This window comes from Humulus lupulus, chromosome 1 (assembly GCF_963169125.1).
Source record: "Humulus lupulus chromosome 1, drHumLupu1.1, whole genome shotgun sequence".
Classification (NCBI taxonomy): domain Eukaryota; kingdom Viridiplantae; phylum Streptophyta; class Magnoliopsida; order Rosales; family Cannabaceae; genus Humulus; species Humulus lupulus.
This window is the reverse complement of record NC_084793.1, coordinates 14200854-14272942: the sequence shown is the minus strand read 5'-3', so window position 1 is coordinate 14272942 and position 72089 is coordinate 14200854. Positions and strand designations below refer to the sequence as shown.

Sequence of the window (72089 nt, the reverse complement as noted above, 5' to 3'; positions counted from 1 at the left end):
GAATATCAACCAAAAATTTGTGCTTAATGCATGCAATGCAACATATCTGTAGATAGCCTTTTTCACAGCAAAAATAGTTGACACTAGAAAAGCCACATAAATATCCTTAGGTCAATTCAATTGATAACGAATTACTAATTCAATCTTGTGGGAGTAGTTTCTCCAAATCCCAACTAATTCTGTTAATGAGTTGTTTGGTTTTCAACTATCATAACAACCTCATTAGCTTTCAGTCCTTGGTCTATAAAAGGACTTGTGGGATTCACTTGTTAGAAGACACAAAACACAAAACAGAGAAGAGAAAAACGAAGAGAGAAGAACACAGTGAAGAGCACTACACAGATGAAACAACAGAAAAGTCAGATTAGACGAGAGAGCTCAAGTGTGGTAATCAAGATTGGGTATTGAGAAAGGTTGTGAGAGCTGAGTTTGGGGAACTGTATTGAGAAGCACAACTGTTGGGAAAGTGCTTACTCAGGGATTGAGAGGAAAACACCTGTGTGATTGAGTGTTTAGAGAGTTTGATCCAAGATTGTTCCAAGAAGCTCCATTGAAGCCTTGTACTCATTTCGTTGATTGAATAAAGAAGAGATAGTGGTTCCTAAAACTGGATTAGGTTCAAGATCACATTGATCTTGTTCTGAACCAGTATATATACTTGTGTTGATTTATGCTTTCATATTTTTCATTTTCTAATTGTTTGATAATTAGTCTTACTGATTTGTGTTCTTAGATTCATCTCTGGTTTTCCGAGATTCATCTGAGGTTCTTGAATTGGGAAATTTATCCTCATTTCCAACAAAATCAGAGCTAGGTTTCAGATCAAAACGGGAGAAGAAAGTTCAAGATCCTAGAGCTTCCGCATTACAACTGATACAGAGCACAAGTTAGAAGACTATGTCTGTAATGCCCCGAATTCTCCGATATGGTTTAATGGCGGGATTAGTAGGCCGGGAGGGCCATACATGTTTAATTATGCCATTAAATGATATTATGCATGTATATCTGAATTTATATTATGATATGATGTTATATGCATGCATGTGAGTCCACATTTAAATAATTATGTTGTTTTGATAATTTGGCCCATTGAGGGTGAATATGTGTATTTGGGTGCATAACTTGATTTGTGAATGAGATTCCATTATTATGGAGATATATTCGAGTTATTCGGCATGAGACGGTCATATAGAGTGGATTAGCGGTTTTGTCATAACGGGGTCAATTTTGGGGTAATAGAAATGTTTATTTGATGATAAATTGGGAATATTTGAGATCAGGGTGAAATTCTGGAGGTTTTGACTATAATGTCCCCGGGGGTGTTTTCGGGACCCCGAGCATTAGGTTTTATTTGAGGTTACTTAAGCTTGAAGTAGCTGTCAGATAGAACGTACGATTAGAAAACCTCTCGTTCTCCCTTTCGATAGTTCGTTTTACCGTTTGAGCATTTTCGAAGATATCTCGAGTTCTAGGAGTCAGAATCAAGCGAGGATTGAGGCATAGTGATCCTAGGAAAGATTAGAAGATTCTTAACCGAAGGATTCGACGGAAAACAACCCAATCGAAGGTAATTGAAGTTTAAGCTTTTAGTTTTCCGAGTTTCTAAGCTTTGGATTGATTTGGTGAATTGTTGAGTTTTCGATTCGTTTGAACCTTGGGTTTTGAGGGTTTTGATGCATGGGGAAGCTTGGGAACTTTGTTTTGATGATTGGGGAATGTTTAGGTATGATTTTGGAGGCTTTGGAGTAATTGAAACGTGTTTGGGAATGGCCCAGGGTGGAGAGCCGCAGCCCTGTTCTTGAGGCACCGCAGCCCTTCTTTGAAGAAGCAGGTGGATCCTTTGTGCTTGATGGGCGCCGCGGCCCTTGCCTCTGGGAACCCTGGGGGCCGCAGCCCAAGGTGCTAGGGCCGCAGCCCTTGCCCTGTTTTCGCCCCGTTTGCTCGTTTTGACCCCGGGAACTTAGCTATAGGCCTTGGGAATGTCCCTACTACTTGGATTAGTTGGGATTGATCTTCCGGAGGCTAGATATTGGTGTGGGAACCTATGTTGGTCATTATTATTAATGACGTCCCATGTTTGGTTTTAATTAGGTGGCCGCTAAAGGACTAAAGGTTGATCGTTCTCACGGGTCGTCCTTTTAATCTTTCTAGCTTGAATCTGAGGTAAGAAAACAGTGTATGAATACAGTTGCACCCTGTATAGGTATATGACATGCATGGTTTGCTATTGAAGCATGTTGGTTGATATATGTGGACATGGATTGCATATTAAATGCTAGTAAACGCTGATTACTTGCTTATGGCACTGACTAGTCAGGGACCGACCCTAAAGTCGATGAACACGCATTGAATGGCTCTATGGCATTAATGCTGGACCGACCCTAAGGTCGAAGAACTTATAAGCGCTTGCCTGGTCTAAGACCAGATGTTCATAGCCAAGGTATATGACCCCGGTGACTGTTTGTCACATGGCTGGGGGACGTTGTCCTTAGTTACGACTCTAGAGTTGGGAGGATGGTTATGTTGGTGACCAATCACCATGCACCTATCCTGATCAAACTTATGAAAGAACCACTTATCAATTAAGCCCTGGTGACCCTATCGTCACATGGCTAGAGGGAGCTGTACCCACTTCTATGACTTTTGACTATTGTCACCTATCTGTTTTGGACCGTTGGTCCTGAATAGCTATTATGATTATTGTTGATATTATGTCATGCTTTATTGTGTTTTCTTGCTGGGCCTTGGCTCATGGGTGCTATGTGGTGCAGGTAAAGGGAAAGAGAAGCTCACCCAACCCTTAGTGGAGAGTTTGGGCGATGTTGTGTACATATTGGGCCGCTAGACCACCACGGTCAGGGAGATCTCAGAGGGACTAGGGGTTTACCCTATTTTTGTCGCTTAGGTCGGCGGGGATTGTAAATTTGAAACAATAGCGACCCTTTTGTATTATGAACAAACTTGTAAACGTTTTTAATGGCTCATGAGCAATTTATATACTTAATGCTAAACATCCTTTCCTTTTTACTGGTTTTTTCACCTTAACCTAATAATAACACTTAGATCACGTCTTTAACCAAAGGACTCGGGTAGCGAGTCAAATTTCAGGTTCACTGTTCACCGTAACTGTTCTGGGGTAGCCAGGGCGTTACAATGTCAACCATGGCCAAGTTTGAGCTTGAGAAATTTGATGGTACAAACGATTTCTCATTGTGGAGAGAAAGTCTTAAAGGAATTTTGGTACACCAGAAAGTAGCCAAGATTCTTGGAGATCAGAAGTTGCTGGCTGATAAGAAACCTGAAGAAATAGCTGAGATGGAAGAAATGGCCTATTACACCATAATCATGTACCTATCAAATGGAGTGCGAAGGAAATTGACATCAGAGACTACGGCAAAGGGATTAAGGGATAAGATGGAAAAATTATATTTAAAGCCTTCTGTTTCTAACAAGATTAATTTACTTGAAAGTCTTTATGGTTTTAGAATGAATCATGTTATGTCTCTAGATGAAAACATTGACAAATTCAATTAAATCATTGTAGGTTTGGCAAATATCGATCACAAGGTGGATGAGGAAAGTCAAGCAATAATCTTGTTGCGCTCATTACCAATGGCATACCAAGAAGTGAAAGCTGCAATAAAGTATGGAAGAGATATCATCTCACTGGATGGAGTTCTTGGAGCATTGAAGTCCAAAGATTTTGAACTTCAGTTGGAGAAAGAATCCAAGAAGGATGAAGATTACTTTGTTCGTGGAAGATCAACAAAGAGAAGCTCTTCAAGAAGCCATACACCATTTCACTCACGTTCTAAATCAAGAGGAAAGGATTCAAGAACATGTTACCACTGTGGAAAGGCAGGACATATAAAGAGATTTTGCAATCTGTTAAGAAATCAGCAAGGGTCCAGATCAAACCAAGACCAGAGAAGACCCATCTACAATCAATTTCTTAATGAGAACAAATACCAGCAAGGAATGAAGTCTCAAAATGATTCAGCTGCTGTAGCAGAAGGAGAAGATGAACGTGTCTCAGTAGGAGAACTGTTCTCCATCTCAGAAACCACCATGACAAGGGAGTGGATTCTTGATTCGGGATGCACATTCCATATGCGTCCTAATCAAGAATCATTTTTTGATTATAAAGAAATTAATGGTGGTAAAGTACTAATGGGTAATGATGTTTCTTGCAGGGTCTATGGAATTGGCAAGGTAGCTGTTAAACAATTTAATGGTGAGGTCGAGGTATTGACAAATGTGAGGCATATACCAGAATTGAGGAGAAACTTGATTTCTCTCGGATCTTTGGAAGATGAAGGATACAGCTACAAGTCTACAAATGGCATCTTGAAAATCACTAGTGGCTCTCTAGTAGTGATGAAAGGGAAGAAAGTTAATGGACTGTATGTACTGGAACGAGAAACTGTAGCAATTGCTGAAGCATCTGTTGTTAAGACCCAGGAAAGTGAGATGCATTTGTGGCACCAACGGATGGGACATATCAGTGAGCAAGGGCTGAGAGAGCTTCACAAACAAGGAAGCATAGACAAGTTGAAGACCTGTGCATTACCTTTCTGTGAAGCATGTGTATTTGGAAAGCAGCATAAAATTAAATTCACTGCAGCAAAGCACAATACCAAAGGAGTCTTGGAGTACATTCACTCGGATTTATGGGGGCCTAGCAAAATACCAACACACTCAGGTAAACATTACTTTCTATCTATAGTAGATGATTATTCTAGATGTGTTTGGGTATATTTACTTAGGACTAAAGATGAATGTCTAGAAAAATTTAAAGTATGGAAAAATCAGGTGGAAAATCAAACAAACTCTAGAATTAAGACTCTTAGAACCGTTAATGGCTTAGAATTTATAAACCATGAGTTTGACATATTGTGCAATGAGTATGGTATCACTAGACATAGGACAGTAGTTAGTACTCCAGAATAGAATGGAGTTGCCGAGAGGATGAATCGTACTCTACTGAATAAGGTTAGGTGTATGCTAGTAAGTTCAGGGTTGTCTAAATCTTATTGGGGAGAAGCACTTGCTACTGCTTGCTATTTGATAAATAGGAGTCCTAATAGATCTATAGATTTGAAAACTCCATATGAAATGTGGTATAGAAAATCCCCAAGCTTGAAACATTTGAGAGTTTTTGGTTGTGCAGCATATGCACACCAGTCCAATGATAAACTAGGCACTAGATCTGTCAAGGGAATTTTTCTTGGTTACCCTATAGGAACTAAAGGTTATAGACTTTGTGTTAATCAAAATGGTAAGCCTAAAATTATTATTTCAAGAGATGTTATCTTTAATGAGCATGATTTTCCTCACTTGAAAGCCGAGATTGGTAGTGTTTCAAATAATGCAGGTGGAACAAGTAAAAGGAACATGGCTGAGTTTGAAGTTAAGCTGAGAAACTTTGAAGGAAATACTCAAGCTACTACTAATATGAATGACCAAAGTGAATCTGAAACTGAGCTAGATGCAACAGAACAACAACATGATCTATCTGGGTATCAACTGGCAAGAGATCGAGAGAGAAGAGTTATACAACCTCCAGCAAGATATGCTGAAGCTGACTTGGTGGCTTATGCACTTGCATCAGTGCAGCAAACTGACACACCAGAACCTAACAGTGTTGAAGAGGCTCTTTCAGGGAAGAACAAGGCTGAATGGAGTCAAGCAATGAAGGAAGAAATAGATTCATTGAGCAAAAACAGAACATGGGATTTAGTTGCAAAATAAAAGGTCAGAAAGTGATTTCATGTAAATGGATTTTCAAGGTGAAGGAAGGTCTGAGTAAAGATGAGCCTTTGAGGTTCAAAGCAAGGCTTGTCGCAAAGGGGTTTACACAAGTGGAAGGAATCGATTACAATGAAGTGTTCTCACCTGTAGTAAAGTATAAGACTATAAGATTGATGCTTTCTCTTGCAGCACAACAAAATTTAGAAGTAGAGCAGCTTGATGTCAAGACTGCCTTCTTAAATGGTTTTATAGAGGAGGACACTTATATGCATCAACCACCTGGTTTTCAGGTGAAATCAAGCAACAAAGAGATGGTGTGCAAGCTTAGAAGGTCACTGTATGGACTTAAACAGTCACCACGACAATGGAATAAGAGATTCGACACCTATGTTCAAAACATTGGATTTGTTCGATCAAAGTTTGATCATTGCCTATACTATAAAAATCTTGAGCAATCTACATCAGTTTTTCTCTTACTATATGTAGATAATATGCTCATTATGGGGAAGGACAAAACAGTGATAAAAGGCATCAAAGACAAGTTGAAAGATGAATTTGAAATGAAGGAGCTCGATCAAGTCCAAAAGATACTTGGGATAGAAGTGACAAGGAACAGAAAAGATGGGATTCTGAATCTTAAACAAGCAAGTTATATTCAGAGGGTACTTCAGAGATTCAACATGCAGGATTCAAAGAGTGTTTCAGTACCTCTAGGAGGACAATTTGTACTTTCAAAAGATCAAAGTCCAAAGACTATCGAGGAGACAAAGGAAATGGCAAAAGTCCCTTATGCTATGGCGCTAGGGTGTTTAATGTACATCATGGTTAGCACTAGACCAGACATAGCACATGCTCTAAGCATTCTTAGCAGGTTTATGTCCAATCCCGGATTAGAGCATTGGAATGCTCTTAAGTGGCTACTTAGATATCTAAAGGGAACTACAGAGATGGGACTGAGATACAAGCAGATGGATCAGAAAGTTACACTTGAAGGTTTTGTAGATGCAGACTATGCAGCAAGTAAGGATACAAGGAGGTCAACTACTTCATATGTATTCACAAAAAATGGAGATTGCATATGTTGGAAGTCCCAACTACAGTCAGTGGTATCACTATCAACAACTGAAGCTGAGTTCATGGCCACCACCGAAGCATTCAAAGAGGCAATATGGTTACAAGGAATGCTACAAGAGCTGAAGATGATGAAAGGTAAAGCTAAGATATACTCAGATAGTCAATCTTCAATTCACCTCTGTAAAAATCCAGTATACCATGAAAAGAGCAAACACATTGACATTCGTTTGTTTTGGATAAGAGAAAAGATAGAGGAAGATGTGATATCTTTGGACAAGATTGGTACTGAGGATAATCCAGCTGATATAGGAACTAAGGTGCTACCTGTGAACAAGTTTAAGCATTGCTTAAACTTGCTCAACCTTGGTAACTAATGCTGGAACTCTAGGATCACTATCTCTACAAGTGGAATTCTATTTAGGTTGTGATTTGAAGAATCTAGGTGGAATTTGTGGGAGTAGTTTCTCCAAATCCCAACTAATTCTGTTAATGAGTTGTTTGGTTCTCAACTATCATAACAACCTCATTAGCTTTCAGTCCTTGGTCTATAAAAGGACTTGTGGGATTCACTTGTTAGAATACACAAGACACAAAACATAGAAGAGAAGAACACAGTGAAGAGCACTACACAGATGAAACAACAGAAAAGCCAGATTAGACGAGAGAGCTCAAGTGTGGTAATCAAGATTGGGTATTGAGAAAGGTTGTGAGAGCTGAGTTTGGGGAACTGTATTGAGAAGCACAACTGTTGGGAAAGTGCTTACTCAGGGATTGAGAGGAAAACACCTGTGTGATTGAGTGTTTAGAGAGTTTGATCCAAGATTGTTCCAAGAAGCTCCATTGAAGCCTTGTACTCATTTCGTTGATTGAATAAAGAAGAGATAGTGGTTCCTAAAACTGGATTAGGTTCAAGATCACATTGATCTTGTTCTGAACTAGTATATATGCTTGTGTTGATTTATGCTTTCATATTTTTCATTTTCTAATTGTTTGATAATTAGTCTTACTGATTTGTGTTCTTAGATTCATCTCTGGTTTTCCGAGATTCATCTGAGGTTCTTGAATTGGGAAATTTATCCTCATTTCCAACAAATCTCAAACACAACAATTAAGAATATCACATACTAGCACACAACAGACAAATGCCACATATTCGTTTAACAAAACTGTACTATGAAACAAAGAAAAAAACTGTTATGAAAATCGTATATAAAAACGCTTGTTTATTAAACTCTTGTCTTTTAGTTATTTATTAATATATGTCAAGATTTTGTTTTTTTTTTATTTTCTAAATCAGAAAGCAATATTTTGTGGTTCCTAAGTGATGATAGTGGAGACTCGAAACAGCTCGATCGAGAGTCTACCTTTGTTTTACGAAAGAGAAAAAAATTGAAATGATGCTTGTTAAAAATTGGGGTGTTTCAAATTAATATACAAATGCGTATACATATATATATATATTCAGAAAATGTGAACATAAAAAGTAATTAACACACTAATAATAAGAAACAACATTGTTATGAAAATCGTATAAATATACTTTACTCATTATGCAAAATCAATCGATCATTTGAAAATACTAACTACACAAAATGACAACCACCGCATCGATGGCCTCCAACCACCGCACTTACCTCCGTTCGCAAAAGTGTTGCAAAGATCGGAACACGCCACAGCTCGACCACCTTGACACCGCACCATTCGCTTGCGACGACCACCGTTCGCCAAGATGCTGCAATGTCGTTCGGCCACTGTTGGAGAAGAAGAAAGGTCGAAACCCTTTCGGTGAAATCAAAAAGAGGAAAAGTGAAAAAAGTTAAAAGTAAATTGTAACTAATATAACATTAAATTAAAAATAAATAAAAAAAAATCTGAAAACATAATAAAAATAAGTTAAATAAATGAATACAAAATTACATAATTACCCTTCTATATTTATAGATATAATTAGAAATCAAAATATGGCATAATAACGATTTTTTACAAAAATATGAGAAAAAAATCTAATAAAAAGAAATACAAATTTTAAAAAACCATAAAATAATACTTGTAAAAAAAAAAACCATATTTTTAAAAAATTTATTAAAAAACCCATATCAAACGTAATTTTCACTAAGAAATAATTGTTGGATCAAACATTCTCATTTGCTGTGGTCTTTTTGTTTGGACTTGAATCATTTTGTTAAAATATCCCGTGTACGTGGAGACAATGTTTCACCAACTTTGGATACTATATATTTGTGTACCATGATCAATAATTAATATGTTTTCTTTAATCCAAATATAAGATATTCGATCTAAAATAATTGGATAAAATCTCCATCCAATAACTGAAAAGATAGCCTCATTTTCAACTTATAATAACCCATTTCTTTATAATTATTTTTCTTGATGGAAAATAAGTCTTCAAGATTATAGATATACTTTTTTTTTCACTAGTCAAAGGTTTAAGAGTAAAATAATAATACTAACTATTGTGTCCAAAAAAATAAATAAAACCCGTCGAGTCCAAAAAATTGTTTTTAATGTTTCTTCAAAATTAACAAAGTGCCATTAACTTTACCTTTGAATTCACATTTATTAACTCAATTAATCACTTAATGTGTTCTTGATTAAAATAAGTACATTTCCGATACCTTAAGTCAAAAATGATTATTTCAATTTCAACATAGTAACAAATGTAAAAGAGCATCATAAACCACCCCAGAGCAGTATATATCCATACTAAATTCTCGATTGAATACTCCTTTTTTATAGTGTATTCAAATGAATTACAAACAAACATGCGTGCTTTGAAATACTAAAATTACTATAATACATGTTCCATCCAATGTGTTCTTTCCATTTCTACACCAATAAATTGGAGCCCTTGTGGCTTTACCATTCTACTAATTTGGGTACTTAACTAAATTATACAAAACTTTTCCACCCTTGATTACCCAATAAAAGCTGCAGAAACTATAATCAACATTACCAAAAATGCTCTGCTTGCATATGATATTGTTGATGGTGCACTAGAAAACTTGAATCTCTGAGCCTGATCTCTGCACATTGAAGAAACACTAGATGTATTAGTAGAGTTCAGATTGACCACTAGATTAAGATTGTATCTGCCAACTCAAATTCAGATGAGCGAGTATAATGAGACAAAACAAGCTAGCAAAGTTGTAGTTTAATATAATCTTACTTCTGTAGGGATGAAAGTACACCACAAAATATGGCATTTTCAGGCAAAGAAACCTCAGATTTGTCATCCTCAGAGTTTACGACACTGATGTACGTTTCCTGGCCTAGATACCATGAGTTCAGATTGTCTGTTCGAAGGTTCCACATGCCACTATTGTCTAGAGAAATCAAAATTGCTGTCCAAGCTCCGGGAAAGACCTGTAACCAGTTGAAAAATCATTCTGTTAACAAGACATGATTCACTTCTGAAAGCACTAGTTGTTAATATTATTTAGTTATGTTAGTTTGTCTGCTGACGAGTTTGTTATATGGTAGTTAGTTTCATATCTACCCCCTCTGTACTACTCATTCTCTATATAAATAAAGCTCTTGACTAACTCTCTTTAATGAGTTCAATTTAGACACTATGAAAGCTGAGAAAAAAAACTGGTCCACGCACTATTTTACTGATCCCAGGAAACATCATTGTCATGACAAGAATCAAATGGAGGTTTTGCTGATCAAACTGTTAAATTCAGTTATAGTTACAAGACAGGAGTACCTGTGTGGTGCTGCGAGCAACCCCGTCCCATTTGTTGTAAGTGTTTCTGCTGTTTTCTGTCCATACTCCAAAATCCATACTACAGAAAAAAAAGAGAAACTGCCCAACTCATGTTCCTGACTTTTCCAATTTCATAACAGGAAAAAATGCAAGCGAAGAAAAACAGAAGCAAGAGCTCACCCCACTACAAAAAATGCATAGCCATCCAAATGGTAGTTCTGAACAGTGGTGTCGTTGTTCTGGAGGATGATTTCCATGAAACCTCTATAAGTACCATTAATTAGAGATGTATCAACCTTGGGAGGTCTGTTCATAATTTTATTAGGGAAATCAAGCTTGTAGACTCCTGGAATCTTAAACTGTTCAGCAAGCTTCAAGGGTGTTGAAGGTGGTAAGTATGAAATGCCGTTGAGGGTAGTACGCCACTTTTCATTTATAAGTTCTGGTGGTTTGTTGGTGATCAGATAGAAATCTGTGACGGTAATTTGACCATATTTGAAGGATCCTTGTGGGTTTGGACGAGCAGCACCAGCAGAGACATTCCATCTAAGATTGCACCACCATGACCAAAGTGTAATACTAATCAGTCCAGAATCAAGTGAAGAAAAAAAAAGATTAAGGGAACCAAAAGAAAATTACTATTAAATCATAAGCCAGTTCAACAATAACAATCAACGGTAAGCATTATTGGGCTATTGGATAAGTATTTATTTGGCACCTCTTCACTTTAAAGAATTAAATTTGAAGTACTTGAAATAGATAAATTTTAGCCTGGAATGTAATTTTAAAATACTCAGCTACAACCTTATGGATCTTGCTTGATTCATTGAGAAATAGGGGTCCAAATCATTAGGAGGATCAGGGAGAGGACCTGACGCAGGCCCCTGAGAGTTTGAGTAGTGCAAAACAGCAACTCCATTTACTCGAGTCCAAGAAGATGAATTGACAAAACGAGGGCTGGCAACAATGTAGTAGTCACTGCTGGCATTTTGATCCATTGTTACCAAGAATGAATATGACTGACCCACATGTATGTCCATGTTTGAGTAGTTCTGCTGAACTGTATATGATCCTTCAGTCTCAACAAGAAGTAAGTTGTGGTTTTGTATCCTGAAATTCAAACTAGTTGAGATACCGACATTATGCACCCGTAGACGGTATGTTTTTCCTGTTCAAGACAAAGTTACAATGAGATTGACAGCCTACCTTCATAAATCAATTTAACAATCATAACTAAACCTTACATAGCCAAAAAGAAAAACAAAAAAAGAGGCATACTATTTACTTTTTACCTGGTTCAACATTTACTAGAAGGAAAGGATTTCCTGCTGGAACAAGTGCCTCATCATATCGAAAGGGACCATGTCCACTTATAGTAATACCATCAGGAACTCCAAGGGCAATTCCATTTTCAACATCTTTTCTCAGTTCCTGTTACCCCATAAACATCAGTCTCATACCCAATAAAGCCAAGAGAAAGAATTCAGTAATAGATGTAGTAACAAGACATAAACTCACTTTATGACTCTTTGTATACCAGTCACTAATAAAGAGTGTAATATCTCCATCTGGCACCAGAAAAGGTAGTGGAATAACTGCTCTGTTGTTTATAATGACCCCCCCATACCCTCCTGCAGCTCTTTGAAAGTTTAGGGAAGGGAAGTAAAAGAAACTCCCTATCTGATCTTTCACCTGAAAATCATATGTCCAATTCCAACCAGCCGGGATTGGACAATTAGTCCCCGACACACCGTCTTGCCAAGAGTTTTTCCTGTGCTGTATTCCATTCCTGCATTTAAACATTATGCAAAAAAAAAGTATACATTTGAATTTGTCAACATTAAAAACAACTCTCATATGTTAATAGCACACGGACATTATACCATGTAATAAGCAATGGCTCATCGAGGTTATTCTTGACATTAACAACAACATTCCAGTTGGTAGTGACGTTGAGAATTGGTCCTGGAAACTGCCCGTTTATCCCAATAACCTAGAATAATGAAACAGCCAATGTCATTTTATCACTAGCCTCAAATGCTTAAGTCTTACATAGTAAAATACTGGAGCAAAAGGAGATAAACAGAGACTTAAAAGGTAATGCTGCTCAAAATGAAGTAAAAAGCCAGATTAATTTCTCGTACTCTTTAAAAAACAGTACACTACACATAATCAAGTTGCCGACACACCTAAATAACCAACAAAAGAAAGCAAACATACCCATGAAAGGAAAATTGTTCAAGCAGACAAAAATACTGTATAGGAATCTCATTTTCATATTCTTTTTTCCCTATCTTGTAAAAAAAGAAAACACAAAACAAAAACAAAAAATCCAGATCTTCTGTGCCACAAAAATTAAAAATAGCTTACAAAGGGGTGGTGCATTCCCACTAAACTGTCAAAAGATAACCAAGAAAAGAACTTAAAAGGCATCATACTCCGGCATAAAAAACAAAAAATTAAGCTGGATTTCGACTAACTAGGCATATCTCAATTGGGTACCAAAAAAAAATTAACCAAAAGAGAAAAAGAATTAAGGAATTGCATTATAAAAAAAATGAGAGAAATTGAAAGGGAAAGAAAGAACCTTCTGTTTGGGTCCAAGTGGGGAGGCATTGATGTACGAAACGGACCAATCATAGTAGACATAGGGATCACCAGCCAAACCAACACTTAACGAACCCAGAAGGAGAATCAAGTAGAACAAGAAGAAGCAAGGACAGGGCAGAGCTGAGGGCATTGGATCCCCCAAAGTCTCAGTCACAGCTTCCCTTTTAGCCTTACCCTTGTGGGTTTTCTTTATCTTTTGCTAGAAAGAGAGTTCAAGCTTCAGATAACTCTATCTAAGCTCAAAAAAGAGTGACAAAGAGAGAGAAAAAGGGGCTTCTTAGCTTTGTTTGCTGCAACGAGTGGTGACATGGAAACAGCAGAGCTGCAGCAGAAGCAAACTTTGGTGGCAGAGAGAGAGAGAGAGAGAGATGTAATAGACTGATGTAGGCACATGTGGGAGTGAGAAATGTACCAGGTTGGGCCCTAGATGAGGGAGCCTGTGATGTTGGTTATGGGTCCCAATTTCAATTTTTTTTGTTTCCATAGCCAGTAGCCACCGTGTTTTGTTGCCATCTTTTGTAAGCAGCCAATGGAATCTTACTATATAAAGGTCATGGATTGATTTAACCAGGCCTCATTTTGGAATAGAGTGAATAATGTATATAATATATTAGACACAGAGATAAACAAAAGTAAAGTAAGAAAATCTTTTTGACTCAAATTGTTGGATCTCTTGGGACCCTTCTAGTTCTCATCTGGATTACATTTACATATAAGCTTTCTTGTTTCTAGTTCTGGCCACGTTTGAAGTATGCCTTCATGCTTTCACATTAGCCACTTTCTTTATAGATATTCCTATCCTTAAAGCTTCTTCATTCTTGCAATTAATTAAGATTACTGTTAGCATCTTACTTTGTCAAAATACCCCAACTCAAAAGTCAATATAAATAGAATTTTATTGAAATAATCATTTAAATCCAAAGTCATTATCTAATGACTATTTTTTCATGTATTATATAAGTTATATGCACATGTTGTAAACCAATTTGGTATTAAGGTTATATATGTGTGTCAATGAGGTTTGTACTGTGTATGATTACTTACGGATATTTTATTTTTGACATCATTATATGTTACAATACAAAATATTATAATGTAGTATATACTACGATGAACTCTAACTTTCTGTATTAGAAATTCTCAAGTCGTACACACTTCATTTGTAGAGATATTTTAACATAATTTTGGGAAGAATTGTTGAATAACTCGCAAGGAGAGAGACTAGCAATACCACTATAAAATGAGACATCAACCATTATCATTAAAATAAGACAATGTATAAAATGTACATAATATTCATTTTTGAACTCGGGAGATTTGAACTACCAGTCTTGACCATGATGACCAAAACTCTCCCAACCCGCCCAAGGGTAATGGGCTAAGAGTTTGTTAATTTAAGTTGATTAAATATATATATATTTAATTATTAGAATGAATTTTAACCTACGGACACTGATAAATTTTGTGTTTGAATTTAATTTAAATGTTTGAAGACAACAGAAATATGTTTTCACGTTTTGCTTAGAATTGTGCCACCATTATGTAATAAAGGTGCTAATTATTGTTGCAAGCACTGGTCCGGACAAAAAACGTGTTTTGGATGTCTTTGACTCGGACTTCAAATTCATGGTACATTAGATTTTTGTTCCTAATTTATAAATGCTAAAGTCTGCACTATGATAGAAAAGCTACTCCATATATACAATAATTAGTAAAAATGATGAAAAATTTACAAAAGCAATCAATCTTCTCTCTTACCAAATATTAAGAGCATTGTTATAAGGCATTTTAGGGTGTCCAACATCCTATATCATAATTAAAAAATAATAAGACGAGCAGGTATTCAAGTAGAATAATATTAGGTCGCGTGGATTTTGCAAGTTGGGTTGGGTTTTGTATATTTTGTGTAGTGATTAACACTCAAAAACGTGCATTCACTAAGTGGTGATTGTAGTATAGATAAACGGTTGATTCCATAATGAGATAACTATAAACAAAAATATTAATGGAAAAATAAAAACAAAAAGTTAGTGAAAAATAAGGGAAATAAATTTATGATTTTTTGTTTGAGAATTTGATGGTAAAGTAAAGCAAATAAAAATAAGATGTAATCCAAGATTAGATAATAGAAAAGTATCAAGAGTCACCTATATTGTTTAGCTATTTAGATCTTTTATTCATAAAATTTACATAAACAAATAGTTCACATCCCAACTACCTATTTGAATGATTTAACATTAAAGGGCATGATTGTTTCACAACAACTTATTTGAGCAAATATGTTCTTACTTTTGAAGCAATATGTTAATTTTATGAAAAATCTAAGAGTGACAATATACCATTAGACTATAATGCAATAAAAGATTGAACATAAAACTAAGCATCAATATTATTTATACTAACTTTAATTACATTTAAAAAAACATGAGTAACTCTATTTATAATATTAGCAACAATAAATAAAGATGATAGAAAAACATAAATACTCAAATCAAATGTATAAACTTTAAAAACACATATATTGAATCAAAAATATAAATAACATCACTTTGCATATGGGATCATCTCTATCCTTCTAAGAAGATTAGGCAATTATGCACATCATTCTTACAAAAATTCTATAAAAAAATATGAGAAGAAAAGTGAGGAAATTTTGTTATAGTACTCCAAAAATTATACATCAAAACTAAGAAAATTAGCTCATATTTATAGAGTCTTAGAAGGGGTTAAAATACAAATTAACTAAATTTGGGGTTTACAAAATAAAACTAAAATATTAATAATAAAATCTGATTTAAAAATCAAAATTATTATTATTAATATTAGGTTTAGTGTTATGATTATTATTAGGTTGTAGACTAATGCATGTAAGCTAGGAGGCTTGGAGTGCTGAAAGTGGCTCACACGGAGATCGAGACGTGCACAAAAGGAGCTGTAGCAGCTGGCGCGTTAGGCGAGTGGCCAATGGTGGCGCTCCAACTAGCGCGCGTGCAGGTTGCAGGGAGGCTAGCAAGCGGGTCCGAGTCGGGCAGCGAGGCGGGTCACAAGGGTCCAAATCGGGTGTTGCCGGGCTGAGGCGTCGCGTGGCGCGCTGCGAAGGCGCCACTTGGTGTTGTGGGGGCTGGCAGGGCCAGATTGTTGGGTTTGGGCCAAACGGGTCTGGACTACTTTACATCAAAAATGTCATTTTCTTCATTTTTTTTTTCAGATTTCAAATATTTATTTCTTTATTATTTATGCTCAAATGCATTCTAATTCCTGAAAATTAAACACAAATTAAATTTAAATTAATATTTTTAATTATGAAATATATTACAATAAATCTATAAAAATATTAATTAATACTTAATTTATTTTAAAATTTAAGACTAATAAAATGATATTTTGAGCACTAATAATGTAGGCCTAATAAAGATAACCTCATTATATTTATTTATCCCTAACAACTCATCACCTAAAAGGAGAAAATACAATTAAAAGTTGCCACTTTCTAACAAATTTCCACCTATTAGATACAAAATAAAACGTGATTTAATGATTTTAGTTACTTTTTTGTAACTTATTATTTTGATTACCAAAAATTATAATGTGACTTATTATTTTAGTTATATTAAGGTAATTTATTATTTTAATTACTTTTTGGTAATATATTATTTTGGTTACTATTTAAAGTGTGGCTTATTTTTTAATTATTTTCTAAAACATGACTTTTTTTTAATACTTTCTAGTAACTTTTAGATTAAAAAGAATTTATTGAATCATAATTATAAGCAAAATCAACATTAATAGAAAAATACTTATTGCTTTGGTTACTTTTTGCTAAAAGTAAATAATATTTTGGACTCTGTCTTGTGCAAAAGTTACCTATCGACCCTTCTATTTTATTAAATGACAATCTAGACTTTATATTTTGCAAAATATAATAAAATAATACTCTTAGCCCAATTTTGGTCAAATTTTTTTTGAATATGACTAAAATACCCCTATATTTTAAATTTGATTTGATTTAATGTATTTTCTATTTTTGAAATAGATAAAAACAATTTAGTAAAATATCAACAAAACAATATAATTAAACATATATTTTTTTAATATTTAATATAGTTTAAACATAAGATTAATGATATGTGCACCCAAACATTACACACGGTGATGTGACAGTTTGGTCAATTATATTTATTAAAACTAGGATCCACTATTTTAAAAAGCAGTGACACATCACTGTGTATAATGTTTGAGTGAATATTTTTGGTGTACGTATCATTACTCTAAACATAAACCTAAAATCGAAATCAATTTTCTTTTTCTTCTTTTCTTTCTTGTTCGCCTCTTTTTCTTCTTCTTACGTCATCGATTTTGCAACAAGCTCCATGGTAGATCTTGATCTCAGTCAATGACATTGGGCAAGCAGAGGCGCCCAAGCATGGATGTTGTAATGCCCCGAATTCTCCGATGTGTTTAACGGCGTGAATTGTAGGTCGGGAGGGCCGTACTTGCTTAATTATGTTATTAATTGATAAATGCATGTATATGTTGATTATATTATGATATGATGTGAAATGCATGCATGTGAGTCCATATTTCTATTACAGGGGTGTGATGGTAATTTGGCCCGTTGAGGTAAATTGATTATTTGTACGCATGTTGGTGATATATCTTGAGACCACATTATGATGCGGGTTTGTTCGAGCCATTTGGCATGAGACGATCAAGGAATGTTAATTATTGGTTTGGTCATAACAGGCTTAAGCTTGGGGCTCGGGGCTCGGGGTGAGTCTCGGGGTGTTTTAAGGATTAGAGTGTTACCGGGCATTAAAGGGTAACGGGATGTGAATTATTGGTGTTTGAGAATATTGAGATTAGCGGGAATCGGGAAGCGTTAATTATCATTAATGGTGTAGGTGGAAAATGCCAAAATTACCCTTGAAGTGGTTTTAGAAGCTTTAAAAGACCTAGGGGTATATTGGTCATTTGGGATTTGGATATATATGGTTTTAGATGGCTGTAAAAACAGAACCAAAAACAGAGTTTTCTTCATCCTTCCCGCACGTTCATCTCTTTTTCCTCTTTGGAATTTTGAGCTCAAGGTGTGGAATTAAGCTAGGGAACTTAAAGGTTGAGGTTGTAGACTTGGTTCAGCCATTGGAGAGGGTTCAAAGCTGGTTTGAGGTGAGCTTTATCCATTATTTTTCTGGTTTGTCTCTGTTTTCGTTTTAAGTTTTCAGCTCTAGATTTTTGTGTGGAAAGTTGGAATCAAGGGGAGTTTTTGTGGTGTTTTACTTGGGTTATGATGAGGGAGAGTTATGGGTGATGTTTGGAGGTTTAAATGGGTGTTTGGAAGAGGTTTTGAGTTGGTTTGAAGGGCTAGTTCTAAGGAAAAACGCAGAAAGATGCTAGTTGGTGCGTGCTGAATTCTGGGAAATTAAGCTTATTGAGCCGCGGCTTGGCATAGGTGAGCCGTGGCGCAGCTGGGGAGGGCCGCGGCCCAACAGGGAATTTTAGCCAGAATAGTGTTTTTAGCATGGGGATTCAAACCTAAGGCCTCGGGGTTGAACCTACTACCCGGTTGAGTAGTGTTTGATGTCCCGGAGGTTAGGTTTTGGTTTGGGAACCTTTTATTGTTCATTTTATTGATGGAATCCCATAATTGGTTATGACCAGGTAACCGCTAAATGACCAAAAGGTTGATCGTTCTCAGGGTCGTTCTTTTATTCATTCTAGCTCGAACCAGAGGTAAGAAAACTGCACCCCAAGTGTGACATGCATGGATATTCGTGAGGCATGTTGGTTGTGTAATATGGACATGGATTGAATATAGAATGCTTAGCATATGTTGCTCACTTGTGCATGGTACTGACTTATTAGTTAGGTTTGGCAAAGGTGCTAGTATCAACTGTGAAGTTGTGACTCATTAGTCAGGTTCGGCAGTGGCACTGGGCACTGGTCACGTTGCACTGACTCATCAGTCAGAATTAGCAAAGGTGTTAGTATCAACTGTGAAGCTATGACTTACTAGTCAGGTTCGGCAGTGATACTGGACACTGGTCACATAGCGCTGACTCATTAGTCAGAACGGCCTTAGCGTGGATCACGCAAGCCAACAGAGATTAGATCTAATCGACTATTAGCATTGAATGACTCAAAGAGCATTAATGCCAGACCGACCCCGAGGGTCGATGAATGAAATAAGTGCTTGGAAGCTAGTGGCTTACCTAGCAGCCACTCTCCCGCTAGAATCACGTGATGTTCACTTATTTGTTTGAAAGCTTTATGCTCAGTGTGATTATAATGATAATCATTTGATAATGTTTATATAAAGTGTTATGTTTTCTTGATGGGCCTTGGCTCATGGGTGCTATGTGGTGCAGGTAAAGGGAAAGAAAAGCTCACCTAGCCTTGAGTGGAGAGCTGATGTGGTGATGTGTACATATGCGCCCGCTTGACCACCACGGCCAAGGAGTTCTTAGAGGAACTAGGGGGTTTACCCTATTTTTGTCGCTTAGGTCGGCGGGATTGTAAATTTAAAACTGTAATGACCATTTTGAACTGAGAACCACTTGTAAATATTTTGATTAGCTCTGCAGAGCAGTTTGTAATGAAAATCTCCATTTTCTTTTTATTAGTTTTATACCTTAACCTGTTAATTACACTTAGAGCACGCTTTTGACCAAAGGACTCAGGTAGTGAGTCAAATTTCCGGTCCACCGTTCACCGTAACTGTTCTGGGGTAGCCAAGGCGTTACAGATGTGGTGTCATGATGCTCAGATCTGGGGAGAAAAGCTCATCGTGAGGTTGGATATGGGAATAACAGTAGGTTGGAGCATCACGAGGTTGGCAAACGGCGGATGCAAGGTCGATGAACGACGGATGCATGCAGTGTGGTAAGAAGAAGGTCGAGCTTCACCATGTTGAATGGCTGGGTCTATCTTGGTCTGCCTGTAGTGCAATAAGAAGAATAAGAAAAAGAGAAATAGGAGGAACCGAAGAAGAAGAAGAAGAAGAGAAGTTGAAGGAACAATTGGGTCTTTTTTTTGTTGCTTTGAATTGATTTTCAGAGAAATTCGAGTTTTGAGGGAATGGCTAGCTCTGTTTTGGATTTTTTTTTTTCTTCTTTGAATTGATTTTGGGAGAAATCCGAGCTTGTTAGGTGGGAGAAATATAAGATGAGATGAGATGAGATGTTGAACATTAATTTTGGGTTTGGTTATTCAAATTTGATATGAGATATTGATTTGGTGATGATAAAGTTTTTTTCTTTTTGAATATGGGGTTTAGATGAATTCAAGAACCCATATTTGAGATATTCATTTTAGATGAATCTAGGTTTTAGATGTTGAACATTTAATTTTTTTTCTTTGAATATGGGTTTGAGATATTCATTTAGTTTTAATTAAGTCTTGCTTAAGATTTTAAGTATATGTAATTAAGTTTAGTATTATATTTGTTTTGATTTTATTTTTTAATTAAAATATTATAATATTTAAATTTAATTTTTGTAATATTAAAATTAATTTAATATTTAATAAAACATGAGGGTATTTTAGTAACATTAAAAAATTGTTTGACTCGAATTGAGTTCAAGTATTATTTTGTTCAATTTTACCAAATATAAAATCTAAATTATCATTTAACAAAATAGATAGTCTAATCGGTAACTTTTACACCATACAAGAGCTAAAATGATATTTACTTTATGGTAACTTATTAGCATGTCACTCTTATGGATAAAAATAGCAACCATTTAGAGATTTGGGAATCAAAACCCAAATTCAGTCTAAAGACTTAAAAAGTGATGATCAATAGATATAGGAGCAACGGTCCAATGCCCAAACACAAAACCGAAATCTAAGGAGTACAAAGACAGGCCCAAAAAACCATGGTCAGGGCCCAATTTGTGTTGAGGTGTGAAATAATAAGGTTGAGAAAAATAACGAAGCACGTGCATGTCAAGGTGACAAACAAACATCAAAGAAGCCAAAGTAAGAAGTGTGATGGCTACTTCGTCCTCGACATCTTATAGACAACAAGACACACAAATAGAAATATTGACCTCGACACCTCATTGAGGCATAGAAAGAAACTTAGGAGGTGTTTGGTATGCTAAGAATAGAGTTAGAGGAAATTTAAATTAAGAAAATGTGAAACTCAATTATTTAAAAGATTAAGATTATCATAAAATCAAACTAAAAAGTGAGATTTACTTGGGAACACAAACTCCATATTCATTAAAAATAAATTTATCAAACATAAATTAGTTTTGAAATTCTCATTCCCACCAAATCTAACCCTATACCAAACACTTCCTTAATGACCATCTTGACTCCAACACCTTATAAAGCCAATATGGAGCATATTAGTGACCTGAACCCACCTTCAACATCTTGTAAACACGAAACGAAATATACAAAGGTTACCTTGACCTCAGCATCACAGAAATACATCGAGAACTATAGTTGTGACCTTTATCTCTGCATCACATGACACTTATGTGACGTTTGGTTGAAATGAATGAAAATAGAGGAATATGAATGAAAATGAAAAAAAATATATAGAATTTAATAAAAATTAATATGAATTAAAAAAATTATTGTATTGGAATGATCTTTCTTTTTTATTTTTAAATAAAATAGTCATTCCACCAAAATAGTAGAAAAACGATTCTATTATAATGATATTCCAATGGTGTAAAGTGCAATCAAACAAAAAAATTGAACGAAAATTAATTCATTTCCATTCCATTACCCTAACCAATCATCTTCTTAGTAGAAAACATGATTTAGGTAATTTCACAAGATTTACCAAAAGAATTTGAAAAACACTTGAGTGCATGCCTTTAAGTAGATATTTAATTAAGATATATTTATTAAACACAACTCTTAATTTTTGTTCAATCCCTAAACACAAAATCAATTTGTTTGATTTATGTGTCAAACGAATTGGTAATTGTGGGATTTACACCAGCAATCATTATTTTGGTTACTTTTAGTAATAATTTATGAAATGTGGAAAAACAACAGTAGCATCAATACCACAAAAGAAGAAGACGAAAAATAAAATGCATATATATGGAACAAGTTTCAGATCTATTTACGAAACGACTAATGGGTTGTTAGATGAAACACTTAAAAATGTGTAAAATAAAAAAATATAAGTTCAAAATAGTATATAAAATACAGTTAAAGTCAGGATATAAATTAACATAAAACGGGTATTAAATCTGGTTATTTTTGTAAATAAAAAAAGATTAGTTTTATAAATAAAGATGAAATAAAGTCTTATATTGTAATTTTTTCAAAACGTTCTGCGCCCATGATTTTTTTGTTTTTGTTTTTTTTTTGCAGCATTTTGCGCCCATGGTTCTTAAGTTGTGTATTCATTTTAAAACCTAAACTGCAAAGTATATTTTTGAGTGTGATTTTTCCAAATCTTAAAAATAATTTATAGGTGTTGTGTGACCAATTATCTCTAGAATTATTGGTGCATATAATATGTCAAATTTATTACATGGTAGTTCAATAATTGACCAAAATAGGAGCCCCATAAAAATTGCTTTGCCTATTTTATTTATTTGTGTGTTTGTGAAAAATTTAGAGCAAAATTAGTCCAAACTAACGATGAAGATTTACCCAACAAAAGAATGTTAACAGCGAAGAGTTCTATGATGTAAATAATGTGTTCAAACTTCAAATCAAACTTGAGTTTTTACAAGCAAAAATCATGTTTAAAAAATAATAAGAGAATTTAAAAACATATGGCTTTTATAACATTAATGTACAAAAATATAAAAATTATATATTTTTTAATTTGTATGGAAAAATTTATTAAAAAAAAAATTAAAATATGAGAAATATAATTAGTAGTTAACTAAAATATGAAAATACTATTTTTTTTAATATAGTTGTATTTTCTTTCATTTTGAAAGTAATTTTATTTTATTTTTTCAGTTATTTTTTTCTTTTTTCCTTATTTATTTTTTATTCCATTTTTTACTTTTTTTTTTACCAATTTTTTTCTTCATCTTTTTTTTTTATTTTCATTTTTCCATTTTTCCATTCTTTTTCTTCTTTTCATTTTTATTCATTTATCTAATTTTTTCTTTCAATTGTATTGTTTTGTGTTTTTTTCCATAGTTTTTCAGTTTTCTTTCATTTTTCCTTCTATTTTTTCTTCATTTTTGCTTTTATTTTTCTCTCATTCTATTTTTTTTCACACATATGAGTTTTTTTTTTCTCCTTCCATTTTTTCCTTTTGTTTCATATTTTTCTACCAATTTTTTTATTCATCTTTTTTAATTTTCATTTTTCCATTATTTTTCATTTTTATTCATTCATCTTATTTTTTTTCCTTCATCATTTCTTTTCTTTTGTTTTATTTTTCATATTTTTTTAGTTTTATTTCATCATTTATTTTTCCTTCTATTTTCTTCATTTTGTTGTACTTACTCTTTTCTCATTCAATTTTCTTTTCTTTTTCCTTTTTTTTCACACATATATTTTAACATTACATAATTATTATTTTTATTTATTATCTTTTATTATTGTAATTTTTATAGTTTTTCCACTATATGTAAAAAAAATTCAAATCAAATTTTTCAGCATTTTCTTTTTATTGTAACCTGTATAGGAACACCCAAATTTGGAAATAAAACTAATAAAAATATGAAAACATAAATGGGTAACCAGTTACCCTGATGTGAACATTCAAATCTAGACAAAAATTTATATGAAAATGTGAATGGGTAACTAGTTATCCTAGTGGCAACTTCCAAATAGAAAAAAAAAATATATGGAAACTTGAATGGGTAGCTAGTAACTCTGATAGAAACATCCAAATTCGGAAAGAAAAAAAATAGATATGAAAACATGAATGGGTAACCAGTTACCTTCACGTTCTTTATGTGTATATTTTTGGACGTAACTGGTTACCTTTACGTTCTGATGTGTGTTTATATTTCTGAGTTCTTTATGATAACTGGTTACATATGTTACTAAAATCATAATTACTTCTTCTTCGTTTTTTAATGAAATGTTTTTCATCTGTTTCCTTCAAATTTGATGTTTCTTTTCATATTTAATATGAGTAATTCATCACCCCTCTTATGGTAACTGATTACCCCTCTTATGACATAAAGTTACTCATCTCAGAATATTGGTTACCCCTCCTGGTACATGTTATTTAACCTAACTCTAGGATTTGTTTTTACATAAGTGTCAAAGATCAATCAAGTAACTAGTTACCTTATTAGGGTTTGAAAAAAGAAACGTACAATCTAAAAAAAGGAAAAAAATGTTTATAACAAATAAAAAATAATTTTAAACATAATTCATATTACACAAACAAAAAATTTGCAAAACAACCAAAGAAAAATTTAATATAAAATTAGTAATATAAAAATAATATAAAAAAACAAATAAGCTAAAAAAAATAATAATCAAATTACAAATATACTCTTCCAAATTAATACAACTTGATTAAGAGTAAAACTATGATATAAACCAACTTTTATACAAAAATATGGAAAAATAAACCCATAAAAGTTAAAATTCTTAAAAAAAGCCATAGATTAATTTTTTTTTTTGAAAAAAAGCCATACTTTTGTACTCTATTAAAAATATCATATAAAATGTAATTTCCTCAAATTATAGACCACCAAGTAAGTAGTAAGGCTTTGGTTCTCAAAGAGATCAGTTTGGGCTAAAAAACAATCCTTGTCCACCAACCCACTCCTTTATGGGCCATACTAATATGGGCTCTATATTTGGGCTGCGATGCCACATTTGGTACCCAAAGAGTTTTTATTTGGAAAATTACATTTTACACGGTAATTTTAAAAAAATATAATTTTATACGGCAGATTAAATAAATTACAAAATTATGGTGCTTCACCGTGTACAAAACTTTTTGTTCTCCATAATTGATATCATTTTGTGTAGTGAATTTATAACTTTGAGTCAGTATTTTACTTTAGTCAAATTAACATTTTATAGATATATAAATATATTTATTGTCAAATCACTTGAGATTCTATATTTATTATTTTTGGTCAAACTATTATTTTTTATTGAAAAAAATATAATTAATCTAAAAGTTTCAAAATTATTATCTACTTTATTTAATTTATTTATTTTTTGATATACATTGACAACATTAATTAGGCACATCACTTATATTAATAAAGACAAAATTTTAAGATATGCCTTCAATTGTAAAAATGAAATGGTTTTGTTCTTATTTGATGAGGCCATGAACTTTTGTAACATATATTAATAGTAGAAAAAAAATAGTAATAAAAATTATTATATTTTTTTGAAAATCATATATAGTTAGTTAAATCTCAACACTCAATATTAAACCAAAACCATAATCTAATACAAGTTTCAAGCTTTGTTAGAAAAATATATTTTAAAGGTAAAAAATTAGTTTTGTAAATCTTTGTAACAATCATGTTAAATAAATTTATAAATATTTATGTAAATGTTAGTTACAAAAATAAACTTTTTGGTTGTAAAATTAATTTTGTAAATTGTTGTTACAAAAGTGTAAAACTTGTTTTAAAAAATATTGTATTTCACCACTCTGTAACAACATTTTTCATATAAATATATATTTAATAAAGTATTTTATAAATAATGAATATCTTAAATTTATATTTTTAAGTTATATATAGCATAAATATGATGGTTCCTATAATTTTTTGGTACAATATTGTAACAATATGAAAAAGTATAATATTTTTATTTATATTTTGATTATGATTTCTTAATTATAAAATATTTTGGTAAATATCTCTCTTAGTTGAAAAATTAGATTTGTAAACTATTGTTACAAAAATAAAAAATTTAGTTACGAATTTGTTTGTAAGTTTTATCAACAAAAAAAATTTATAATTCTATAACTGATTTTTGTAAATATTATTTACAAACATGTAACAGATATTTACAAGTTTGTAACAGATATTTACTAGTTTGTAAATGCTGATCACAAAAAATTGTATTTTACAGTTTTTATTTATGATTTTGCCTCTCCGTATTTACACTTTTGCCATTCCGTGTTTTTATCCAAAAATTCCGTATTTTTGTAATGTACCGTATTTTTCATATTTTTTTAAACTTTTAGTGCATTTTTGTAAATTTTTTTTTTTTTTGGGGAGATGTGTTAATACTACATTTTCATACAATTATATTGCTAAGAAGAGCTAACATAACATAAGTGTATTAAGTATCACGAGGGTACGGACATTTGCTTGAGTATAATTGAATAAAAAGTAGTTGAACCAAAAATAAAATAATTGCGTTTGTTGAACTACTCAAACCAAATGTGCCTGTACTCTTATTATGACAAAATCCAGTACATAAATATATAAATTACCTTTCTTTTTCATTAATTAAGATGTATTATTAAGACCAAGACAAAATCATAACCACTTGTCACGCTCCCAAGTGTCCTATAATAAGTTATAACTATAATCTCTCTTTCTCAATCTTCTAATCTCACCTTTCTCTAAAGTTATATTTTCAATTATTTTAATTTCATTATTTGGTTTTGTTCTACATTTCTTTATAAAATTTGGGTTATAAACTATCCCCTTCTCTTGTTACTTAATTAATTATTATTTTTTTCTTAAAAAAAGTTTTCTTCTCCTACCCTTCTTTGCTTAATGCTATTAAACACTTTTGGTTTTAATTTACTAGTATATATTTGATTATATACGACATTACAGAGACTATTTAAAAATAATAATAATAATTACAAAGTATCTTTTATAAAATTATATACAAGATATATATTTTTAAACTTCATATGCATACATGTTATCATATATCTATTACTATAGATTCATTGTGCTATATAATTTGATTTTTTTTTTAAATGAGACATCTCCTTAACAATTAACTGCCTGTGTAACCAAAAATTAGAATCATAAAAAAAAAAAAGAATATTATCAAAAAATAAAGTATCACATTATGTATATTATACTAATAATATTTACGTTGACCAGTATAAATTAAATAAAAAAACTCCCATTTACAAAAAAGGTTTTTTTTTTGGCACCCCATCCCCATTCACTGGTTAAAATTGACCAAACCAAATCATATTATATTCATTAACATAAATTTTATGTGTTACGATATTACTCGTTTAATATCTTATTATAATGCTAAGTTTTACTTATAATAGAAGAAATAGTATTTTATTATCGGGTTTATCTAAATGATGAGGTTTTCCTTAATCGCGTTGCCAAACATCCAAAATTTCTTACTCTCGAGTCCTTTTCTAATCACGTTCACGCCAAACCTTGTTTCTCTCTCTCTCTCTCTCTCGGAATTTGAGTAAAATCCACCAGCGATGGCATCACTATTACGATAAGTACGAATTCACATGATCACACCACCCAACGGCCGGCCAAACACTCCTCCTCCTCACGCGATCCCACTGCGCGCGTGCTCTACACGCCCGTCGTGTTCATGATTCTTCACAGATCTCCGGAAAAAGCACGAGCCGAAAACGATTTTTCGGTTGTCTCCAGCCAAGCCCACGCCTAGTTGCCAAATTGACCACTTGAAATTCCAACAACACCCTTGACTACACACGTGGCAACAAACCATTGGCTTGTAGAAAATGTTGCAGTTAAAACAGAATTACAGAGAATACTTGTTCAAAGGGGACCCCACTTATCACCACCAATAATTGATCATTCTCCTAAATCCTCCCTGTATTCAAGCTGGCACCGCCACTACTGTCTCCTTCTACTTCTTCTTCTTCTTCAAAGAAAATCCTAAAACCCTAATCTCGATTCAGTAGTCGACCTCTGTAAATAGCCCTGGTAGTTCTGAATATATGGTTTCGTATCTTACAATCGAAAAATCGTCTATTCTCTTCTACGCATTGCTTTAGTCTCCATACTTCAAAAAAAAAAATATCGAAGCAGAAATGGCTCTGCTTCCTCTTCTATGGTTCTTACTCGCTTCGTTAATGACCTGTACGAATTCTCGGCAGCTGAAGAAGGAAGAGACGATATATGAGGTGTTGAAGGCCCATGGTCTTCCGATGGGCCTGTTGCCCAAGGGTGTGAAGGAATTTGACATCGATGAGAATGGTCGATTCCAAGCTTACTTGGATCAAGCCTGCAATGCTAAATTCGAGAGTGAATTGCATTACGATAGGAATGTTTCGGGGACTCTCAGTTATGGCCAGATCGGGGCTTTGTCTGGAATTTCGGCACAAGAGCTTTTCCTTTGGTTTCCGGTGAAGGGTATTCGGGTCGATGTACCTAGCTCCGGTATTATTTACTTTGATGTTGGTGTTGTGTTTAAGCAATTCTCCTTGTCACTTTTTGAGACTCCGCCGGATTGTGTGGCGGTTCGGACTGAGGAGCATAGGAATGCTCGTATTGCTGAGACTGTATTCAAGGTTCAACCAATCTCATTCCTTTCATGATTTTTATTATATTTTCTTGAAAACAAGAAGTGATTTTATATGTTTATCGTAAAAAAAAAAAAGAAATTTGATTAATGCCCATATTATACAGAGTAAAAATGAGAAAGTTCAATATCAACTTGAGCAGGAAATTTTGGGAAGAGATGCTATGTAGGATCAGTGGTGAAAAGGATGAGAAAAAGGGTACTTTTTGTTCTAAGTTGGCCTGTAGCTCAATCAGCATATGGGTTCTCTACTCAACAGTGTAAATTTCAGTCATATATGGGGTCTAGGTTTGTGGGTCATACAGCTTTCTTCCAGACTTCCAGCGTGCTTGCGTTTTCTTTTTTGTTCAATATAGTTGCAGAGTTCACAAACTATAGTCTTTTCCAGCTCCTGTCGACGTTGACTATTGAGAGGTGGCCAACGAAAATTTCATTGGAGAGGAAATTGGATTAGGGGCGGCGATTGTTTCTCACCTACACAAGAAGATTCAAGTGAGACAGGATCATTCGGTCGGGTTGGTGTCGAGTGGAGTCGAGGCGAATTCAGGTGACGATTCTGCAAATGGTTTACATTGTTCGTAGTTTATTGTATAATAAACATCTTTGTGGGTGGGTGGGTGCTATGTTGAGTCCCGTTTTTGTAGTAAGCTTTTTAGATTCATGGAAAACTCGGATAGAGTTATTATACAAAAGATTCAAGAATAAAACATTTCTGTGCTTCTACTTTTTGTTCCAATCCAATAATGTTGTCCGCACTATTCTAGCTTTCTCACCTTTGTTTGAGCTTTTTTTCTATGCATTTGCCTTTTACTTCTTCTGTTTTTCACATGGAATTGACGGACCAGATGACAGGGCCAGTGATTACTACTAACCAAAATTTACTTCTGATTGCGTACGTACTAATTTGGCATTGGGGGACTCATTTTTACATTGTTATGCTCAGGTGTAAACCTTGAAGAACTCTGTTTCCTTTGTCAGAGAAGTGGTGCTTAGGAGAGTAAAATTCTGCAGTGGATTTTTGATCTAGAGGTCCTTTCTCTAAGGCCAATTTTTTTCTTTCTTTCTTCTTTAATAATCCATTACTACTATTATTTTTACATTTTAACTTTTGGTTTGACTAGGTAGACGCTCTAACACTCCCCTTTGCGTATCCTAACTGGTTAGTAATCACATGCTTGATTTTTTTTAGGTATTCTTTTCAAAATTTCCTAACGCTTTTCTAAATGGTGTCTCTTTTTGCACTTCCATTTTTAAATTCGTACTTTTCACTTTTGGCTATCAGTGTTCCTGAATATGTGATAGCTTATTTGCACATTGTGGGTCTTTTCTTTTGTTCATTTTTTGTTCTTTTCCACTCTGCTAACACAGCTGACTGATAAGTGACATGTTAACTAATTCAATGATGCTTGAAATTGTTGTATCCTTTGTGTTGGGGCTAATGACATATAAGAAAGGAATTAAAAAAAGAGAGAGAAAGAAACAAGTGGTGGTAGATATGCCAATGTTTCAGGTTGGAGTATGCCAACTCTCCTCGGGAGTGCTTAGGGTTGAGAGTGAAGTATGAGCACTGGATCAGACGGCCTATGCCAACCGGAGAGATACCTATAACTTCACCCTGACAGGTATTTGGTTGCTTTAAAACCCAGTGCGACAGCATGAACTGGCAAAATTTGTTTGATTTTGTAATGTAGGTGTACATGCTCATACACACATATCATGGTGCAAGCTGGACGCTTGTCCTGTTAGCCAACCTTATTACTCATTGCTATTAAACCCCATATTCCACAAAGTGATCTTTTAATTAGCTCCTTCTCTCTCTCTCTCTCTCTCCTGTTTTCTTCCCTTTTTTTCTTGTTCGCTTCTAACGACGGACACACTAATCATTGGTTTATTCATAAGTTAATAACCTTGTTTTTGTAGCCTTAGTGTCAATCTAACCTTACTTTCTCGTTTATTCAGGAAAGTTTTTCTCTCAGGTTAACATTGCAGTCGTTTCCTTAATATAAATTAGATAGTACTCTCGGTGACATTATATTTGTAAGTAAAATTGTCAACAGTTGCTACTGCTTTGTATAGTATGAATAAATCTGCTTTCCTTTTGTTGGCAATGATGAAAGCTAGCAACACCATACACAAACCCAACCTTATTTTTTCAAATATTTCATCATATGGTTCATTTACAGTTCCTGACTCTGCATTTTCTGAAAAGAATCTACCTGACTCCATTGCCAATGACTTAGTTACAGTTTATAAGAATTGAATTTATGAAAAGTTTATTGTGTGCTCTCTTTGATGGTTTTGAGTTTTGATGGTATATCTAATGTCTATTTTGTACTATTTCATGCTATGATATGACTACGTAAGAGAAGAGTCAGGTTTGTCTATACAAATGAGAATAAATAAATAAGTAATCAACCGAACTAGATCTCATCTGCACAGAGGTAGTCTTTGCGGGGTCATTGTCTAAGCTCTCGACATCCCATGTGTACTGACACACTGTATTAAGTCGATTAAATTAGACATCCAAGTGGTCCTCTTTCTCTTCTTATGTTAGGTGGATATCATCACATACGGATAAACATACTGACAAAATGACAATGCAAACAAATATGACCAGCATAGCATGGTCAAAGACTCAACAGGACATTGTGCATTCTAGGCAGAATAATTGTTATCTAGTGTCCATGTTTGTCATGAACAAGAAACCATTATCCTTTTGTTATTTATTTCAATAATGAGAAAGTAGCCCAAGAATTGAAATTGGCATAGAGATGAAATACTTCCATGCAACTTTAAATTTAAACAAGATGTCATTTATAAGGTTATAATCAGCCAAATGTGAGTTCAGGGTGCTGAGAAAGATGCCAAAAAAATTGGTAATAGATATTGAACCAGAACTATCTATAATTCTTGTGAAGTCTTTTAGGTTTATGCTTTCAAGGACCTGATTGACTTTGAGAATAGCAACCCTTTATGAATTATTGTAAAAAAAGAAAAGAAAAGAAACCCTCAATTTTATTTCAACTTTTCTCTTTATTTTCTTGGCTTCTGCAAGCTCGCAAGTCTCATACAAGGACACTCTACCCCAAAGATGGAACAAAGCACTATTCTAGCCATTTAAGTGATTAGCCCTATGTTTGGTAGAGAAGAAAACAAAGAGGAAAGAAAGTAAACGAGTGAAATGTAAAAAGAAAAGGGAAAATTAGCAAGGGAAAAAATATGTAGAGAGGAGAGAAAAATCAGGTGAAAAATATTCAGTGGGATCACCAAAAATTTTACTATCTAAATTGGGAAAAAAAATAGATACAAAAGTTTTACAAAAACATCCAAGTGTGAAATTATTAAAAAAAATATTCATAGTAATAATTTAAGGATAGTATAATAATTTTATTTTATTTTATTCCTACACACCAAACAACTGAATAAAATATACTTTCCTTTCTACTCTTGTAATTTTTCTTTTCTCAATTATTTTCTTTCTTTTGCACCAATCATATATGCACGTACCTAATGGTTGAGTCCCCTTTTTCTTATGGTTTTTTCTTTTGGTGCATACATATGTGGCCTGTACCTTTCATTTTGTTGCTGCAATTACGCAAACTAGAGACAATTTTTAATCATAATCTCTCACTTAAAAGTAAACTTTTGGGAACATTCCCCACTATATCAATATATTTTCATAATAACTTGGGAATTTGACAACTTTTACCAATAAAATTCAACTAGATTTGTCTCTTTTAGTTAGCATAACAGTCGTACTTACATTGCAGTGACCGAGACTTATATGATATGACTGAAGGCATCCAAAGAAAGCCAACGGTGGAAGTAACTCGAGATTCACTTCACAATATAAATATATATTTATATAAATACTTTATAGATTCACTTTCTCCTGTGAACTTGTCACCATTTAAGCTAGTTGGCAACTATGATTTTAGTTGGATTTTGGCGACGAGCCATAGATATTTTAGTAATATGTTTATACCAAGGACAAGAATATAATTTGAAAATGGAAACTAAAGCATCCAGTTATAAAATTAAAAATCAAAGTCACCATCATAAATTGACTTGTGCTAATATGTAATTTTCTTTTTCTATCTTTTCTACTCCAAAATTGCTTACTTTTCGTTATTCCTTGTACTGAGGAACATGGCATATTATCATATTAGTCTATTAGATGCTATGACAGTGGAACGGGTTAATTCATCTCATATACCAACTTACCCTTTTCGGCTAAGGCCCCACCTTGAGCCAAAGCCCCAAAATTTTACTCTTTCAAATTTACATTGTCCTTCTATTTAATAGTTTTGTTTCCCCTCTTTTGTACTTATAAAAATGTGAGAGCATTGCTAAAAATTGACACATTTTTTTTAGCTTCCATGTTGCAGTTTTTGTTTAACTATAACAACCCAATTTACCTCTTCCACTTTTATCGACAGGAAGAACAAAAACAAAACCAATGAATGGGTCTAAATTGTAAAGAATTACTTTGCTTCCTAAAAAAAGATTTTATAAGGAAAATAAATTACAAATATAATACGTTTATTAGGGAGAAATTATAGGAAATTGCCCAAAATAAAGCCATCAAGAAGCTAATGTCCTTATTTTTAAAATTGTAGATAAATGACCATTTTACATTGTTGATTATCTAAATTGCCCTTTTTTATAATTTATTTAATTATTTAGGATTGTATGACTTTAATATAGTGGTATATGTATATTAATTTTGTTTAATTAGTTTTTATTTTAAAGTTATATTGATTTTTTAAGTTTTTTATAGGTTGTTGATATATTATTTTTCAATTAGTGTATATGTTTTTTGTAGTATGGTATATAATTTTTTTTTTGTGATATTTAATTTCTATTTTATTATACATAGTGGTAGTATATAATTTTGTATCATGGTATATATATTTTAATGGTAGTATATAACTTTGTTAGCATAGTATATACATTTTTGAGTAATAATTTTGTAAGTTTTGATGGTATATTATTTTTCAACTCAGTATATATATTTTGTGGTATAGTATATCATTCAACAACCCATAAAAAATGAAAAAAAAATTAAAATAACTTTAAAATTAAAACTAATTAAACAAAACTAATATACATATACCATAATATTAAAATATTTAGAATAAAATAATAGTTTGTTAAAGGATGTATTTGGTAATATGTGATATTAAATAGATGATTAGGCTATTTTACTACAAAATTAAAAACATGGACATTTACTTACTTTCATACAATATCAAAGGTCATTTTGCACCATACCCCATAGGTTTGTGTTGAAATAGAACACATAGTTAAGAGTAGTAAAATTTAAAATAACATAAAAATATTAATGTAGTATTCTATGTAACTTTTTTTAATGTAGGTGGTGGATTTTCAAGCCCAATAGCTAAGCCCAAAGTAGCTACCATAGACTGAGGCGCACTATGAACCAATACGTATGTATATGTTCATCGTTTTGAGGTGGGGTTTTGATTTACTACAATGGACTTCGTGGCCTTGAAGTTTTGCCCTGCATCGACCTTGAGGTGGCCACCTCGTCCTCAGATCTAATAGTTGTTGAACAATAAGTCTATGACTGCAACCATAGGAAGGACATGCTCTGGTTAGGTTCACACCCTAGGCAACAACTCTTTACCTCCTGCCAGATTCAATCAACGGTCCATACTTGATCTCAAAAGGATTAGATGATCCAACGGCTGGTAGCAATCCAAAATTGCTTATAAAAGGAGCATAACCAACTTCATTAATTCCAAGTTGAAGCTTGAGAATTAGACTCTCTTTGAATACTCACATGTCTCTCTAGAGTTTTACTCAAAGTCCCATCACAAACATTATACATTTAATATTTGAATGCTGTAATTCACTTTCCTTTAGGAAAACTTAGCAAAAGTACCATTCTATTATGGTACCCCCTCTCCCATTTATTACTCCAAGTCCTTGAAGAGAAACGACAACTAATTCTCATGCTCGGATCGACCCCGAGTATTGAGTCTAACACTCATGCTAAATAACGACAGATGCTTTTTTTTTTTGGCAGAATTAGTCCATTTAAAGATAGGGTCAAATTCATTGAAAAAACAGAACTACAAGGTTCAAACACTACAACAATGAACATATTCCGAACTAAGCTAACCAAACCACTACACCAGTCACGATACACAACATCACGGTATAACTACCTCCCATGGCAAAGACAACATTTCCATAGCATCGAGAAGGAAATCTAACACCAACATTTACATTTGATATACCATTTATTTGTAGTTACTAAATTTTTATTTTAAATTTACATGATTACTTTTCCTTGATGATATCCATTTTAATTTCTATTTAAGAAATATATTTATACAATTTTATAATTTATATCACATTTTTTCTAATTGAGAAAATAAAAAGCTTACATAAATACGAGAAAACGTAGATGGATTTTTATATTTGTGGATAGAAAAGAAATGCAATAAAATATGGAGTTTTGCCAAAATAAAAAGTTTAAAACATGAGAATTCCATAAAATATAAAAAATAGATTACCATATTTTCACACAAAACTCTCTCACACTTTCTCATTCTATCCTCTCTCACTTACTATGGGTGAATATTTGACCCGCAAAACCACCCGACTCGCAACCCGAAAAAACCCAGTTTTTGATAAATCCTGTTGAATTCGGGTGAAATACAGTCCGAACCCGACAGACATGGCTTGGGTCGGGTTCGAGTTTTGAATTAAGGTACTCATGGGTTCGGGTTTAGACCCGAAACCAAAAATTTATTAAAAAAAAATTATGCTTTTTTTTATTTTTTATTTTGAATCACATAAATGCATTAACATGGTATTTTGAAAATTTTGTACCCATTATATTACTTTTGTAGGTTGTTTTTTGAAATGCATTAAAATTACATTTTTTTTCTAATTTATAATTTCTAATTTTCTATAAATTTACGTTTCATGATTATATTTTTTTCAAAAATTTTACCAAGGCCCAATTTGAAAAAAAATCAATAGAACCAAACTAACAACAAACTTAAAAAAAAAAAAAATATGTGAAAAGTTAAAAAAAAAAGTGTCAAAAAATGGTACTTTTGAAAAATTTGTACCCAGGCCCAAATCCCAAATTCGGTCCAACCCAGTCCGAAACCCGACCCCACCGAACCCGAAACCTGAATTTGAACAAAAACACGAAAAATTCGGATCGGATTCGGTACCACTTTTATCCACCCGGAACCCGCAAAACCCGAACCCGATGCACCCGAAATCCGAAAATCCGACCAGTGTGCACCCCTAACACTTACGACATCTCTCTTCATTTTCTCCTTTCTCCCTATCTTCCTTTCTCCTCCCCCACTTATTTCCTTCTTGTCAGCCATCCGTTAGCGATACCATCTTCGCCAGCAGCGCATCACCCCACCCCCTGATGATGATGTAGCTCCACCCCCTCTGGTTCTTCTTTTTCTTTTTCTTCTTCTTCTTCTTCTTCTTGTTTACATGGTATTCTTTTTGTTATTCTTATTATTCTTCTTTTTCAAATCTGATTTTTACTTCAGTTCTATTTTTTTTTTCTTCTAGCCTTAACTGTAATTGGTTACCATCACGATCTTATCAGGTGTTTTTGTTCAGATCTTATTTTTTTAAGACCCGTTTAAGTAACCGACAATGTACCATGGCGATTGATTCATTTTTCTTTATTTTTTCAGATCTTTTTTTTTTATAGATCTAAATGTAACCAGTTACGATAATGATTAATTTATATATATTATTTGTTTAACTATGTTTTTTGTCACACTCGGCTAAGTAACTAGGTACCATGATGACTGGTTTTTTTTTTCCAAATCTGATTTTTTTCCAAACCTAGTTGTAACTAGTCACGATAACAACCAGTTTAGATTTTTTTCCCACACTTAAGTAGCCGGGTACCATCATGATCGGTTGAGATTTTTTTTCTTTTTCAAACTTGTTAAGTAACTAGTCACCATTGTGATCAATTTAGTTTATTATATATATATATATAAATTAGACCTGGGTTAACCAGTTACTATTCTATTGGTTTTTTTTTAAGTGGTAACATATTACACCACATTACTAAAAATTTCACAAGTATTTTTTATAGCATTAACCAGTTATCACCGTATTACTTAAAAAAATCAAAATAATTTTGATAGTGGTAATTGGTTACCACATATTATTAAAAAAAATTGACAATGGCATACAATTGCTACCACATAAAAAAATCAAAACTATTTTGATAGTGGTAATTGGTTACTGCAAAAAAAAAAACGGTGAAGAAGAGAAAAAATGGGAAGAAAAAACATGGTAAATGTCTCTTTTTTTTTCCAAAAAATAATATAAAATATATATTTTTTTATAAAATATGAATGATAAAAAAAATAATACAAATAGATTACAATTATAAAAATACTCTCAAGACATATTAAAACTAGCTTCTAAAACTATATAAAAATAAAATATGGTATACAAATAAAATATTACAAATACATTGGAAAAAAAACTCCCATAAAAATGTAAACAAAAACAATATGCCATAAGAAACTTAACAAAAATCTCCCATATTTTTTTAAAGTTTTTTTTAAAAAAAAATCTCATATTTAGTGTAAATTATAATTAAGTTTATGAATTAAAAATAAATATTAACATAATACCAAAAAAAAAAAATCGAACTTATTTAGAAAAAAAACAACATATCAAAAGTAATAACTAAATAACAATTTTTTTATTACTTATTGTTGAAAAAAAACTGAAATTACAATATCATTGGAAGAAATTTATTACTAATCGGTCTCAAAGAATTTAACAAAATTTTGTTATTAATTATTACTAATATTGTTTAAAAACAAAAGATAATATAACAATTAATTTTGCAAAAACAATCATCCTTCTTCAATTAGCTAATGCCATTTTCTCTATTTTCATTAACTTTATAAATAACCAAAAAAAAAAATAATCTTTCTTATTTTGGAAGAAAAAGACAAAGTAGGAATACCATTATTTATTTTGAGAAAACCGTCAGAACAATTTTATTATTAAACCCAAGTACTAATTATAATTTATATCTATTCTGTCTCTCACTCTCACTCTCACTTTCCATCTTTCTCATCATTTCTCCTCTTTCTTTCTCCATCTTAATTCCCTAAATTAGTTTTTTTTAGTTAAAACATTAATCTATACATTTGGAACAAAATTAGGCATGTTTTTTTTCACAATTTTTTTCATATTTAAAACTCTAAAATCTAAAAAAAAAAAAATGATTTGACTTGATGGTTATCAATACTCTGCTCGATGAGAATAACATTATTCCATATATTTTTTAAATTGTTGGAGAATTAGCTCACAAAAACAGATGGCCATGTCGGCAATTTATTCTTTTTAGTCATTCAATTGATTAGTTAGCTATTCTCTCAGCTCAACTAACTCAATGTCTATAAATAATCATCAGCACACCATCTCGGGAGAATATCTCAACACTAAGAATTGTCTCTCTCTCTGTTTTTAGAATTTTTCTCTCTCCTTCTCAAAGTATAATTTTCTTTGAGTGAAAGGAGGGTTGTACAGGTCCCTTGTGTGTCTGATCAAGGGTACCTCAGGTGAGGCTATTGTAATTGGTGTTATGCACCATTGATGAGTGTAATTAAGTTCCAAGAACTCTAATTGTAATGTGCTGATGATCAATAAAGAATTCATTATTGCTGCCATTTGAATTTCGAGCTAAGTTCCATTTCTTTGTTTATTGTCTGGTTTAAGTTTTAATTCCAATTCATGTTTGAATGTTTGGTTCTTATGAGCTGTTATTGATCATAACAGCAAATTAAATGTGAATCAAATTCACATCAAATGGTATCAGAGCTACAGGTTCCGAGAAGAGGCTTCAAGATCCGCTTTCAAAGTCTTCAAGAACCACATTCAAACTTTCAAGATTCAGATTCAAACATTCAAGAATTAAACTCAAATTCCGAGAACCAAGTCTGTGATGGCTACTACCAGATTTGAGGTGGACAAATTCAATGGCTCAAATGATTTTAGCTTATGGAGGATCAAGATGAAGGCCTTTCTGGTTCATCAAGGTATATCAGAGGCTTTAGATGATGAAGAAATGAGTCTCATTGAAGACAAGAAGAAGAAGACTGAAATTGAGGCAAAGGCACACAGTGCCATTCTCCTTAGTCTTGGAGATGAAGTGTTGAGAGAGGTATCAGATGAGGAGAAAGCCCTTGGGCTCTGGAACAAGCTATCCTCCATCTATATGAAGAAATCGCTTGCAAACAAGCTGTACCTCAAGAAGAGACTTTATACACTTCGGATGGATGAAACCAGAGAACTGAGGAAACATCTAGATGACTTTAACAGGGTCATACTTGATCTTAACAATCTTGGTGTGAAGATTGATGATGAAGACCAGGCTATTATATTGCTCAGCTCTTTGCCAAAGATGTATGAGCATTTTGTAGACACAATACTGTATGGAAAGGATACTCTAACCATGACAGAAGTGAAGGCTGCTCTTAACTCCAAGGAGATTCAGAAGAAAGGAGATGAAAGAGGAGAGAGTAGTGGAGAAGGTTTGCTGATTGTTAAAGGAAAGTATCACAAGAAGGAATTCAAGGGAAACCAGAATTCAAATGGGTACAAGGGAAACCAATCAAAGTCAAACACAAGAAACTCCACAGGGGGCTCAAACTCTAGAGGAACTACAGGAAAGCAGTGCTTTTATTGCAAGAAAGAAGGGCACTTTAGAGATGAATGCCTGGCCTTGAAGGCAAAGTTAAAGAGGGACAATAATCAAGGGAAGAACAAGAAACAAGGAGAAGCTGATATTGCAGATGGATATGAGTCTGCTGGTGTTCTTGTTGCTTCAAGCTCAGATTCAGGTGGAGAATGGATCATGGACTCAGGGTGCTCATTCCATATGACACCAAATAAAAATCTGTTTGACACATTCACAGAAGAATATAATGGAACAGTGTTATTAGGCAACAACAAGGCTTGCAATATCAGGGGTATCGGGATCATTAGAATCAAGGCTCATGATGGAAAAATTAGAACTCTACACCAGGTTAGATTTGTACCTGAACTTAAAAAGAAATCTGTTATCCATTGGTATGTTTGACAAACTTGGATACTCAGTAAATGTTGATGATGGTGTGATGAGAGTTACCCAAGGATCACAGGTCATGATGAAAGGGAAGCTGAATAATGGCCTATACTTTCTGGAAGGAGAAACAGTGACAGGTTGTGCTACACCTGCTGTTAGTACAAATGTTAGTCAAACAAGATTATGGCATCTCAGACTCGGTCATGTAAGTCAAAGGGGACTTGAAGAACTTGATAAGCAAGGTCTATTCAAGGAAAAGTTGAAGGAAAAGCTAGAATTCTGTGATGAGTGTGTTTTGGGGAAGGCATGCAGAATTAAATTTTGCAAAGGTGAGCACACCACCACAGAAAGACTAGCCTATGTTCATTCAGATCTATGGGGGCCATCTAGGATTCCTACTATGGGTGGAGCCTATTATTTCCTAAGCATAATAGATGATTACAGCAGAAAAGTGTGGGTGCATCTGTTGGAAAATAAAAGTTAAGCATTTAATACCTTTGTCAATTGGAAGAAATTGTTGGAGAACCAAACAGGGAATAAAATCAAAGTCTTGAGAACAGACAATGGATTAGAATTCTGTTCAGACGAGTTCAGAAATTTCTGTACCAAAGAAGGAATTCTGAGACACAAGACAATGATTAAGACACCCCAACAGAATGGCTTGGCTGAGAGGATGAATAGAACACTGCTTGAGAGGGTGAGATGCTTGCTTCTAGGTGCTGGTTTGACTAGAAAATTCTAGGGAGAAGCACTCAACACAGCATGTTACCTGATAAACAGATGCCCGTCAGTATCAAATCATTTCAAGACACCCCAGGAGCTTTGGACAGGAAAGTTACCAAAATTTGACCATTTGAGAGTGTTTGGATGCACGACTTATGTGCATATCAGACAAGATAAATTGCAGCCAAGGGCACTTAAGTGCATGTTCCTTGGATATCTTGAAGGAGTTAAGGGCTACAAGGTTTGGTGCCTTGAAGAAGGACACAAGAAATGTATGATCAGCAGAGATGTGACTTTTAAGGAAGATGAGATGCCTATGAAAACCAAAGCCACATCTAAAGACAATGGAATTGATCTGAGAGACAATGTTCAGTTTGAGGTGGATCAAGCAGAAGTGTCAATGCCTAGAGAATTAAATGAGAATGAGTCAGTTGAGGAATATGAGGCACAAGACATCCTCAACAACTATCAGTTAGCCAGAGATAGAGAGAGAAGGGAGATCATACCTCCAACAAGATTTGGCTATGCCGATTTTATTGCCTATGCACTAGCTGCTGCTGAAGACATTGATAGCTTAGAGCCAACCTGCTATCAAGAGGCAATAAGTGGAAAGAATGCTACAGCATGGCTGCAAGCAATAGAAGAAGAGAAAGTGTCCTTGTTAAAAAACAAAACATGGATCATGGTCAAGAAACCAGATGGACAGAAGCTGATATCCTGCAAATGGATTTTCAAACAAAAGGAAGGCATTCCTGGAATTGAGGGAGCAAGGTACAAAGCAAGACTAGTTGCCAAGGGTTTCACACAGAAAGAGGGTGTGGATTTCAATGAAATATTTTCACCAATGGTCAAGCAAACTTCAATAAGGGCAATGATGGCCAAGGCTGCAAAGCTTGACTTGGAAATTGACAAAATGGATGTAAGAACTGCCTTCTTACATGGGGAACTAGAAGAGAAGGTGTACATGGAATTACCTGAAGGGTTTGAGAGTGAAAATCCAGATGAGGTGTGCCTGCTCAAGAAATCATTATATGGCCTCAAGCAAGCTCCAAGGCAATGGAACATGAGATTTGACTCTCATATGATCAAAATTTGCTTCAACAAAAGTAAGTATGATTCCTGTGTATATTTCAACAATCATATTTATTTATTGTTGTATGTAGATGATATTTTGATCATTGGAAAAGAAAGATAAAAAATAGATGAGCTGAAGGCAAAACTCAGTTATGAGTTTGAGATGAAAGACCTAGGGGCTGCCAAGAGAATTCTTGGCATTGACATCAAAAGGCCTAGACCAAACACAATAACCTTGTCTCAGAAAGGTTACTTACAGAAGCTACTGTGCAAATTTGGCATGAACAAATGCAAGGAAGTTTCCACCCCACTTGCACAACATTGCAAGCTTACTGCATCTCAGTCCCCAACCACTGATGCAGAAAGGCTTAAGATGAGCAAGATACCATATGCAAGTTGTGTGGGAAGCTTGATGTACTCTATGGTATGCACTAGACCTGATCTAGCTCATGCCATGAGTGTGGTTAGTAGATATATCTCTGATCCTGGATCTGAACATTGGGAAGCCCTGAAGTGGATCGTGAGGTATATCAAGGGAACTCTAAACATTGGTTTGATATTCAACAATGAAAGCCAATACAGAGAAGAAGTTACAGGTTTTGTTGATTCAGATTTTGTAGCCAACATTGACACAAGAAGGAGCTGTACAGGGTATGTTTTTACAGTTCTAGGGGGCTGTGTCAGTTGGAAATCCAACCTACAGAAAGTTGTGGCTCTTTCCTCTACAGAGGCTGAGTATATGGCTGCAACTGAAGCCATCAAGGAGGCACTATGGCTAAAGGGTTTGACCAGTGAGTTGGGGTTCAATTCAGAAGACATAACAGTTCATTGTGATAATCAAAGTGCTCTACATCTCATGAAAAATCCAATGTTTCATGAGAGGTCAAAGCACATTGATATCAAACTACATTTCATCAGAGATGTGGTGCTCTCAAAACAGGTTCGAGTTACAAAGATCTGCACTCATGAAAATCCTGCAGATATGTTTACTAAGAGTGTCTCCAAAGACAAGTTTAATCATTGCTTGAACTTGTTGAACATTCAAGGCTGCTAAGCCTTGTCATTCATGTTATTTTTATCTGTTTTACTGAACTAATTCAGGTGGAATTGTTGGAGAATTAGCTCACAAAAACAGATGGCCATGTCAGCAATTTATTCTTTTTAGTCATTCAATTGATTAGTTAGCTATTCTCTCAGCTCAACTAACTCAATGTCTATAAATAGTCATCAGCACACCATCTCGGGAGAATATCTCAGCACTAAGAATTGTCTCGCTCTCTCTATTTTTAGAATTTTTCTCTCTTCTTCTCAAAGTATAATTTTCTATGAGTGAAAGGAGGGTTGTACAGGTCCCTTGTGTGTCTGATCAAGGGTACCTCAGGTGAGGCTATTGTAATTGGTGTTATGCACCATTGATGAGTGTAATTAAGTTCCAAGAACTCTGATTGTAATGTGCTGATGATCAATAAAGAATTCATTCTTGCTGCCATTTGAATTTCGAGCTAAGTTCCATTTCTTTATTATTGTCTGGTTTAAGTTTTAATTCCAATTCATGTTTGAATGTTTGGTTCTTATGAGCTGTTATTGATCATAACAACAAATTAAATGTGAATCAAATTCACATCATAAATCCTATCCAATAATACTATCTAAACTTGACCTTAATAAACTACAATGTGAAATTGAATACGTTGATGATGGCCATCACTACAACTTCTATTAGTTGCAATGTTAAGCAAGAATTTCTTGAGCGAAGAAGAGAAACCCCTATACTCCAAACCATAAAAATTAGATAAAAAAAAACATATCACACATTCAAGTTTCCAATATGATAGTGTTTTAGAGTTGCCAATTATTAAGACCTACGATTCTTTGGTCTTCATAAGCTTTTAAAGCATATCAATGGTGTAAATAGTGATAGAGAGACGATGATCCACCATTCCATCTGTCCAAAATAGTGACAACTTTGTAGAGTTGCTCAGAGACTTATGCTGAGAAATCTATGTTGGAACTAAATCTAAATATACACAGATCTAAACTTATGTAAGATTATCAAGATTATATAGCGAATTCACAAGACATACCTGATTCCATGATGTTGGATATGAGAAAGATTATGAATTTATGGTCTTCCACAAACTAATCTTTTCTCTCTATAAGTCTCACTCAATTGATGGGAATAGAGGAGGAGAGGTGATGAGAGTTTAGCCTTGGGGACCAAACCCTATAGCATTCTTTATATAGTAATCTAATTAAAACCTCATTAACCCTAATTAGGTTTACTATTGGGTATTACACATTACAAAACCCATACTGTAATGCCCCAAAATTCCTAATAAGGTTGAGGACCTTGATTAGGAGGCCAGGAGGGCCATAATTGATTTATTATGATATTAAATGATTATATGCATGTGTTATGTGAATTATATTATTATATGATGATAAACGCATGCATATGAGTTTATTTTAATTATAAGGGCATTTTGGTAATTTGGCTCGTTGAGGGCGTGATTGTGTATTTTCGTGCATGTGGGTAAGTTATGAATGGTACCACATTATATGTGGATTTGTTTGAGCTTTTCGGCATGAGACGATCATGAAATGCAAGTGTTCGGTCTGGTCATAACAGGTTTAAGTTTGGGGCTCGGAGTGAGTCTCGGGATGATTTTAATGATTAGAGCGTTACCGGGAATTAAAGGGTAATGGGATATGATTTATTGGTATGTGAGAATATTGAGAATAACGGGAATTGGAGGGTGTTAATTATGATTAACGAATTAGGTGCAAAAGGACGGTTTTGCCCTTGGTGGCTGTTAAGGTTTATTTTGAACTTGAGGGCATTTAGGTCTTTTCACCCTAAAGGATTTGTTCAGCCATTTAAGCTTAGAAAGCTGTAGAAACCTTCTCAAAACAGAGCACCAAAATCACCTTCTCCTGTACATCATTTCTCCTCCATTTCTCTCTGAATTTTCAAGCTCTTTTTGAGGAATCAAGCCAACGAACCAAGCTGGGATAATCTAGGGTTATGCTCCACCATTGAAGAGGGTGTGTTGCTGAGATTGAGATGAGTTTTTAGCCATTATAACTCTTGCTTTTGCTCTGTTTTCTTAGTTGAGTTCCAGCTGGTTTTTGGGTTGGAAAGTTAGGAATTGATTGGATTTTTGGCTAGGGTTCTTGGGGTTGTGATGCTTAGGGAATGTGAGGATGGGTTTTGGGTTCATTTGGGACTTAATTTGATGTTTGGAAGCTTTTGATTTGGGTTGGAAATGGTAGAATCGAAGGAAGAGATTTCTGGGCAATCTTTGGCTGAAGGTAGCGCTACAACGCCTAGTAGGGGGCGCTACAGCGCTACCTGCAAGGAGTGTTGGGCAGTTTTGGTTCTGCCTTGAGCGTTGGGGCACTAGGAGGGTAGCACTGTAGCGCTACCCTGTTTCTTTAGAACCCCATTTTGAGTGTTTTTAAGGGTTTTTGGCTCGGGGTTTCAATCCTTAAGGCCCGGGATGGAACCTACTCACCGTGTGGGTACATTTCGAGGTCCCGAAAGTGGGGTTTAGATCAAGACCCTATCTTTCTTGATTTTCATTAATCGAAGATTGTATTTGGTTATGACTAGGTGACCGCTAAAAGATTAAAGGATCGATCGTTCTCAAGGGTCGTTCTTGTTCTAATTCTCGCTCGAACCAGAGATAAGAAAACTACACCCCATATGTGACATGCATGGTTATTCTTGATGCATGTTGGATGTTTAACTGTGATATATGTGATGCACGAGAAACATGTGTTTAGGGCATGCCATGAATATTGAGTATGAGACTAATCAGAGCTTGAGTCTCTGTGTTTGTGCATGATCATAATTATGCTAGCAACTGTTAAGTAAGCATGCTGAATGCCCTACTTTTGGATACTTGGCATAAGATATATATTGATAGCATTGCTTACTTGTGCATGGCACTGACTAATTAGTCAGAATTGGCAAAGGTGTCAGTATCAACTGTGAAGTTGTGACTCATTAGTCAAGTTCGACAATGGTACTGTGCACTGGTCACACAGTGCTGACTCATAAGTCAGGAACAACCTTAGCGTGTTCAACGCAAGCCAATAAAGATTAGATCTAATCGACATCTGCATTGGATGACTCAAAAGATCATTCATGCCGGACCGACCTCAAGTTCGATGAATACTATAAGCGCTTGTATAGCCAAAGGCTAGTCACTTAGAGCCACAGTGACTATTTAGTCACATGGCCGTGGGTGTTGAGCCCATGAGACTTACCCATCCGTCTCTCATCTGTTAAGCTAGTGACTACCCATCAGTCACTCATCTGGTTAGAGCCATTGCAGGAAAGCCCAGGTAACGGTTTCGTTACACGGCTATGGGCACCGAGCCCCATAGTGACTTGCTTGTCAGTCACTCAGTATGGTTAACAGAACCTCAAAGTGATATTCACTCATCTGTTCAGGGCTATAAGCTCTGTATGATCATTCTGATCATCATTTGCATGGCTTTGGGTATTGAACCCCGTAGTGACTTGCTTGACAGTCACTCAGTATGGTTTACCAGAACCTCAAGTGTTGAAACACTCATCTGATTAGGGTTGACTTGATAGTCATCCAATCAGGAGGGCAGGATTTCTTATCCTTGATTCCCCAGTATTATCTGAGTTTATTTCCATGCTTGAATGGAGCTATGTTTGCTAGGCATGCCAAATATGATTTGATATCACGATATGACTGTTCATGAGCATATTGAGTTTTCTTGCTGGGCTTCGGCTCACGGGTGCTATGTGGTGCAGGTAAAGGCAAAAGAAAGCTGGACCATCCTTGAGTTGGAGAGCTTAGGTGTTGATGTGTACATATGCAGCTGCTCGACCGCCATGGCCGAGGTCTGAAGGAAAGGAACTAGGGTTAAACCCTGTTTTGCTACTTAGATCGGCCAGTTGTAAATATTTTCCTATAATAGACCTTTAAATTATATTTTTGGGATCCCAATGTATACAGTAAACGTTCTAGTGAAACGTTACATCTTAACCAAAATTTTTAATCCCTAAACCGCTAAATATACTTAGTTACACGATTTTGCCCAAATGACTCGATTAGCGAGTTTAGCACTGTTTACAAGGCACACCGTAACGGTCCCTGGAGTTTAGGACGTTACACATACTGTATAAGTTGTTTAATTAGGCTCCTTTAATTAGATCACTTAGTTAGCCCAATTTAAAATATTAGCTCAAATATAATTGTCTTAATTTGTTAGCCCACACAATAACCCAACAATCTAGGATTGAAAACTCTATCAAGATGGAGAGCGGACAAGCTCCTGATCTAGTTTTGTTTTTGTTGTGTATGTTTTTTAGCACACAAAACAACCAAGAGCTTTTCATCTAGTTTTACGAGTAAGAATAAGGTGCTAGATGCAACTAGAATGAGAGAGACCATGCTTGCATTAGAAAGCCTAGTCAACTCGAATATCAGAGTTTCACCAAGAACTTCAAAGGTGCATGTACTTCCAAGAAGAGTGTTATACACCACACGACTATGAGCAAAGGCGCTAGAAGTGGCAAGCAAGGCAAAATTAATTTCTTATTTAACTTTGTATGATCTTATGGGGATAACATTATTTTGATTTTATTTATGGCTGTAGCAAAATAGAAAATATCTCATTAATCATGGGAATTAGGTTTGGCTCTATGCTTATATAAATGGAGGTACACAATGTAAGGAACAAACTTTCTTTGCATGTAAAAATGCTACAAAAATTGTAACACAAACAAAGAATAATAAAAAGACTCTTGTGAATGTAGATAATCATTTAAGTGCCGAGCCACATAAACCCCTTTGATTTAGCAACATTCTCTATTGTAAACACTAAAACTTTTCATTTCCGTACAAATTATCATTGATATTTCTCAATGTCAGTCATTGATTAAAAATATGTAAAGAAGACCATTGTTGACTATTTAAAATAAGTAAGGGTTATTTTTAGATTGTTGTTGTAACGTCTCAAATTCTCTAATATGATTTAGTGCCTGGATTAGGAGGTCAAGAGGCAATAATTAAATTAATTAGTGCTTATGTATTATGAGCATGTTATTATATGAATTATGTGAGTTATAATATAATATGACTATATCGGCATGTTTAGGTGTATTAAGCATGCATGTGGGCTCATTTTTTATTAGAATGGCATTTTCATAATTTTGGCCCATTGATGGAATATTTGAATATATGTATGTTTTATGATTAAGACCACATTATTATGTGGATATATTTGGGTTACTCGGCACGAGGCGATCCTAGGGAACTAGTTAGTGGAAAAGTCACAACGGGGTAAAATACCCGGCTCGGGGCGAGCCTAGTGGTATTTTGGTAATTTAGCAGATTACTGGGGTTTACCGGGTAATGGGAGATTAAATGATTATTACTTGAAGATAGTTGGGATTTATTTGGATATGTGGAGTTTATTAGGAACTAAAGGGAATGGTGGTAATTGACCAAAGTTTCATTGTGAGCATTGGAGAGGAACAATTAAGTTAAGGGTTTTTAGGTCTTTTGGATAGACCTTGGCTTGACTCAGCTAATTTGGAAAGCTGTGGAAAATAAGGGAAACACTCAGAAAACAGAAAAAAAAAACTCTCACTCTCACTCACACTCTCTCCCGTAGCTCTCTCTCTCTCACTCCTTGGTGACTTGAGAATTTTTAAGTTTTTGAGGAAACAAAGCTTGGGAATTGAAGGTTTGGTGTCTAGGATCAAGCTAGGAGTAATTTGGGGCCATAATTAAGCTATTGGAGGTAAGGATTCGTTCTGTTTGTGAGTTTAATTTATGGTGGTTTAAGTTTTGTTAGAATTTTAAACCTTGATGGGTTTTGAATTTGGGTTTGGATTTGAGTTAGTTATTGGGATGTTTGGGATGCATATGTTGTGTAATAATACTTTTGGGACTCAGCGGGGACTTTGGGAAACCTTGGGATGATTTTGGAAGGTTTGGGTTTGGAGAAAATGCAGGAAAAACCCAGTTTTTCTGGGTTCGCGAAGGAGCGCTGCGGTGTTGTTCTTCCAAGTCGCGACGCAGGGGTGTTCCAGGGCAGGGAGCCCTGGCTGTGTGCCACGACGCTTTGGGGGCTCGCCAGGAAAAATTTTAGGATCCCCAAAATCCAATTTTTAGGGTTTTTGCCTAGGGGCTTGGGGGACGATTTCACCACCCTGTTTGGTGGAATGGGAGGTCCTGAGAGCACGAGATTGATCCCAGGATTCGTTTATGGAATCGAATGTTGATAAGATATTATCTATGGGTTGTGACTAGGTTATCGCTAAGGCTTAGGAGAGGATTGTTCTCGGGGGTCGTGCTTGCTTGCTTATTTGCTTGTGCTTGGACCAAAGGTAAGAAAACTGCACTCGATGCGTGAGATACGTGATTAGGGCTTGGCCTCGTTGTTGAATGTAATATGATTAGGGCTTTGCCCCATTGTTGAATGTATTATGATTAGGGCTCGACCCATCTATTAAATGTATTATGATTAGGGCTCAGCCCAGCTATTAAATGTATTATGATTAGGGCTTGACCCAACTGTTAAATGTAATATGATTGGGGCTTAGCCCAAATGTTAAATGTAATATGATTGAGACTTGGCCCAACTATTAAATGTAAACATGATTAGGGCTCAGGCCCAGCTAATGAACATAATTATAATTATGCATTTGTATACCTGTGTAAGTACGTCGTAATGCGTTGTATCTATGTATGATAAATGTAGTATATGTATGTCTGTCCCCGATTGGGAGGCTCGGCTGATAAGTCGGAAGTCTGTCTATCGTACCTAACCAAAAGCTCGGCCTGCTAGTCGAGGGTATACTTGAATAAAAGGGGCCCGTCTTATAAGCCGAGGGATTAAAAGGGGCTCAACTTATGAGTCGAGGGGTTTACAAGGCCCGACTTATAAGTCGAGGGTTTACAAGGCCGAATTATAAGTCGAGGGATTACAAGGCCTGGCTTATAAGTTAAGGGTTTACAAGGCCGACTTATAAGTCGAGGGTTCACAAGGCTCGGCTTATGAGTCGAGGGTTTGCAAGGCTCGGCTTATGAGCCGTGATTGGTATTATGCGCATTGAGCGCAGGTCGTTATGGCTAGGACACCCCGGGAGTGCGTTATGCACTTGATTGGCTCGGATGCCATAGGAATAAACGGGAGTGCATTATGCACTTGACTGGCTCGGACACCATAGGAATGAACGACAGTGCGACACACACTTGTGTGACTCTATGGTCACTTACTTGTACAATGTGTATGCTTGGTTCCAGTTATTACTGTGAGCATGCTATTATATTCTGTGGACTATATGAATTTGCTAATGTGTTTTCTTCCTGAGTATTTTGGCTCACGAATGCTTTGTGGTGCAGGTAAGGGTAAGGAGAACCTTGGCCAACCATGAGTTGGAGAGCGTTAGGGGCGATATGTACATATGCAGTCCGCTCGACTGCCATGGCCGAGGTATCGCAGAGGAACTAGGGTTGGTCCCTGTTTTTCCGCTTAGGTCGGCTTATTTTAAATTCCCTGAGTTATAAACAAATTTTTAAACTTGAATTTTGGGATCCCATGTAAAAACTAAAGTTTTCTTTTAATGGAAATGTTTGTTCGTTGACCAAAAATTTTAATACATGAACCCTTAGTGGCTTAATCACATGTTTTAGTCCAAATGACTCGTTTAGCGAGTCCCACACTAATTTAAACACACGTGGTAACATACCCTAATTAGCAGGACGTTACAGTTGTCATATGGCACCTTAGGATGTCTAATACCACATAATGAACAAACAAAAATTAGTGTAATTTAATATCGAGTCCTACACATTCTATTTTAAATTTGAATATACGAGACTTGATATTAAATTGCATCAATTACTGTATTTGTATCATGTGGTACCATATGATGTCCCATAATAATATTTTTATTTTTAGCTTTGTTGGAAATACAATGTTAAACTTGATAATAAGTTTAAGTGGAGGTGGAAAAGGAGAGGAGGAAGAAGAATAGGCCAAAGAAATAAATTCTTTATATAAAAGTACACTCTCTCGTGTTTTTAGCACTTAGATAGTAATAATCTTAGTTTTTCTATATGATTGTGTATATTGTACTTATAGTAGGCACCACACCAATTTTTCAAGAAATTCTGAATAATTTACGGTAAGATTGTACATTGGGCAGGTTGTATGACATTTTTATCCTTCTAATGTCTTAATCGGGTTGGAGACTGTTTACCGAGATTTTCAGAAACTATATTAATAAAAAGTAAGCGAGATTAATGATATGGAATTTAGAAGATATAAGCATGTTTTTTACGTGGTTGGGGCGTTAATGAGCCTTAGTCCACGAGACAGTTGTATTCGAGCTTGGAAAGTCTTTAACAATGGAGTTTCTCTCTATGTTTTAGTAGAGTAACTGTATACAAGCCAAAAAGAGGTCCTTTCTTCAGTGCTCTGTCACCTGTATTTATAGGCTCACAGGAGCACTGGGCTTGGGCCGGGCTGACCCGGGCCCAACAAGGATATAAATACCCTTGGCTTCTCTATCGGAAGCCCAATACAAAGGATAAAAATACAAAAGACTAAGAATGATCAAAGCCCACTGGGGCAGCCCAAGGCCTATATTTCGCCAGACAAAATGGGGCTTTTGGTCTGGGCATTCCGAGTTACGAGGCAGATTCAGGGGACAAAGTCAGTCAATGTAGTGGCAACGCAGGTTTGAACCAGCGACGTGCAATCCCGAGGTGGCCTTTTCCACAGGTGAAAAGTGGGGACAACCCCCACACATCATGGGGCGGCGTCAGAGTCACGGATGCTTTTTCCTGCCAACCTTGAGGACTTGAACTGGGTTCGTTTACCTTTGTCCCTCTTCGTTTACCGTAGGCCCGGATCGTTTACCAGGCTCCAGGACTGTTTGCGTACACTTCGACCGTAACCCCAAGCAGCTATACGTCTCCTGGATGATCGTCCTGGATCATCTTTCCTGGACACTGTCCGGGTCTGGACCCATACTTGGGCCGTCGTTCCCGGTCATTCCCTGCCAAGTGGGCCTGGGCTGGGCCCAAACCCAATTTCTCAGATAGTGGGCCTGGACCACCGTCCCGGGCCCAAGGCAGGAAATGGGGATAACATTTACCCCCAAGCTTTCGCCTGGGTCTGCGAGGTGGAGGCTTGTCTTGCTCTCGGATACTCCACGATTGCCTTCCCAGTTCCTGCTTAGAATCGTGGGTCTGTGGCAAGGGGCAGTGATGCTGGGCGCACGCAGAGCCCGGACTATTTACCAATGTCCGGGTCCATTTACTGAAGTCCCGTTTCATGGTGAGGGATACACGTGTCGCCAAGCGACTGCTGGAACGATGGCACTTGACCTCGAAAGGTCACCTAACCACCTCAAGGGTCGTTAGGCCTAGGCTAGTGCGTCAGTACGGATTCCGAAGCGTCCCATCCGCATGGGGGTCCTTCATTAATGCTTCTGCGTTGAGGTGGATCGTAGGATGGGGCGATCTTTGAAATTCCCCTCTTCTGGGACGTTGGATTGAATTGGTGAGGATCCAGCACTCGAGTGCTCATTAATGCCCCTGCACGATCTTGGACCGTCCGATGGGGGATTTTCTATCTGCTGGATCATAGACCAGGATTTGGATCTCTATAAATACTCCTCAGACATTCGTTTGAAACTTTTACACTCTCGAGCCATTCTAAGAACTGAGGATCTGTTTATGTCTGATCTCGCCGACGACATCTTTCGCCGCCTGCTCACTCAGCGCCGTCGCCTTTTTCCAACAGTTCCAGTGTCTGCACCTCTGCCCGAGTGCACGTCCTAGGCCTGTCCTATCGACGAGTTGCTGAACCGCCTTCACCAGTTCAAGAACGAGATTCTGCCGTCCTTACCGTCGGACAGCCACCATCTTTCACGGCTAGCTATTCACAGTAAGTCTTTCTGTCCTTCTTCCTGATAAATACATGAACGTAGGCTGTCTTTTTGTTCATATGCTTAGGCTGCTAGAACTTGCTTACGCTTAGGAATAGTGATAGGAAGGCCGCCTGGTCCGGGTTGCTCCGGGTCCGGATGCTTCCTGGACAAACGGTGGAGCCTATTTAGTAGCCCATTTTTCGTTCCCGATCTGGGTCTTGTGGTTCTCTGATGAACCCGGACCTGATCCGGAGGGGACTCCAAGCAGTCCGTAGGAGGCCCCCCGTACCTTAATCGAATTTCTTGGGTTTTGGTATTGACTGCTTGGTTTCTTTTCTTTGCTCCCAGATCATCAGCCATGACGTCGAGTGTCACCCTTCATTCGGAGGAGGAAGTCAATAGGGCCCCCGTCCTCCTTCTTGGGTCCCGGACCCCCAAAGGCAGCAGATGGGAGATGGACACGACACCGAATCTGTTCCGGAACTGCTGGATGATGCTCATCCTGGAGAAATGCCTGGGCATAGAGTCCACTCCCGGATTCTTCCACAACCTCCTGAACAGGGTAGAGGAGCGGACGCACACTTTCGTGAATGGGTTCGGGGCCTAGAGCGCCGGCCACATCAGTGCGGGAGCCACACTCCCGCTTCATGACTACTTCGTGCGGTTCCTAACATACGTGGGGATCGCGCCCTTCCAGCTTCTGCCCCAAGCCTATCAACTGCTTGCGGGATGGCGTGTCTTCTGCGTCACAAAGGAGATCGCGGAGCCGACCCCCGCGGAAATCTTGTACTTCTTCAAGATGGAACCGCAGGTCAACACCAAGGACAAGACTTTGGACGACTTCTACAGGCTGAAGCCGCGGGGTAGTTACCCCGCTCCTACAAGCACCTGGAAGCATCCCCCGGACGTCCGGCATTACTGGTTCATGATGTTCGGGTTCCTCGTGGAGAAGAATCCCACGCTGTTGCTGGACTTCCAGCGAGTGGGTAAGTGCTTCCCCGACCCTTAGCTGGCCAGTTTTTCTTTTTCTTTTCCTCTTTTTGTTTTGTTTCTCATTATGTTACTTCGGGTGGCAGGACCCTTTGCCCAGACTCCTCACTCAGTTCATCTTGGACTGGAGGAGGTTTTACTCTGGGCTGAGCGCAAAAGACCTGGACGTAGGAGGCTACGTCAATACGGACAACCTCCGACTGGTCGGGATGCTCGCGGCCCACCACACTATTGTCGTCCCGAGCCTTCGGGGAATTCAGTGTGAGAAGAATGCCATCATGAGGGAGCAGTTGGCCCTGGAGCACATCGGGGAAGTGGAGGCTGCGGCACGAGCGGACGCGGCCAAGCAGAAGAGGGACTTGGCCCAGTCGGAGGCAGCCGCTTCAGAGGAGCTGGAAGCCCTCTTCAAGGAAGCCCTGCCGAACGCGGGTACCCCCGGGGCTAGCGTATCAGGGCGAGGTAACTCACCTTTGATCTTAACTTATGCTCCCCAAGTTCGGGACTTAGCTAGGGATAGGCTACCACTTTGAGGCCCCGCGTTCGGGGCTGACGGGGAGATGAGACCTTCGTCTCCCGTTCCCGTAGGCTCGGAAGTCCTCATGTTCTTGTCCGAGTTCCTTCAGTACGGAAATTTCTTGAACCTGGACGACATGGGGGACCGAGTCTAATTTTTCGCGTTAGATGAGTTGAGTCACGCCCGGGGCTTAGATAAGGGTTCGTCTCGGGTCACTCTTAGTTTTGACTTCTATTTTCTTGTTTAATCGTACTAACTCTTTTTCATTTGCGTTTGTTGCAGGAGACTCCGACATGTCAAAACCGTGGACGAGATGAGGCAGCTCCTCGAAGTCTGGGCCGCGAAGACGGCCAGGGTTGCAGCAAAAAAGGATGCTAAGAGAAAACCAGAGGCGCCGGGCCCGGACCCCTCCCGCAACAAGGAGATGCCAGGGGCAGATCTTCGACCCGGTGAGGTTGCAATCGCTGCAGTCCCTGTTACGGCCGTGGACCCGTCCGTCGTCCCCGGCCTTGCCCAACCCCCGGTGATCGATCTAGAGCCAGAACCCGCGGTAAGCCAGAGTTTCGGGAAGAGGGCCCTAGACTTGGGTGCGGCGGAGGCCGACATCGGGAACAAGAGGCCCCAGACAAGGCGGGCTGGCTCAGCCGAAGAGTTTTACGGGGAAAGCCGCCTCGCCGCGAAGGAGATTTCGGCATTACCGGCCCTCCCCATACATCCGACACTACTCGAGGAGGGGGAAGCCGTCTTGCGGGACGAGCAGTCCCAGCTCATTTCCCGGACCTGGGAGAGTGGCCGGGAAGGGAGAGATGAGACGTACAAGGCCCTGACGATTCGTCGTCAGGTTGAGTTCGCTGATCGCCCAGCGACTTTCAGCGTCCCCTAGCCGATCGTGGATCGGCCAGCCGCCGAGACAGGCTTTCGCCCTAAGTTGGGGCAGGACATGGCCCCTTTCGCGACGGACTTGTTGGACCAGGTGGGAAACACCATGTCCAACGTCCAACTGAAACGGTATGCCACCGTCGCCAACCCGGACATGCTGTTCATCTCTCAGGCCCTCCGCCATCAGGCCACCACTGTAAGTTTGCTTCGTGTTTTTTCTTCCCTCTTTTTATTTGTTTACAAGGATTCTTCTAACTTTGCTTTGTTCCAGGACGCTTTGCTATCCCATCGGAATGCTGACCTTGTGGCCGAGGCGGCCATGAAGATGGAGACGCTCCAGCTGGAGCTGGAGGCGGCCGTGAATCAAAGGGAGGCCGCCAAGGAGGCCCTGGCCAGGGAGACAGCCCAGGCTCGGGAGACCTTGAACAAAGCGGTTGCTCAGGCCGACGCAGACCGCGCAGAGTTTGATCGAGTCAAGGCTGGGCTTGAAGAGGCCTTGTCCCGGAAAGAAACCGAGGCTAACGAGAAGGCAGCCCTTCTGGAGGCGGCTGCGGCTCAGTCCGTCCGGGACGGGGAGAAGATCCAAAGCTTGGAGTCCTGGGTCCGTGAGCTGGACGGCTCTCTTCGCGAGGAGATGATGGCGCATGAGGAGGCCCGCCACGGAAAAGAGCGCGCAGACGACTTGATGCACGTCACCTTTGAGGAGGCCACCTACATGGCTTGGCGCAAAGATAAAAGCATGAACCTCCTGATCTTTCCCCGACCGGGACTCGAAGAGGGCTAAATTCGAGGCCAAGGAGAAGGAAGACGCAGAGCTTATGGAGGATGAAGCCTAGGCCCGGACTCCCACCTCGCCTCTTTTTTCTTTCTTTTTTATAACTTTGTAATAACTTTTTCGGACGCGTACGCATCCAAGACAATCTGTATTGCCTTGTCCAGTTTATGCTATTTCTGTTATCCCTTAGGTTTTTTTTTATCACCGTGCATGACCGATTCTGAGGGTTTGGTCCCGGTTCCAACAGTCTGGACTAGACTAATTCTGACTTTAGCTTGTCAAATTGTCTCAATCCTACCCACCTAATTTTTAACTTCAAAAACCTGATGGCCTGGGCCAACGAGGTTCAGATATTTTACTGCGAAACCTGGTTCCCTTGCCCTGGGGAGTACCGGACGCATTATACCCCCGGACATCGTTCGTTCGGGGTGGGACCAGCTTGAGGCTTGGTCCTCTTTCAATTTACACCCCCGGACATCGTTCGTCCGGGGCGGGACCAGCCTGAGGCTTGGTCCTTTTTTTAATTTATACCCCCGGACATCGTTCATCTGGGGTAGGACCAGCCTGAGGCTTGGTCCTCTTTTAATTTACACCCCCAGACATCGTTCGTCCGGGGCGGGACCAACCTGAGGCTTGGTCCTTTTTTTAATTTATACCCCCGGACATCGTTCGTCTGGGGTGGGACCAGGCTGAGGCTTGGTCCTTTTTTTAATTTATACCCCCGGACATCGTTCGTCCGGGGTGGGACCAGGCTGAGGCTTGGTCCTCTTTTTATTTATACCCCCGGAAATCGTTCGTCTGGGGTGGGACCAGCCTGAGGCTTAGTCCTCTTTTAATTTACACCCCCGGACATTGTTCATCCGGGGCGGGACCAGTGTAACGCCCTGGTTACCCCAGAACAGTTACGGTGAACCGGAAATTTGACCCGCTACCCGAGTCCTTTGGTTAAAAACGTGATCTAAGTATCTTTATCAGGTTAAGGTGAAAACCAGTAAAAAGGAAATGGTACATTTCATTAAGTAAATAAACTGCTCATGAGCCTTTTAAAATGTTTACAAGTAGTTCGTAATGCAAAAGAGTCGCTACAGTTCCAAATTTACAATCCCCGCCGGCCTAAGCGGCAAAAATAGGGTAAACCCCTAGTCCCTCTGAGAACTCCTTGACCGTGGCAGTCAAGCGGCCCTATATGTACATTACATCGCCCAAGCTCTCCACTCAAGGCTGGCCAAGTTTTTCCTTCCCTTTACCTGCACCACATAGCACCCATGAGCCAAGGCCCAACAAGAAAACATAATAAAACATGATATAATATCAACAACTATCATAATAACCATTCAGGACTATCAGTCCCACAAATAGGTGACAATAGCCAAAAGTCACAGTAATGAGCATCGCTCCCTCTAGCCATGTGACGATAGGGTCACCAGGTCTTAACTGATAGGTGATTTCCTTCATAAGCTTGTTCAGGACAGGTGCATGGTGATTGGTCACCAACATAACCTTCCTCACGACTCTAGAGTCGAAACTATGGACAACGTCCCTTAGCCTTGTGACAAACAGTCACCGGGGTCATATACCTTGGCTATAATCATCTGGTCGTAGACCAGGCAAGCGCTTGTAAGTTTCTCGACCCTAGGGTCGGTCTGGCATTAATGCTATAGAGTCATTCAATGCATGATTCTCGACTTTAGAGTCGGTCCCTGACTAGTCAGTGTCTCAAGCAGGTAATCAGCGTTCAATAGCATTTAATATGCAATCCATGTCCACATATATCAACCAGCATGCCTCAAATATCAAACCATACATGCCATATATCTATACAGGGTGCAACTGCATCCAAACACTGTTTCCTTACCTCTGGTTCGAGTGAGGATTATAATATGAACGACCCCTGAGAACGATCAACCTTTAAAAACTTTGACGGTCACCTGGTCATAACCAAATTATAGAATTTATCAATAAAAATGATAACTGAGGGTTCCCAAACCAAATCCCAGCCCCCGAGACCTCAAATACTACCCAACCGGGTACTAGGTTCAACCCCGAGGCCTATGGTTTGAATCCCCGAGCCAAAAACCTCATTTTAGCAAAATTGGCCTTAAGGGTCGCGGCCCCCCTCTGCTACGCCGTGGCGTGCCTCCAAACAGAGAGGCTCCCTGCCTGCCAAACGCTAAAGGCCGCGGCGCTCCCCTGCTGCGCCGCGGCGCTCAGCCCAGAATGGCTAAGTCGGCCACACGAACCAGTTTTTCTCCCTGTGCAATTCCCTCTCAAACCAGACCTTCAAACCCTCATAGAACCTCTTCCTAACACACAATTAAACCCCCAAACAACTCCCTTAGCTCACTCACATCAAACCCCAATCAAACTAACACCAAAACCCCCTTTGATTCTCACTTCCCACATCAAAACTCATGACTTAAAAGATAAAACGAAAACAGAGCATAGCTTGAGTTCAATGATCAAAACTTACCTTAAAACCTGTTTTGAACTCCCACACAAGCAGAACCAAGTCTACAAACTCAGCCTTGAAGTTCCTTAGCTTGATATCCCACCTAGAACTCAAAACTCTCAAAGAAAGCAATGGAGAAGATGAAGCTAGGAGAAGGTACGGGAATGAAGGAGGCAAACCCCTGTTTTTACTCTGTTTATTCCACAGCTTTCTAAGCCACTTAAGTCACATATATCCTCCCAAAAAGACCAAAATACCCTTGTGTTATCTTAAGCCTCTAAAGCCACCCCAAGGGCAAAATTGGTACTTCCCGCTTAACCCGTTAATTATAATTAACGCTTCCCAATTCCCGCTAATCTCAATATCCTCAAACACCAATAATTCACATCCCGTTACCCTAAAATCCCCGGTAACGCTATAGTCACTAATAACACCCCGAGACTCACCCCGAGCCCCGAGCTCAAACCTGTTATGACCAAACCGATAAGTCATGTTCAAAGATCGTCTCATGTCGAAATACTCGAACCAATCCACATTATAATGTGGTCTCACAATATATCATTATCGCACATACAAGTATACAATTATACCCTCAACGGGCCAAATTACCATAATACCCCTGTAAGCAAATATGGACTCACATGCATGCATTTAACATCATCTTATAATATAATTCCCATAAGCATGCATAAACACATTTAATGGCATAATTAAACAGTTATGGCCCTCCCGGCCTACTAATCCAGCCATTAACCAAAATAAGGAATCCAGGGCATTACAACCAGCCTGAGGCTTGGTCCTTTTTTTAATTTATACCCCCGGACATCGTTCGTCCGGGGTGGGACCAGCCTGAGGCTTGGTCCTCTTTTAATTTATAGCCCTGGACATCGTTCGTCCGGGGTGGGACTAGCCTAAGGTTTGGTCCTCTTTTAATTTATACCCCCAGACATCGTTCGTCCGGGGTGGGACCAACCTGAGGCTTGGTCCTTCGGAGTTCGTATCCCCCGAACCTTGTCGGTCCGGGTCGGGACTAACCTAAGGCTTGCGCCCTGCCTGGTATTTGCTCATACCCGGGATACCCCCCACAAGTGAGCGGAGACTGGTCTGGGGTCACTTGAGTAAAATTTTCATTGATTGATAACATTTCTTTATGGAGTTTTGCACACACCATTTTTATTTTTCAAGGGGTCGCCCTGAGGCGTACTTTATTTACAACGAAAATACAGAATTAGAACACGTTCTCCTGACTACTGATAGTATTTGCGAAGATGTTCTGCGTTCCAGGCTCTTGGGACTTCCGTGCCATCGAGCCGCTTCAAGCGGTACGTCCCGGGGCACACTTCATGCTGGATCTCGTACGGCCTTTCCCAATTCGGGCCCAGAACCCCTACTCCCGGATCTTGGGTAGCAGGGAAGACTTTTCGCAGGACCAAGTTGCCAGTTCCGAACCTTTGGATTTTTACTTTTGAGTTGAAATGCCGTGTGATCTTGCCTTGGTACATCTTCAGCTGCACTTGTGACTCCTCCCGGATCTCCTCGATGAGATCTAGTGATTCCTGGAGTAAAGCGTGGTTCTGGGCGGGATCATACGTGTCTCTTCGGTGAGATGGGATGGTCGTTTCGATGGGGATGACGACTTCACATCCATAGACCATGGAGTAAGGAGTGTGTCTGGTGGATGTCCTCTCGGTGGTCCGGTAAGCCCATAACACGCGGGGTAGCTCTTCGGGCCATTTGCTCTTGCAGGCTCGGAGTTTTTTCTTTAGTGTCCCTTTCAAGATTTTGTTGACGGCTTCCGCCTGCCCGTTTGCTTGGGGCCTGGCGACCGCGAAGAAGCTTTTGACGATGCCATGTCTCTCACAAAAATCTGTGAAGTGGACGCTGTCGAACTGCTTCCCATTATCAGATACAATTTTGTAGGGGAGGCCGTATTGACACACTATATTGTTGATGACGAAATCCAGGGCCTTCTTCGAAGTGATCGTGTTCATGGGCTCCGCCTCAACCCACTTGGCATAGTAGTCGACGGCCACGATGGCGTATTTCACTCCTCCTTTCCCGGTTGGGAGCGATCCTACCAGATCGATCCCCCACACTGCGAAAGGCCAGGGGCTAGTCATTAAGGTTATCTCTGTCGGCGGGGCCCGCAGGACCTTCGCGTATCTTTGGCACTGTTCGCACTTGCGGACGTAGTCAATACAATATTTCTTCATGGTCGCCCATAAATATCCTTGGCGCAGGATCTTTTTGGACAGACTGGGACCGGCTGTATGATCTCCGCAGAAGCCTTCATCCACTCCGTGTATGATAGCCCTCAGTTCTGTCCCGGACATGCACCTTAGGTAAGGCATGGAAAACCCCCGGCGATAGAGCTTTTCGTCCATCATGACATATTTGTGGACCTGGTACTGAAGCTTCTTGGCCGCGGCCCTGTCTGCTGGCACCTCACCGGTTGCCAGATAGCGGATAAGAGGTCCCATCCAAGACGTGGAGTGGTCAATGGCGTTGACCGTAGAGGCTCGAATGCTTGGGATGGGGAGATGGTTAACGGGGACCAATCCATTCAGCTCTGCTTCGGCGTCAGTGGCTAGCTTTGCTAGTGTGTCTGCGAACACATTTTGCTCTCTAGGGATCTGGCGGATGGAGTGCGTTTTGAACGCTTGCAGCATCTCTCTCGTCTGAGTCACATAAGCCGCCTTTCTCTCTCATTTAGTTTGATATTCCCCCGAGACTTGCCTGACGACCAGCTGGGAATCACTGTAGATCTCCAGGTTCGTGGCCCCTACCTCCCGGGCCAGGCGCAACCCGGCCAGCATGGCTTCGTGCTCAGCTTCGTTGTTCGATGCCTTGAACTGGAAACGCAGGGCGCTTTGCAACTGGTGCCCCTGGGGTGATACCAAGATGATCTCGGCCCCGACCCCATTCTCATTCGAGGCCCCGTCCATGAACACCTTCCATACGGGCTCCATGAGGGCCGCGGGATCGTCTCCCTGGGTGATCCTGGAACACTCCACGATGAAGTCGGCTAGGGCTTTCCCCTTGATGGAGGTCCGAGGAATGTAGGCTATATCGAACTGACTTAGATCCATGGCCCACTTTAGGAGTCTTCCTGACGACTCGGGCTTTTGTAACACTTGTCGCAAGGGGTGGTTGGTCAGGACTTTTATGGCATGGGCCTGGAAGTAAGGCCGAAGTTTTCGGGACGCCATCAGCAGGAAAAAAGTCATCTTCTCGATTAGCGGATATCGAGACTCAGCGCCCAATAATCGTTTACTCACGTAGTATATCGGGAGCTGGGTATTTTCCTCCTCCCGCACCAATGCGGCACTGATCGTGTGCTCGGTCACTGCCAGATAGAGGTACAGAGGCTCCCCGTCCACCAGCTTTGCCAGGATCGGCGCTTGGGCCAGGTGCACCTTTAGCTTTCGAAAAGCTTCTTCGCATTCGACTAACCACTCGAACCGTTGGTTTCCTCGAAGGACGTTGAAGAACGGGATGCACTTGTCCGTGGCTTTGGAGACGAAACGGCTTAGGGCGGCTATCCGCCCGGTCAGACTTTGCACGTCCTTATGCTTCCGGGGAGAAGGCATATCAATCAGTTCCTTGATCATATCCGGATTGGCTTCTATTCCCCGGAAGCTCACTATGAAGCCCAGGAACTTCCCGGAGGCCACGCTGAAAGTACATTTCTTGGAATTCAGCTTCATCCCATACTTCCGAATGACTGCGAAAGCTTCGGCCAGGTCGTCCGAATGCTTCCCGGATGTCTTGGACTTGACCAGCATATTGTCAATATAGACTTCCATATTTCTCCCTAGTTGGGCCCGGAACATTCGATTGATGAGCCTTTGATATGTTGCCCCGACGTTCTTCAGCCCGAAGGGCATGCGATATAGCAGTATATTCCCTTGTCAGTTTGGAAGCTGGTGTGTTCCTGGTCTGCCACATGCATGGAAATCTGATTGTAGCTGGAGTAGGCGTCCATGAAGCTTAAGATCTCGTACCCGGATGTCACATCCACTATTTGGTTGACCCGGGGAAGCGGGAAGCAATCCTTCGGACAAGCCTTGTTGAGATCCGTGAAATTGATGCACGTTCTCCACGTCCCGTTCGGTTTCGGCACCAGAACGGGGTTGGCCAGCCACACGGGGTATACAGCCTCGCGTATGAAGTTGATTAATGACAACTTCTCTACCTCCAGCTTGAGGGCCTCGACCTTCTCCGTTCCCAAGGGCCTTCGTTTTTGACGGACCGGGGTCGCGTTCGGGTCGATATTCAACGCGTGGCAGATGATGTTGCGGTCGATCCCAGTCATATCTGAGTGAGACCAGGCCAGAATATCCTGGTTCTCCTTAACTTGGGCGATTATGGCAGCCCGGATCTCTGCTGGTAGATTTTTCCCGACTTGGATTACCCTGGTTGGATTGGTGTCACTAATGCACACCTCCTCAATATCGTCCATGGGCTCCAAGACGCGATCGTCTCCTAACCTTGGGTCTAGCTCATCTTCTTCCTGGATCACTCTCTCAGCAAAGGGGGAGGAACCGGGTCGACGAAGTCCTCGAAGGGTTCATCCCGGACCATGTATATTGGTCGGGCGGACACGTGGTAGCACTTCCGAGCGCTCTTCTGATCTCCCTGGACCATCCCTACCCCTCCGTTGTCGCAAGGGAACTTTATGCAAAGATGACAGATGGAGGTGATGGCCCCGAACTCGACTAATGCGGGCCGACCGAAAGTGACATTGTAAGCAGTGGGGAAATCCACCACTACGAAGGTGTAGAACTTGAACAAGCGCTGCAACTCACTCCCCAATGTTACGGGAAATTGGATCTTTCCCATGGGGAGTAACGCATCTTCGTTGAAGCCGTAGATCTGGGTTGGGCACGATGCCAGATCCGCTTCGGTCAAGCCAATCGCGGTGAAGGCGGACTTGAACAAGATGTTGACAGAGCTCCTGTCGTCCACCAGCACCCGGGACACCAGCTTGTTGGCGATCTGCGCGTCTATGACCAGTGGGTCATGGTGTGGGAAATGGACATTGCGGGCGTCATCCTCCGTCAAGGTGATAGGGAGGTTCATCAGTTTTAGGCGTTGAACCGGGGCCTGGACCAGAGCGCACACCTCTTAATCGTGGTCAAGCTCGCTTAGGTAGCGCTTTTGATCATTCCTGGATGGCCCTCCCAGGTGAGGTCTGCCTGAGATGGTGGCCACATGTCTGTCCACGCGAGGGGTTGCCGTCCCGGATGGATAAGGCACTCCAGGGTCGGGCGTCTGCGCGACGGGGACCCCCTGAGGGGTTTATGCCGCCGGACCCTGTGCATACCCTCCCTGAGGCGGATATGCCCTGGGCGCACCCGGGACCGCGGGTTGTCCGGGACCTGCTGACAGGCCCGGGACTCCCACGGGCATCCTGACCCATTGGTGGAGATGTCCTAGCTTGATCAGATTCTCGATCTCATCCTTGAGCTGCCGACACTCTTTGGTCGTGTGGTCCACGTCCTTATGGTAGGCACACCGTTTGTTGGTATCCCTCGGATTTCTCCCCCCTTTGAACATGGGGCCAGGCTTCCGGTAGTGAACCGCCCTTTCTGTGGCCAGGAAGATGTTCTCCCTGGTGTCCACCAGATTAGTGTATTCTGAATATTGGGGCTCGTAGCCCCTTTTTCCTTTCTTAGCTGGCTCATATCGATTTTGGCCTTTGCCAGTTCTCTTCCCCCGGGAGGGGTTTACGCTCGCCTCCATTACTCCTGCCTGCGACTGCTGGGCCCCGACAGGGGCAGAGCTGTGACCTGCTGGTGCGGCTCCATATCCGGAAAAGGGGGCGGACTGGATCGGGGCATACCCTGAAGAGGCAGGACCGTACACCATAGGGGTGTAGGTAACCCCGGGCGTAACGGCCGAACCCGGGGAAATCGGGGGAGTGACATAGGGCTGCGCTGGGAACTGTTCCCCATACCCCGGGAACGCTTGGGCACGGGCTGAGGCGCCGGAGGCCATCCGAAAGCCTGGATCTGAGCCTCCTCCCAGTTGATAAATCCTTGGGCCCTCGTTATGAATTCTTCTAAGGTAGCTGCCTTGCTACGCTACATGTCATCCCAGAGAGGGGACCCGACCCGAATCCCTGACTGCAATGCCACTAGGCGCTGCCCATCTTCCACCTTAGTCTTGGAGGCCTCTTCAGTGAAACGTTTGATGTAGGCCCTCAGTGTCTCCGCGGGGTGCTGTTTGATATTGGCGAGGGCGCTGATTTGCATAACCATCCTCATGGCGGCCACAAACTGCTAACGAAATGCTGACTGCAGCCCTGACCAAGATTGGATGGATCCCGGCTTAAATCTCTTCCACCACTCCTCGGCGGGACCACCTAGAGTGATTGAGAAACAGAGGCACTTGCCGTCATCACTAACGTGGGCCACAGTCATAAGCCGGTTGTACTGGGACAGATGATCCCTGGGGTCGGTGCTCCCGGTATAAGCGGTGAGGCTCGGCATCTTGAACCCCTTGGGGAGCACACCATCCAGGATGTGCCTCGTACAGGGCTCTTTGTCCTCCTCGTCGGAGTCGGTATCCGCTCCTTCTTGCTTGCGGACCAGACGGTCCGTGACCTTTTTCATAGCGGCCAGCTGCTCTATGAGCTGCCTGGCCGTGCCATCCTCCAAGGGGATTCTTTCGCTCCTCCTGTCGTTGATGTTGTTCCTAAGGTCGCCACCTCGGGGGAGGATCTTTTCCTTGTGGGCTCGCTCCTTCCGAGCGTTCAGCCTGTCGCGTAGGTCTATCCAGAACGTGTCGTCCCCTGAATTAAGGGTGTGACGCTCTTCGCTACGTGGGCGTTCCCGGCGATTTTTGTTCACCGAGGCACTGAGGTGCAAAGACCTTTCCCGCCTGTCTCGCACTGGGGCATGCCAGGGCCGAGCATCCCGCGGCCGCGTCCCCTGCGGATTGGTCGGGTAGCCCTGTCCTGGGACGGGGCACACCTTTTCTTTCCTAGGGAGCAGCCGGGAACAGGCCCCAGCTTTCGCGACGGGGGTGTTTTTCTCTCGGGTCTTTCCCCCGGCCTTCTTTTTCTCCCGGTGGGGGTTTCCAGGGACTGGCTTAGGAAATTGTTCCGGGGGAGGGGTCGGCCTCACGTCTTCGGGGGCTCCGGCTCTGGCTTGCGGAGCGGGCTGTTGCGCTCCCGGAAGCGGGCCAACTGGGAGATTGGTCGCCGGACCTTGTGCGACTATGAATGCCTGCAGGGCTTGGAGGGACTCTTGCATCCGCCGAGACGCCTCTGCCTGCTCAGCAATCCTGGCCTCCTGGTCCAGGACTTGCTGCCTCAGTCTAGTCACCTCCAGGTCCTGCTGGTTGGGATCTCCTCATGGGATCTCGGGATCTGCAACTTCGTCGTGGTATTCCCCCTCGTTCTCCTCCTCTTCATAATATTCCTCCTCGTTCTCCTTTTCGTACTCTGTTCCACCCTCATAGTCTTGTGACTCGTCAAGGTGAGACATCTGAGGAGGAGCGTTCTCAGGTGGATTCTGAGGAAGAGGTTGGGAAGGCAGCGGTTCTCTATTGCCCTGTTCTGGGTTAGTAGGGTCGAAAGTGGTGTGTCTTGTATTCACCATTGTAGTAGAGGTTTGATGTTAGCACTAGCTTTCTCAATGAAAGCACCAAAATGTTTACTGAGATTAAACTATATTAATAAAAAGTAAGCGAGATTAATGATATGGAATTTAGAAGATATAAGCAAGATTTTTACGTGGTTGGGGCGTTAATGAGCCTTAGTCCACGAGACAGTTGTATTAGAGCTTGGAAAGTCTTTAACAATGGAGTTTCTCTCTATGTTTTAGCAGAGTAACTGTATACAAGCCAAAAAGAGGTCCTTTCACCAGTGCTCTGTCACCTGTATTTATAGGCTCACAGGAGCACTGGGCTTGGGCAGGGCTGACCCGGGCCCAACAAGGATATAAATACCCTTGGCTTCTCTATCGGAAGCCCAATACAAAGGATAAAAATACAAAAGACTAAGAATGATCAAAGCCCACTGGGGCAGCCCAAGGCCTATATTTCGCCCGACAAAATGAGGCTTTTGGTCTGGGCATTCCGAGTTACGAGGCAGATTCAGGGGACAAAGTCAGTCAATGTAGTGGCAGTGCAGGTCTGAACCAGCGACGTGCAATCCCGAGGTGGCCTTTTTCGCAGGTGAAAAGTGGGGACAACCCCCACGCGTCATGGGGCGGCTTCAGGGTCACGGATGCTTTTTCCTGCCAACCTTGAGGACTTGACCCGAGTTCGTTTACCTCTGTCCCTCTTCGTTTACCGTAGGCCCGGATCGTTTACCAGGCTCCGGGACCGTTTGCGTACACTTCGACTGTAACCCCAAATAGCTATACGTCTCCCGGATGATCGTCCTGGATCATCTTTCCTGGACACCGTCCGGGTCTGGACCCACACTTGGGCCGTCGTTCCCGGTCATTCCCTGCCAAGCGGGCCTGGGCTGGGCAAACCCAATTGCCCAGATAGTGGGCCTGGACCACCGTTCCGGGCCCAAGGCAGGAAATGAGGATAACAGAGACAACCAACTTGCAACCCACCCAAATAAGAAAAAAAATTTAACCCATTTAATGATTTGGGCGGGTACCGAATTACCTTCAAGTCTTTTTTTTTTTCAAATTAAACTTTTTGTAGTCTTTTTCTTTTAATGCAAGTATACAATTTATCTTTCAAGCTTAAAAATAATATTTTAAATTCATTGTTAAAAAATGAAACAAAACCCAATTTATTTATATGTTTGAATAATTTTCTAAAATATTAATCGAATCACATAAAAATATTAAATAAAAATTTATGCTTAAAATAAAAAGAAAATATTAATTTAGTCTAAAGTCCATTTCTAAACCAAAGTCCAAATACAATTGATTTATTTTTACATATAATATAAAATATAAATATAAAATTTTGAAAAAATAAAAAATATTGTTAATTGGGCTGGTTTGGTTACATTAGGTGTGTTAAATTTTTGTCGGGTTTTTCAGGTTGTATTTTTTTGTTGGTTTGGGCGGGTTGAAAAAAATTATAATTATACATGCATGTAAATCATTTGTTTGAATTATAATTTTGATACTGTAAATTATTTAGAATTTTTAGAAAATAGATAGAATAACTAATATAATTATAATGTACATAATTATATATAAAAAATATTAGAATTATATAAGTGTTAAAAACACGAGAGATGGTGCACCTGTCTATACTCTCTATCTCTGATGAAATACTTAGAATTTTCCAAAAGTATATTCCTAGATACAAAGGAAGTTGCTCACTCAATTTATAAAAAAAAAACAAAAAATTGAATAAAGAAAGAAATGAAAGAAAGCGTTACTAGACAAAAGAAGTTTAGGAGAGGAAACAGTCTTACAGTTGCCATGCATGGTCTTGATACACGCACGTACCACTCTTGACTCTACCACTCCATTTATTCTTCCTCTTCTCTTCTTAACTCAAGTTTCACATCTTTCTTAGACGTGTCACTCATCATCATCAACATCCTCATTTCACTTACTTGCACACTCTTTTTCGTACTTATAAATTTGTAGGGATGTTAATTTAACCCGCGCAGCCTCGAACCTGTAGGTACCCTACCCATCCTAATAAGGCGAATCGAGATCGACTTGCTCTATTTACAATTTTTAATAACTAGGACTGTTGAAGCTCTTGAACCCGAACCCGCCCCCGTTACATCCCTACTTGTAATAAATCATTATTTATTTAAGTGACATAAATAAATGTACCATGGCTTTAGGTATCAAATACTCAAATGTTTATGAATACTAACATGTCTTTGTCTATTTTTATATTACGCATTTATGTGAAAGGATTAATGACATAAAAGAGGTAATGTTAATGTTTTAGTTTAGACTAGTCATAATCAAACTTTGAGAAAAGATTTTTTAAGGAGTAACCTTGTCGTTTTCCAAATTAAATGAACTAGCTGGAAATTTCAACTTTATATATAAATTTAAATAAAAAGAGTTTTAATAACATTTTCACACCATGGTAGTGCCTTACCGTCCATCGAAATTTGTATGAACTAAAATTGACTTTTTGACTATAAAAGTCAAATTTACATCGTGTCATGTGTAACACCTGAATAATTCTTCTTTTTTTTTAATAAATAAATAAATATTTTTAAATAAAAAACCAATATTTTTTTGCTTAGGAAAAACCAAAATTTTTGTATTCTATTCTATCCCGTAATCTCTTTTAGAGTTGGATGCTCACCTCACCTTTCTTTCTTTTTTCATTCCCTCCTACTATTACAGAGCTCGCCGGAAACCTCATTCGCCGGCGGGAAAACTTCTCCGGCGATTAAAAAAAAAAAGGAACAGTAAAAGACTCACTATGGTAACATCCTTATCTTCTTCATCCGTGTTCTCAGTTCCGTATAGCTCTCTTACTCTCTCTTCCTTCAAGCGCGAACCTTTCAAAATTCCAAAATATAACCCTTTATCGTTTCCGGTCAAAACTACTACTACTACTACTACTACTACTTCTTCTTCTTCTTCTTCTCCGTCTTTTGGTTTTTCAGTTTCGAATAAGAGAATCAACAAAGGGGTTTTGTCTATATGCGCCTGCTCGACCTCGCCGTTCATTGGAAGAGTCGGGTCTCAGAGAAGAGAAGGCCAATCGTCGCTGCTTTCTTTTGGTATAAACCCACCAACGACGATATCGGAAGATGCTGAAAAGGGTGGTGACTCTTCTCAGTTCTTGTCCGCAATGCTTCCCTTCGTTGTTGCAGCCACTGCCATTGCTGCTCTGGCTCAACCTTCAACTTTTACTTGGTGGGTAGTTTTTGATTTCTTGAGATATTGATATTTGGGATATTGCATGTTGATTTTTTCTTCATGTGAATCTGATTTTGTTGCTGAGTTTTGGGCTCTTTAGCTTTGCATGTAGTTTTGTTTTGTCGTTTTTTGCAGCTGGGATTTATTAGCATAAATGAAGTTGAGATTGGGATCTGTTTTATAAAAAATTTCGAACTCTTATTCCTTTATTCTATTAATATGCTCGTTATTCAAGTATTCTTTTTCTGCTCCTATATTACGTATTTTAAGTTATTTATAATATAATATTACATCATGTCAGTGTCAGATAACAGATTGTTCTTAGTTGTGTACATTAATCGCTTACAAATATAATTTCCTCTAAGAAAGGGCTTATCATATGCTTAAAAATGATTTTTTTTTCCTCAAAATGTTCAGCTTAAAGTTTGATTCTTGTTTCATAAGCAAAGAAAGTTATTATCCTTCATTCACTTGTATATTTGAAGTTTTTTTTACTAAGGAAGCTGGGACTGCTTTTATGTGTTTGATTATATGCCCATGAGAGATTCTGGGCCCTGTGGTGAGCAATTTTTAAACCACTTGACTAATCTACAAAGAATACTTTCAAATTCAACTCTTTTGCAGGGTATCAAAAGAATTATATGCCCCTGCTCTTGGTGGGATCATGCTGTCTATTGGAATCAAACTTTCCATTGATGATTTTGCTCTTGCATTTAGAAGGTATAATAGTTTTGTTTTCTTCTAGTTCTATAATTTTTATATATAAATATGTATTAATCTAATCTGTTTGTGAGATCTCAACACTCTGTTTAATCTTTTGTAGACCTTTACCACTCTCTGTTGGGTTTATAGCTCAGTATGCATTGAAACCGGTTCTTGGAGTATTAATTGCAAAGGCATGCGGCATGTCCCCGATGTTCTATGCAGGCTTTGTCCTTACTTCTTGTGTTGCCGGAGCTCAGCTATCTAGCTATGCTAGTTTTCTGAGCAAAGGGGATGTGGCCATAAGTATTCTTCTCACTAGCACTTCCACCATTGCCTCAGTTCTTGTTACACCTCTACTAACTGGCCTTCTAATTGGTTCTGTTGTTCCGGTTGATGCTGTGGCCATGTCAAAGTCAATTTTGCAAGTATGGTTTTTGAGGAAGATTACATTTTTTTATCCCTTGGATTTATGAACTCTTTTACATTTATTATACTTCCTAATACATTTCCTTGTTTTCTTTTCCAATAGGTAGTTCTTGTTCCGGTCACTCTTGGCCTTGTGCTCAATACTTATGCAAAACCTGTTGTGAGAGTTCTTCAGCCATTGATGCCTTATGTTGCCATGGTTTGTACTTCATTGTGCATAGGCAGCCCTCTCGCCATAAACCGCAGCCAAATTCTGTCCCCAGAAGGGTTCCGTTTGGTGTTTCCAGTAGTGGCGTTTCACACAGTGGCCTTTACTTTGGGTTACTGGGTGTCCAAAATTCCAGGCCTGAGGTACATCTCTCACTTCTTTCCTAAAATGTTGACTTCCTACTTAAAATTTCTTTTCAAATGCTTGATAAGGAAAAAAAAAGGGAGTTTGGGACAATCCATAACTAACATAATCTTATTAAGGAAATCATTCCAAAATGAAGCTATGGATAAACAACTTAGAGCTTAATTGGTAACTATTTCATTCCAAGAAATGAAAGATGGATGTTTTTCTACAACTATTACCAAGCAAATCCTGCACAATTGCTTTTCCTTCTTCATTCAAAAATAAATTCTTATGCACTTTGTTGACCACAGGCAAGAAGAAGAAGTGAGCAGAACAATATCACTATGCACAGGAATGCAAAGCTCAACCTTGGCAGGGCTGCTAGCAACTCAGTTCCTAGGTAGCAGCCAGGCAGTTCCCCCGGCTTGTTCAGTAGTCGCCATGGCTATTATGGGCCTTTGTCTAGCCTCTTTCTGGGGCAGTGGCAATAGAATCAGAGACCTACCATCCCTTCTAACACATCAAACTGGCTCCACTGTCAAAGCATGAAGCTACAGAAGGAAAGAATAGTTTTGGGGTCTGGTTTAGAGCTAATTTAGTCTTACTTAATGGTCAAAGCATACAGATAGAAAAAGAAAGAGCGGAAAAAGGAACAAATGAAGTATATGTATAAGTGGTCTTTATGTGTCGGAGTCTTAACAAGGGTTGGGTAGTAATGTTGGAAGAAGATGTAGGAAAGTAAGAGGGAAGCATGAGTTAAGTTAGCCAAGAGTTATATAGTTGAATGTACATCTTTAATATAAGCAGTGAATCCAGTTTATGATGTATATACATGTACACTTCACAGAAGTATATATAGTTGACAATATATCTATACTCTAAAATACAGGCAATGTATTCTTTAATTTGCTTATTAGCAATTTTTTTGAAAAAAACATATCTACAGTAACAGCAGCATATGGCTGTTACTGTAACAAATTTTAAAAGTTCGAAAAGTTGTATATGTAAAGAAAAGACTCAACTTTTTGGATACATCGAGTAACTCATAATTTAAAAGTTTGATCACATTTAAAAAAAAGAGAGGTTTTAAAGAGAACAAGTCTTTTTTAAAGAGAACGCAAATTAATAAAATCATTTTCTTCTCATACAGAAGTTGTAGATTTTATATCTATGAATAATACTCCTACTCAATTACACTACTAAATCTAGTATGAGCTAGACCGTAGGTTAAGCTGGTAACGAACAAGTCAAAAGATTTAAATAATATAATTAACAGAATATTATCACTCAGAATTAAGATCGACTTAACCTATAGTCAACGTTGTGACATTGATTAGATTCGATAATTACGATACTTATTTATCAATCAATAATCAATATCGGTTCTAGTCCAATGTAACCAAATACATCCGATCTTATCTACTTTGCCAATGCCTTGGACAAGACATCACACCCCGAATGTGTAAGAAGATCATATCGTAGCTTGCCTAATAAGTGAAAATCCAATACACTGATCTAATCTTAGGACTCGTTTTTTTGAACATATAATTACAACTATAATCCACTATGACCTAGTCAGTATAATTGTAACTATCCCTATGTTTGAGATTTTATGAATGTTTGTATTAATTGAATAAACATGAAATAAAATAAGTGAACAGTGCGATTGAATAAACAAAATGATTTCTACTTCTTTTATTGATAATAATAACGTGTTACATGAGAAATATGGTTTTATTAAGGGCATAAAACCCAACACA

The 72089-nt window shown here is 38.4% G+C and overlaps 3 protein-coding genes across 8 annotated transcripts; 2 read left to right on the top strand and 1 right to left on the bottom strand.

Annotated features, from left to right (window-relative positions):
- Window positions 1–9541: 9541 nt before the first annotated feature.
- LOC133785945 (monocopper oxidase-like protein SKU5) lies at window positions 9542–13695 on the bottom strand. Of its 2 annotated transcripts, XM_062225160.1 has the most exons (9): window positions 13140–13665; window positions 12436–12545; window positions 12071–12341; window positions 11845–11983; window positions 11357–11720; window positions 10733–11098; window positions 10553–10631; window positions 10013–10209; window positions 9542–9869 (listed from the first exon to the last, which is right to left on the bottom strand). In XM_062225160.1, the coding sequence occupies exons 1-9, from the start codon at window positions 13290–13292 to the stop codon at window positions 9761–9763; spliced, it is 1788 nt and encodes a 595-aa protein (XP_062081144.1). In that variant the 5' UTR covers window positions 13293–13665; the 3' UTR covers window positions 9542–9760. The 2 variants fall into 2 exon arrangements, with proteins under 2 accessions (XP_062081144.1, XP_062081147.1); XM_062225163.1 differs by lacking the exon at window positions 9542–9869 and having other exon boundaries at window positions 10553–10651; window positions 13140–13695.
- A 13841-nt stretch (window positions 13696–27536) lies between these two features.
- Window positions 27537–30870, top strand: LOC133785929 (uncharacterized). 5 transcript variants are annotated; one of them, XR_009871432.1, is made up of 4 exons: window positions 27562–28574; window positions 28693–29132; window positions 29529–29614; window positions 29707–30870. XR_009871432.1 is itself a non-coding variant. In XM_062225156.1 (2 exons), the coding sequence occupies exons 1-2, from the start codon at window positions 28095–28097 to the stop codon at window positions 28753–28755; spliced, it is 507 nt and encodes a 168-aa protein (XP_062081140.1). In that variant the 5' UTR covers window positions 27537–28094; the 3' UTR covers window positions 28756–29343. The 5 variants fall into 5 exon arrangements, 2 of the variants coding, with proteins under 2 accessions (XP_062081140.1, XP_062081128.1); XR_009871433.1 differs by having other exon boundaries at window positions 29529–30207; window positions 30545–30870; XR_009871431.1 differs by having other exon boundaries at window positions 29529–30870.
- Window positions 30871–68261: 37391 nt separating this feature from the next.
- Window positions 68262–71234, top strand: LOC133785924 (probable sodium/metabolite cotransporter BASS3, chloroplastic). Its single transcript, XM_062225139.1, has 5 exons — window positions 68262–68861; window positions 69489–69584; window positions 69688–69994; window positions 70099–70346; window positions 70641–71234. Exons 1-5 carry the CDS (start codon window positions 68422–68424, stop codon window positions 70876–70878), a joined length of 1329 nt encoding a protein of 442 aa, XP_062081123.1. The 5' UTR covers window positions 68262–68421; the 3' UTR covers window positions 70879–71234.
- Window positions 71235–72089: the final 855 nt, after the last annotated feature.

What these genes read in the sequence shown, in the direction of transcription:
- LOC133785945 (XM_062225160.1), bottom strand. Translation starts at nt 13,292, where the DNA reads ATGCCCTCAGCTCTGCCCTGTCCTTGCTTCTTCTTGTTCTACTTGATT. An exon ending in CACTTGGACCCAAACAGAAG is followed by an intron (nt 12,546 to 13,139) that starts GTTCTTTCTTTC and finishes TCATTATTCTAG; the next exon opens with GTTATTGGGATAAACGGGCA. An exon ending in AATCAAGCAAGATCCATAAG is followed by an intron (nt 11,099 to 11,356) that starts GTTGTAGCTGAG and finishes GTGCAATCTTAG; the next exon opens with ATGGAATGTCTCTGCTGGTG.
- LOC133785929 (XM_062225144.1), top strand. Translation starts at nt 28,095, where the DNA reads ATGGCTCTGCTTCCTCTTCTATGGTTCTTACTCGCTTCGTTAATGACC. An exon ending in TTGCTGAGACTGTATTCAAG is followed by an intron (nt 28,575 to 28,692) that starts GTTCAACCAATC and finishes CATATTATACAG; the next exon opens with AGTAAAAATGAGAAAGTTCA.
- LOC133785924 (XM_062225139.1), top strand. Translation starts at nt 68,422, where the DNA reads ATGGTAACATCCTTATCTTCTTCATCCGTGTTCTCAGTTCCGTATAGC. An exon ending in CAACCTTCAACTTTTACTTG is followed by an intron (nt 68,862 to 69,488) that starts GTGGGTAGTTTT and finishes ACTCTTTTGCAG; the next exon opens with GGTATCAAAAGAATTATATG. An exon ending in TTTGCTCTTGCATTTAGAAG is followed by an intron (nt 69,585 to 69,687) that starts GTATAATAGTTT and finishes AATCTTTTGTAG; the next exon opens with ACCTTTACCACTCTCTGTTG.